This window comes from Lucilia sericata, unplaced genomic scaffold (assembly GCF_015586225.1).
Source record: "Lucilia sericata isolate MDLA Ls3-8-SP2 unplaced genomic scaffold, ASM1558622v1 Contig001352F_arrow, whole genome shotgun sequence".
Classification (NCBI taxonomy): domain Eukaryota; kingdom Metazoa; phylum Arthropoda; class Insecta; order Diptera; family Calliphoridae; genus Lucilia; species Lucilia sericata.
This window is the reverse complement of record NW_023995296.1, coordinates 37,107-109,195: the sequence shown is the minus strand read 5'-3', so window position 1 is coordinate 109,195 and position 72,089 is coordinate 37,107. Positions and strand designations below refer to the sequence as shown.

At 30.7% G+C, this 72,089-nt stretch overlaps 1 protein-coding gene across 1 annotated transcript; it reads right to left on the bottom strand.

Annotated features, from left to right (window-relative positions):
- Positions 1–40,794: 40,794 nt before the first annotated feature.
- On the bottom strand, positions 40,795–57,297 carry LOC119611056 (protein hunchback). Its single transcript, XM_037966511.1, has 2 exons — positions 56,747–57,297; positions 40,795–44,017 (listed from the first exon to the last, which is right to left on the bottom strand). The coding sequence occupies exon 2, from the start codon at positions 43,912–43,914 to the stop codon at positions 41,539–41,541; it is 2,376 nt and encodes a 791-aa protein (XP_037822439.1). The 5' UTR covers positions 43,915–44,017; positions 56,747–57,297; the 3' UTR covers positions 40,795–41,538.
- Positions 57,298–72,089: the final 14,792 nt, after the last annotated feature.

Here is a 72,089-nt window from a genome sequence, read left to right as displayed (position 1 = left end):
AGTCTATAGTCTAGTCTATAGTCCAGTCTATAGTCTAGTCTATAGTCTAGTCTATAGTCCAGTCTATAGTCTAGTCTATAGTCTAGTCTATAGTCTAGTCTATGGTCTAGTCTTATAGTCTAGTCTTTAGTCTAGTCTATAGTCTAGTCTATAGACTATGTCTATAGTCTAGTCTATAGTCTAGTCTATAGTCTAGTCATAGTCTAGTCTATAGTCTAGTCTATAGTCTAGTCTATAGTCTAGTCTATAGTCTAGTCTATAGTGTAGTCTATAGTCTAGTCTATAGTGTAGTCTATAGTGTAGTCTATAGTCTAGTCTTAGTCTAGTCTATAGTCTAGTCTATGTCTAGTCTATAGTCTAGTCTATAGTCTAGTCTATAGTCTAGTCTTTAGTCTAGTCTATAGTCTAGTCTATAGACTAGTCTATAGTCTAGTCTATAGTCTAGTCTATAGTCTAGTCTATAGTCTAGTCTATAGTCTAGTCTATAGTCTAGTCTATAGACTAGTCTATAGTCTAGTCTATAGTCTAGTCTATAGTCTAGTCTATAGACTAGTCTATAGTCTAGTCTATAGTCTAGTCTATAGACTAGTCTATAGTCTGGGAAGTCTTTTTCTAGACTAAAATCTTAACAATAGTGTAATATATAATATTTACTGCAGTCTAGTTTAAAGTCTAGTCTTAACATTCTAGTTAAAATTTTAGTTTAACATTTCAACACCCTACTAAGTACCTATATAATTCTCAATTGATTCAACAGTTCTTATTAAAAAAATCTACATCCCAAAAAAGTCAACAAGTCGTACTTCAATAAAAAACAAATCCCCTTGAAAACTCAAAGGTTAATTGCTAAATTAAAGGTTAAAATTACATGCATACAAAATTCCCCTGGCTGTCAATTATTGATTTTTTTCAAATAATCGCCTTTTTTATTAAGCGCATAAAAAATCACCCCATTTCCATAAAAAATATACATTTACAAAGACCCTAATTTTTTTCGTACTTATTACACAATTAAAATGAACAGAATAATAAATAAAAAATTAATTTAAGTGGCGCTTAAAAAACAAACACAGAAACAATTTAAGGGTGTTTACCCACAGTGCACTTACATAACATCATATGTAATAGACAAAAAAAAAAAAAAACACACCGGAAAAAAAGGAAACCCCTAAAAAACACTCCTTGCTCAATTACACATAAAAAAGGGAGGGAGCTAATGAAGAGAAAAAACACGGTTTAAAAAAACGGAAGTTGTTTATGTCTAAATTAAATACTTACGTGTAATAGTTATGAAATGATCAGCGATCAAAATCATTGTACTTTTTTATTGGTGGTTAATTTCCGACACTTAATAAAAAGTGATAAGTATCCCAAATTAGGATGAGGAGGGTAATTTTTCAAAAAACAAATAAAGAAATGATTTTCATTGTTTATGTTTTTTTAATAAAGATTTTTTAGATTGTTTTTCTATTGTGTCGGATGCTACACACCTTTTTGTTGATGCAACACGTTGCAAGGGTTGCTCTTGTTTATATAAGAATGTAATCCCTTTAAATATTTGTTAACCATATAGGGATTCCTTTTTTATGGTTTGACTAATGGAGTTTTAAATACTTAAAGGATTATAAGGGTTTAATTTTGATTTTTAAGAAGTCGTAGAAAAAGGGTTTATAAAAAAATGATGTATCATTTGTTTGTTTTAATTGGGTCGATACAACTTGTTGATTAGTTTGTTTTAGTTTTACTATATTTTTGGGTGATTATATAGATTTATTCATATTTTTGTGACATCCTTTGTATTTATACAGGAATATCTTGATAAAGTACCATACGACCCATAGATTCGATTCGATTCTCCCAAGAGACACTAGTAAATGAAAAATGGAATATAGACTGTAAACTAGACAAAAGTCTTGATTATAGACTAGACTATAGACTAGACTATAGACTAGACTATAGACTAGACTATAGACTAGACTATAGACTAGACTATACTATAGACTAGACTATAGACTAGACTATAGACTAGACTATAGACTAGACTATAGACTAGACTATAGACTAGACTATAGACTAGACTATAGATTAGACTATAGACTAGACTATAGACTAGACTATAGACTAGACTATAGACTAGACTATAGACTAGACTATAGACTAGACTATAGACTAGACTATAGACTAGACTATAGACTAGACTATAGACTAGACTATAGACTAGACTATAGACTAGACTATAGACTAGACTATAGACTAGACTGTAGACTAGACTATAGACTAGACTATAGACTAGACTTTAGACTAGACTATAGACTAGACTATAGACTAGAGACTATAGACTAGACTATAGACTAGACTATAGACTAGACTATAGACTAGACTTTAGACTAGACTATAGACTAGACTATAGACTAGACTATAGACTAGACTATAGACTAGACTATAGACTAGACTATAGACTAGACTATAGACTAGACTATAGACTAGACTATAGACTAGACTATAGACTAGACTATAGACTAGACTATAGACTAGACTATAGACTGGACTATAGACTAGACTATAGACTAGACTATAGACTAGACTATAGACTAGACTATAGACTAGACTATAGACTAGACTATAGACTAGACTATAGACTAGACTATAGACTAGACTATAGACTAGACTATAGACTAGACTATAGACTAGACTATAGACTAGACTATAGACTAGACTATAGACTAGACTATAGACTAGACTATAGACTAGACTATAGACTAGACTATAGACTAGACTATAGACTAGACTATAGACTAGACTATAGACTAGACTATAGACTAGACTATAGACTAGACTATAGACTAGACTATAGACTAGACTATAGACTAGACTATAGACTAGACTATAGACTAGACTATAGACTAGACTATAGACTAGACTATAGACTAGACTATAGACTAGACTATAGACTAGACTATAAACTAGACTATAGACTAGACTATAGACTAGACTAGACTAACTAGACTAGACTATAGACTAGACTATAGACTAGACTATAGACTAGGCTATAGAACATAGACTATAGACGTGACTATAGACTAGACGATAGACTTGACTATAGACTAGACTATAGACTAGACTATGACTAGTTTATAGACTAGACTATAGACTAGACTATAGACTAGACTATAGACTAGACTATAGACTAGACTATAGACTAGACTATAGACTAGACTATAGACTAGACTATAGACTAGACTATAGACTAGACTATAGACTAGACATAGACTAGACTATAGACTAGACTATAGACTAGGCTATAGACTAGACTATAGACTAGACTATAGACTAGATTATAGACTAGATATAGACTAGATTATAGACTAGATTATAGACTAGACTATAGACTAGACTATAGTCAGGACTATGGATTAGACTATAGACTAGATTATAGACTAGACTATAGACTAGACTATAGTCAGGACTATGGATTAGACTATAGCCTACACTATAGACTAGACTATAGATAAGAAAATAGACTAGACTAAGTTACAGACTATATTTCACACTACAGTCAGGACTATAGATCAGACTATAGTCAGGACTATGGATTAGACTATTGTCCAAACTAAAGGCTAGTCAGTTCGCACTAAAACCTAGAGTTCAGTCCAGACTGTAGACTAGACGAGAATCCAAACTATAGATTACAGACTTTTGTACAAACTAGGAATTACAGTCTAGATTACAGAGTAGAATGTAAAAGATCATAGTATAGATAATCACCCAGATATTAGTGTACCTAAAATTCGTCTTCAGCCTGAAAATTAACATTTTGATTTAATTTTCATCCTTTTTTAATGCCCCACGATAAAGATAGGGGTAATATTATCTAATTTATTTATTTTTATTAATGTTTTTATGTAAGTAGCTGTGTAAAGATCATTAATTACAGATTTAAAATAAAAACACAACACTTTTGAAGTACCAGCAACAAATGTGCTCGTTGCAACCCCTTTGTAACACTTTCTTTTCCACAAATTTCTTCTTTTTATCTTTTTTTTCTTATTCTCTAATCTGTAGTTTTCAAGTTCAATGTCATCATCATGTTAGTGTTGTAGTGTCCGTAGCTGGCAGTAATAGTTTATAGTTTATTTTGTTTTCTTTTCTAACTTTATATTGAGAACATGTAAGAAGTAGTAAATCTTGTGGTAGCACGCACCTCATTCTTAATATTATGTACCCTAAACATGTGTGTATTCTAAAGATATCCACACACATACTCTTTCAAATATTTACAATTTTCATTCATAGAAATCTTTTTCAAGTTGTAATCCTTTTCTTGGTTTCTACATACTCTGGGGGTTTAATTGTCTTTTGTTTTCGTTTTTTTTTTTGTTACTTAAATTGAAGATCTGATTTCAACACATTTGTTTTTATTTATTTACTTTAAATATATAATATTGAGTTTGAATGTTTACAGTGACTAACAAAATTAAATGGACGATAGTGGGACTATAGTTCAGATTACAGTCCAATCTATAGTGTGAATCATAGTCCAGACTATAGTCAAGATAGTAGTCCAGAATAGTGATATGGCATTAGACCAGAACAGAGTCCAGTCTATAGTTCAGAATATAGTTCAGACTATAGTCCAGACTATAGTACAGACTAGAGTCCTAAATATAGTCCCGACTATATTCCATACTAGAGATGACATTAGCGTCCAAACTATAAACGAGACTATAATCCAGACTATAGTCAACACTCTAGTCCTAGTCTATAGTCTAGACTAGAGTTCAGATTTCCGTTTACTCTATAGTCCAGGTTGTAATTTTTCACAAAACCAACACCTTCTTTTTCATACCAAATATTTTTCATTTTGTACCATTACTTTCCTATATCACTATCAATGTAGTAACATTTACCCATGTACTACATAGTTTCCTTAAACATCTCCCCCACCCCAAAACAAAAACTATATTCATTGAAAAAAGTATATGTATGTATATTTTTATTACAGTTCCTTACAACTTAATTGGTTTCTTAAGTGTTAAGTAATTTTTATTTAAGATTACATTTCTAGTTGTTGCTCTTGCTTTCCTTTTATTCTTATTTTTTGGGAAAGTGTTAAACAACTGTCAGTCCGACAGACAGACATACATACATACATAAATAAAACTCTTACTTTTCAAATACATATTTCAACACTCTGAAGGAAAAATTATGGCGCAAGCGTATTTTTTATAATACTTTTTCTTCATTTTTATAATATTTCTTTTAATTTTTTTTCATTGTCTCTAAAAATAAATAAAAATAAAAATAATATGGAAAAATTTAAAACACATCAAAAAAAAGTTTTGAAAAATAAAAAGGGGGCGTATTTAGTACCCCAAAGAGAAAATGGAAAGGTAATAAATGAACTTTGAAAAAAATATGGAGGTTTGATTAATGAAGGAATATTCTAAACAATTAAATTAACAAAATGGCTTTTAGTTCATTCATTTGGAGGATATTAAATTGCTATTATAAATAAATTAATATAAATATATTTACATTTTTGAATATAATATGAACTATAGTCTAGACTGCAGTGCCTAGACTATAGTATGTAGCCTAGAAAATAGTCTTAATCATACACTAGACTACACCATAAACTAGACATTATACTAGACAATAGATTAGACTAAAGACTACACTATAGACTACACTATAGACTAGACTATAGACTAAACTATAGACTAAAACATAGACTAGGCTATAGACTGAACTATAGACTAGACTATAGACTAGACTATAGACTAGACTATAGACTAGACTATAGACTAGACTATAGACTAGACTATAGACTAGACTATAAACTAGAATATATACTAGCCTATAGACTAGATATAGACCAGACTATAGACTAGACTATAGACTAGACTATAGACTAGACTATAGACTAGACTATAGATTAGACTATAGACTAGACTATAGACTAGACTATAGACTAGACTATTGACTAGCCTATAGACTACACTATAGACTAGACTATAGACTGGACTATAGACTAGACTATAGACTAGACTATTGACTGGACTATAGACTAGACTATAGACTAGACTATAGACTAGACTATAGACTAGACTATAGACTAGACTATAAACAAGACTATAGACTAGACTATAGACTAGACTATAGACTAGACTATAGACTAGACTATAGACTAGACTATAGACTAGACTATAGACTAGACTATAGACTAGACTATAGACTAGACTATAGACTAGACTATAGACTAGACTATAGACTAGACTATAGACTAGACTATAGACTAGACTATAGACTAGACTATAGACTAGACTATAGACTAGACTATAGACTAGACTATAGACTAGACTATAGACTAGACTATAGACTAGACTATAGACTAGACTATAGACTAGACTAGACTATAGACTAGACTATAGACTAGACTATAGACTAGACTATAGACTAGACTATAGACTAGACTATAGACTAGACTATAGACTAGACTATAGACTAGACTATAGACTAGACTATAGACTAGACTATAGACTAGACTATAGACTAGACTATAGACTAGACTATAGACTAGACTATAGACTAGACTATAGACTAGACTATAGACTAGACTATAGACTAGACTATAGACTAGACTATAGACTAGACTATAGACTAGACTAGACTAGACTATAGACTAGACTATAGACTAGACTATAGACTAGACTATAGACTAGACTATAGACTAGACTATAGACTAGACTATAGACTAGACTATAGACTAGACTATAGACTAGACTATAGACTAGACTATAGACTAGACTATAGACTAGACTATAGACTAGACTATAGACTAGACTATAGACTAGACTATAGACTAGACTATAGACTAGACTATAGACTAGACTATAGACTAGACTATAGACTAGACTATAGACTAGACTATAGACTAGACTATAGACTAGACTATAGACTAGACTATAGACTAGACTATAGACTAGACTATAGACTAGACTATAGACTAGACTATAGACTAGACTATAGACTAGACTATAGACTAGACTATAGACTAGACTATAGACTAGACTATAGACTAGACTATAGACTAGACTATAGACTAGACTATAGACTAGACTATAGACTAGACTATAGACTAGACTATAGACTAGACTATAGACTAGACTATAGACTAGACTATAGACTAGACTATAGACTAGGACTATAGACTAGACTATAGACTAGACTATAGACTAGACTATAGACTAGACTATAGACTAGACTATAGACTAGACTATAGACTAGACTATAGACTAGACTATAGACTAGACTATAGACTAGACTATAGACTAGACTATAGACTAGACTATAGACTAGACTATAGACTAGACTATAGACTAGACTATAGACTAGACTATAGACTAGACTATAGACTAGACTATAGACTAGACTATAGACTAGACTATAGACTAGACTATAGACTAGACTATAGACTAGACTATAGACTAGACTATAGACTAGACTATAGACTAGACTATAGACTAGACTATAGACTAGACTATAGACTAGACTATAGACTAGACTATAGACTAGACTATAGACTAGACTATAGACTAGACTATAGACTAGACTATAGACTAGACTATAGACTAGACTATAGACTAGACTATAGACTAGACTGTAGACTAGACTATAGACTAGACTATAGACTAGACTATAGACTAGACTATAGACTAGACTATAGACTAGACTGTAGACTAGACTATAGACTAGACTATAGACTAGACTATAGACTAGACTATAGACTAGACTATAGACTAGACTATAGACTAGACTATAGACTAGACTATAGACTAGACTATAGACTAGACTATAGACTAGACTATAGACTAGACTATAGACTAGACTATAGACTAGACTATAGACTAGACTATAGACTACACTATTGACTAAACTATTGACTAAACTATAGACTAAACTATAGACTAAACTATAGACTAGACTATACCATAGACTAGACTATAGACTAGACTATAGACTATACCATAGACTAGAATATAGACTAGACTATAGACTAGAATATAGACTAGACTATAGACTGAAATATAAACTGGTTATAGTCATAATTTTGTTTGATTTCTGATTCCAGGACAATTACAATTCTTGAAGCAAAACAGCTGCCATTAATTTCTCTTAATAAACATATAAAAGTAGGAAATGAAAGGGTGAAACGCATTAATTTAACAAAGAAAATCAATAATCAAAAAAACATTTGATACTTTAGTTTTCTAAGGCAAAAATCAACAAAAATTTCCCAAAAAAAACCAACAACGACCACAAACAGCAATTGCAAGAAATTGAGAAAAAGAAAATATGACTTGACAAAATTTAACAACAGCTGGTGAGCCAAAAAACCAAATAAAAGGAGTTAAATAAAAGACAAAGGATTAGCACTTGAACAAAAAAAAAAAACAAACATTTATATTTATAATATAAAAAGGATGCCCTTTCAGGACTATTTTGAATATAGAAAAAGGAAACTAAAAGAAAATTTAAATAGATGATAGATGACATTTCATATGAAACGGGAGTTGTTAGTTGATTTTCGAAAAAAGTCACCTGTATTTTAATAAATTTTTGTTCTTTGACATATATGAATTTGCAAAATAAAAGAGTTTTTGTTTGGAGTTTACAGCTGAAAAATTTTGTATAGTTTGGTGGTTTTTAAAGGATTTTTATAAGGGTTTTTTTTGCTAGTTATGTTAAAGTATTGCTAAATTTCATATAATCAAATGTAATTTAGTGTTATTTTTGTTCAATTATTTTCACTTAAACAGCTGTGGGATTTCTAGGAATTTTATCTAGATTGTTTATAAAATATCACGTGTTTTTATTATGGTGGTTTGGGTTTGGGTAATAACACGCGATATTTTTTTTTGTAGATTTTCTTTAAGGGCGTTCAAAAAGTTTTTGGCTTTTAGGGGGGGTTTACACCTTGATTTTTTCCTTTTTAAGTGATTTTTTGGCCTACAAATTTTATATCACTTTTCTTTCTCATTAGATAGCAGAAATTAAACACTTATTTCCGTTTAATATTTGTGTTTTCCTTTTGACATAAATGTCAAATTTTCTAAATATGACATTGTCATATCGAAACTTCCATATCCTATAAAATATCATGTGGGTTTCTTAACAAACTGGGACATCACCTGTTTCTAGAATTTCTTTATAAAAACTCAAATTACCACAGACAATTTGACAATAGCGAGTGTTACAGAAATCCTTAAATCCTTTACAAAGACAAACAATGTATCCTAAGGATCCTTTTTTTTTAACATTCCAATAAGTTGTTACTCCTCTAAACAAATTCCAGAACCTTTTTTTTCACACAAAAAATCTTTTTTCAAATTGTTTACGGTTATACTACAGATAGTCAATCATCCTTACAAAAACAATAAAAAAACACATGTTGTTGCTAAAAAAAGTATCTGTTTCAGTTTTTTTTTTAAACAAAGCCATTACACCAGACTCATACCTGTTTAAAAAAATATCCTTAAAAAACAATATATATTTTCAAACACAAAAAATATATGTCATTTCGATCATCCCTTAGTTTTTGTTAAAGTATGTTTTTTTGCTGAATATTTTTTTATATTTTTCAACAATTCTTTTTGTTACTTTTTTTCCAACCCTCATACTCTAACCACCACCACCCTACATTATATATATTTTCCATTTACATAAAGAATTTTTATTTAAAACAAAAAAAACCAAAAGTATATAAATGTTTTTATTAGCAATTTTATCCTCTGCCTCTGTTGGAGTATAAATTTTTTATGAATTTTTCATAAGGGTTGCAAAATATATACAAATTTTCTATAGCTTTTTATATATTTTATATAAAAATTTTATATACAAACATACAATGTATGTAAATATGTATATATTTTTTTATTTTATTTTATTATTATGTTGAATTTTTATTGGTAAATATTTTATTTATTGTATGAGTATAAAAAAAAGTGTAAATAAACTCACATTTGTATATAGACCTAGTATTTTTTTATAGGTAATTGTGATAAAAAAAAAGTTATATAAAATTTTCTGATTGGTTGTTTTTGTGTATGGAATTTAAATATGTAAATAAATTTCTAAAAAAAAGAGATTGGGATTTATATATAAAATTGCTTAAAAGTAAACAATAATATTTTTGAATCTTGAATATATCAGAACTAGTGCCTTGACAAGTTCTTTGACATTGCAAACTGCGCAGCAAAAACTAGGTAATGGCTTTCATTTGTAATTACTTAACTAACAACATACTTTTCAGTGACTACTACATATCGTCTGGATTATATAGAATTAGTCTAATAAGGTCTTACCAATAATGTGTTATATAAATACTTTCTAATGCATTAGTCATCTTGCCAGTGAAGATATAGAAGCTGTATACGTTTTTTCATGCAAATTTACAATGACTACTTTTTCTAATTACTTGTAATCGTTTGTGTTAAGTACTTGCCTCCAATGACTTCACCGTGTTTTAAAATAATGTCGTAAAAACCCACCAAAATCTTTACTTACCCGGTAAGTAGGCAAGTAATATTGGAGCAAACTGTAAGTACTTCCTTTTTAGGTGAATAACTACTTATTTTTGTTTGACGATGACCAAAAAATAACTGGTTACAAATATGCTTACCCGACTTTTCCGGATTTAAAACCGACCTTACAGTTATTTTCTGCGTTTATTAGTATATTCTATTACCCAATGCCCCATAAACAAATTGTTTTATCGTGCTATTTGCAATAGTTTTTACATGAAGGTACAAATCAATATTTCTTCAAAAATCTTCTAATATCGACTAGGCTTAAAACCATTAACCCATTTACAGCCAATCAAAAAGTACAAGTTAAATTTTTGAAACTTCAAGGTATATTTATTTTCAACAATGCAAAAAAGCAGAAACGTAAAAAAAATGCTAAAAAATATTAATAATTAGGACATTAGAGGGAATTTCCGTTTTTATGTAGCTCGCGTTTTTTAACGGTTTAGAGCCGTCACAGAAACTAGAAACAGAGTGAAATGGCAGACACGGGCATTACTATGTTATCAGATTATTTTTAGACCGTTTGTTTCAAATTAATAACTGGCATACTTTGTCTAAAAAATTATAGCAAATTTATTTTATAACATGTTTTTAGTATATTTTTGGCCACTGAAGTTTAATAGATTATTACAACAATAACAATGAATTTAGTTAAATTGTTTGATTTAATATTTATTCTGAGCACTTTCCTCTACTCAATAATGCAAAAAGAAATAAACCAGAGTTAACCTTTTTTTAATACAGCCTTAAAAATTAAGTGTTCCCAAATTGGCACAGCGATCGTAAATGGGTTAACCAATTCCTTATTAGACATACGCTCTATACATCTGGCAACAAATTCTACCCAAAAAAAATTAAATAATTTTATTAATAAAGACCACTCATTACCAAGTAATGTGTGAAATAACTACATTACCTACAATACTCATTACCAAAATTTGAAAATATTTTACTGGGAAGCTATTGTGTAAGGAAATTTTAGCATTTTAACCCCTTACATGGTAATGAATGTTTTTACTGGTTAGTTCATATACTTTATAAGTAGGAGACCCATAATTTCAACCTCAGGTTGTGGACTGATACACTTAGTTTGTTTTATAATAGTTCAACAAAATATTTGGAACTATACCACAGTATGCAATAGTAATAGGACCCTATAAATATGATTTTATGATTCTAGTCTCAATATATCAGAAAATTCAAAAAATAGCTGTTAAAAAAGTGCCAGATATTCCCTTTTTATATATTTTCATTAAATCAGGATGATGCATGTTTCATTTTCAACCGGAAATTACTTTCATACAGATTTTAATATAATCAGAAAACTGCGTGTTTATAAGTTTATCTCTTTAGGTTCAATATTATAGAAAATACAGTTTTTATGTTTCTAGATTCAATAACTATAATAGAAAACTCAAAAAGTAACAGTAGAAGAACGAACAAGTAAGAGTGTTATATTCGACCATGCCGTATCTTATATACCCGCCATCAAATCATTGCCGAAAACAATTGCTTCATTATAAATAAACTTTGAATTTATGTATAGATGCTTTTGTTATTATCGAAAGAAGTAAATTAATTTTTTAAATAGGTTTGGGGCAGACCTGGGCGATTTCCATTAATTTTGCATTAACATTAAATTAAAAAAAAAATTAATTTAATGTAAAAAATATTGCATTAACATTAAATTTGTAAAATTTAATGCATTAAATTTCCATTAACATTAAATATTTTTGAATTTAATGCATTAATTTTACATTAACATTAAATATTTTTGAAATTAATGCATTAATTTTGCATTAACATTAAATATATCTGAATTTAGTGCATTAATTTTACATTAACATTAAATAAGCAATAAAATTAATGCATTAATATTCCATTAACATTAATATATATAAAAATTGATAAACATAAATAAAAATACAGCACAAAAGACCTCGATCTAACTAAATACAACTAAAATTAAATAGGTTAAAGTCCTTTCTAATAACTCCTATATTCCATTCAAACTTGTGTGTTTTAAATATGATATTTATATAAGATTCCACAAGAGTGATACCAAGAAGTGATACTATTCTTCTAATAAGTATTATCGTGTATAGGACTTATTCGAAAGGACTTTAACAAAATAAACTAAAAAAGGAATATCTGGGAAGTGATACTAATCTTCTAATATGTATTATCGAATATAGGACTATTAGAAAGGACTTTAACACATTCAATTTTACTTGAATTTAGTTAGACCGAGGTCTTTAGTGCTGTATTCTTATTTTTATAAATTATTTTATACATTAATGTTAATGGAAAATTAATGCATTAATTTTATTATTTATTATTTAATGTTAATGAAAAATTAATGCATTAAATTCAAAAATATTTAATGTTAATGCAAAATTAATGCATTAATTTCACAAATATTTAATGTTAATGTAAAATTAATGCATTAAATTTAAAAATATTTAATGTTAATGCAAATTTAATGCATTAAATGTACCCATGTTAATGTTAATGCAATAAACTTGCATTAACATTTAATTTTTTTTAATTTTTTTTAATGTAGAAAAAATTGTTAATGCATTAACACATTTAATGCATTTATCCCAGGTCTGGTTTGGGGTCGATTATTGACCGATCCTCATAAAATTTGGTAGAAAGATTTTGGTTCTAACAAAACTTGTTTATGTTGAATTTCATCGTTGTACTCGTATTTTTAAGCTAGTAATGAGCAGTAAAGTTACTTTCTGAAGGGAAATTCATACCAGGTATAGGGCCAAATATAGACCGATCCTCACAAAGGTTGGTAGAGAGATTTTGGCCCATACAAAACTTGTTTATATCGAATTTCATCGCTGTATTCTCATTTCTGAGCCAGTAATAAGCGTTGAAGTAATTTTTGAAGGACCGATCCTCACAGAAGTTATTAGCAGTGATGCCAGGAGATTTTTTTCAGAAATCCCTACGCTTATGAGAAAAAATCCCTTTTTTCCCTACACCCACTTTTTATTTTCCCTACATTTTTCCCTACACTACTTTTTTCCATTTTTTTCAAAGTTTATCTTAAAAAATACAAAAATAACATCAAAAACTAAAATATTAGCTCCGTTTTATAATATACATATATGTATGTATTTTTTTTAATTTTTAGGAATGAAATTTCTAGAATTTAAGTTTTAATTTTTTTTCTTTCAATTTTACATCATACAAATCTTCCAACCCTGACTCTTCAGTTAAGATTAAAAAAAAACAATTGAAAGATTTATGGCAGTATATCGAATCGTGATAAAAATTTATTTTATGTGCCTCCAACAAAAAAATTTTCATAAAATAATTATTTTAAATAAGGTTTACTTTTGCGTTTACTTTTTGCGGTTTACTTTTATAAATTTTCAGAACATTAAATTCATTTTTTCAATCCTGAGTTACTGCATTAAGCCCCGACTACTCTATCTATAAGGAGTCAGAATATATCGCCCTACAGGATTGGCATAATCCAAAAAGTCGTTTCAAGAAAAATGGATATGAATATTTAATGACATTTAACTATTTTTTTAATAACTTTTAAACAAATCAAGGGGTTTTAAAAATCCAGATTCAGATAGTTGAGGTTAATATGTTTCTCATCTAAATTGAAATTAAATTTTTAGTTGTCTAATATTCACAAAAACGTGGGTTTTAGTTTTTACGTTTACAAAAAATCGATTTCACATCGAAAATAATAGACATATTTGAAATTTCATAAATCTATATGAAAGATTTTAGTATGTCGCATGTTTTGAAGACCTTAGTTCAAGAAAGCCGAATTTTGGATTATGCCAGTCTTGTAGCGATATGTAGGTACATATATTGTAGAAATTACAAGCGGAATTTTTACTAACGATACACTTAAAACTGATTTCATTTTTAATTTAAAAGTTTAATACATGAAAGAGAATATTTTTAGTTGTTAAAAACTATGAAATTGAAAAATCCCTACAATTTGACAATAGTAAGAAATCTTTCCCTTTTTCCCTACACGTGAAATTTTTGAAAAAAATCCCTACAAAAAGGGAAAAATCCCTACACTTGGCATCACTGGTTATTAGAGAGATTTTGGCTCATACAAAACTTGTTATGCCGAATTGCATCGCTGTACTCTGTACTGTTCAAATAAGACTTATCTATGTAGAATTTCATCGTTATACTAAGTAGTATTTTTAAACCAGTTATAACTGTTAAAACTGTTTTCCTTGTATGAGGGCTATCCGAAAATGTGGACCTATTTTAAATACCAAATAAACCTTATCAATAGAGAATATTTATGTCTAGCTCTTCCCTTGTGGTCCCTATCGTGATTTTTCCTTTTTCTTTTGATGATGGGTATAAAAAGTACCTAAAGATCCCTTTTTATAATTTCTGAGTTAATCTGGGCTCTACACGCTTGTTTCCAGGTTCAATATAATAGAAAACACAAAAAGTACCTGGTGAAGAACGAAATAGTATCAAAAATGTTCCTTTTACTTTGGGCTCTAATTTCATGTTTTTAGGTTCAATATTATTGGAAACTAAAAAAGTACCAGTTGAAGAACGAAAGAGTAGCAAGTGGCCCCCTTTATATAGGTTTCCAGTTACTCTGGTCTACATACTCAATTTCATGTTTCTAGGATCAATATCATAAAAAACTTAAAAAGTACCAGCTAAAAAACGAAAAAGTACTAAAAAATAGTCCTTTGTTTGTTTTGAAAAAGACAAGAAGTCCCAGTTAAGGAACAAAAAAGTACAAAAATGCCCCCTTTTATAAGTTTTTATTTACTCCAAGGGTTCAATGTTATAAAAAACTCAAAAAGTACCAGTTGAAGAACGAAAAAGTACAAAAAATTCCCCTTTTTGTAGATTCTCATTATCTCTGGGCACTAAATGCTTAATTTCATGTTTCAATATTATAAAACACTCAAAAAGTACCATCTAAAAAACGAAAAAGTACCAAAAAAAGACAGTAAATGTTAGAATTTTTTATATATGTATAAGATATATGTACATAACTATCAGGAAAACGATAATTCGCGGTATACCACAGGGTGGGGTTTTATAGGCATTACATATAAAATGTCACAATACTTCTAAGGAGCAAGATTCCAAACTATTTACACAAACATATGATTTTCCGTTGAGCTCAAACTAGAGGGCTGTATATCATCTTAAGGATGATAAGAAAGACGAAAATTCTTGCCAATTCTGAATCGCAGTTTTTGAACAGCACAATATCTGTGAATACCTATATACATATATTCCCTGATCGGAAACAAAAATGGAAATCCCTTAGCATAGAGCGATTCTTATCTCTTAAGGTGAATTAGGTTAGGTGTTAGGTTAATGTGGTAGCCTCCTTTAGCCTAGCTCATTTGGGTCCAAACAAGGTGCCCTTGTGATACCGTTGTATCCTTATGTACCAATTGATCCTAATCCATCGAGCCAAAGTTATAGTCTAGCCAATCAGACAGACCGATATTGTCTGCAACTTGTCTCATAATAGCTTCGCATATGTCATATAACTATTATACATTTTACGAGATAATTACCCAGTTGATCTTTTCAAATTTTTGAAATTGCGAAGTCCTTTACTTTTTGTGTTTCTTGACCCGCCCGATGTTTTAGTATGAATTTTCATTAAAATCGGATAAACGGTTTTCTTACTGTTTCTCTTTAGAGCAGATGATAAGCATTGCTCGTCATAGACCTACGGATTTGATGGGATTTAACGTGAGATGTTATGATTGCTATTATGCTAGGGCACTTTGAAATAGTAGTTCATCTATAAATGTCGTTACAACGAAAGACAATCATGAACCAGTTTTGCACGATTAGCGGATCAAGAAAGTCTGCACTTGGCAATAACTTAAACCTCAATGTAGAAATAATTCAAATTACTGGTAAATCTATAAAAATCTATTAATCAATGTCAATTCATTGACAATGCCTAAAGTCATAGTCTACTTCCATGTAACGAGGATACTGTCTGATAATATGTAATCCTTAGCTTTTCACAGTTTTTTTAGAAATGATCTTTAAACCCTGAGTTCCTCACAAGGCTAGTTGTTAATGGGCTAGATCTATCAACTTGTGGGATCTTGGGTTCTATTTCCTCTCTAGTATATTTTTCTAACTCAAGCGTATGTTGACGATTCCTACCTCTTAAAAACCTCTATAACCCACACATCTTTAACTAAACCAACACAATGACCATTACAAGAAATTCTAAGGGTCATTTTAACCATTAAAGTGTCATCATTTGAAAAAAAAAACAAATAAAAATGAGACAAATAAATAAAAAAAACTTGTACATTATAAAAATCCTGCTGAAAAATCACAAAATAATAAAAAGGAAAACTACGACAACAAGAAAAAAACATCTGCTCCTGATGGTGTGGCACTTTAGTTTCGGTCAAATTCAGTCTTATTGTTTTTGTGATTTTGAAGCTGTTGCTGTGTATCTTTGTTGTTGTTGCAATCTCTACGAATGCACGCGTCCAAAATACGTAGTTGGAAACCAAATATTGTTTTTTTTTTCTATTTGAATTTTCACATTTTCAATTCGTTTTGTTTTTATTTAGTGTTTTTTTTCTGTTCATTTTTGTTTGTGTGAACAGCACACGTTTTGATTTGGTTTATTTAAATTGTTCACATAAACTGCTGTTATTTGATAATGTCCTTTTACTCCTGCTCACTTCCAATTTTTAAAGCAGTAAGTAAATGTTGTTTGTTATTGTTTTATTTCACGTTTTTCATTTGTAAATTTTTGGGGTTGTATGGTGGATATTATGTATCACAGAGTTACTAAATAAATCTATGGCATATTAACACTCATTCATTCATATATTTTTTTTTTTTTTTTGGGAAATGTGTGATTGTATGTAAAAAATATAACAAAATAACATACATTTGTCCATATTTATTTATATAGAGGACTATTAAACGTTAATGGTCATTTATATAGAAAAATCAAACACACAAACACACAAAATTCGAACGTTACTTACTAACTGATTTATCATCTCACAACCTAAACGGTTTAAGCTAAAGAGCTATAAAGTATACTGGAGTTTAGTCTCCCACCAAATAGATCCACTAATTTTTGGTAACTTGATTGTTTTGTTCCTGAACTAGAAGGTCATTTTTTAAATTCAGCCCCTTTAGGGAATAAAAGCGTAAAACTGTATTTTGGTACTTTTTTTGCACTCCATACAGACAGACAAACAGTTGGACATACGGACGGAATATACATATATACTTCATTAACGGATTGACTAACTTCTCATGAAGGTGAAGGGTATAATAAAAATACAAATTTTGTACTTTATGGATATTCGAACGTTTAAAAATTTTACCTAATTTTTAGTACTTTTTGCATAAAATATTGTTTTCTGTTTTAATTATGGTCTCCCACTACTTTTTGGACTAAAATGTTAATTACTTCAATAGGGAGAAAAAAGTACCAAAAAGGGGAAAACGGAAAATATGATTTTATTCAAACTCATTGAGTCAATTTAAAAAAAAAAATAATAGATTTAGTAACAATAAATATTATAATGGGATGTTACTTGCAACTCCGGCACAAAGGACTATTTTTTGGTACTTTTACGTTTTTTTAACTGGTACTTTTTGTATTTTTTTTATAATACTGATCATAGAAACATGAAATTAAGCGTGCGGACCTTATGAGAATCTATGAAAAGGGAATTTTTAGTACTTTTTCGTTCCTCAAAAGGTACTTTCTGAACTTTATACAATATTGAACCTTGAAACACGAAATTAAGCATGTAGAGTCCAGAGTAAATGAGAACCTATAAGATGGGTACATGTTGAAACTTTTTCGTTCTTCAACTGGTACTTTTTGAGTTTTTATAATATAAATCCTATAAACATATAATTAATCATGTAGAGCCCGGAGGAACTGAGAACCTATAAAAAAAGGGGTATTTGGTACTTTTTCATTTCACTAGTACTTTTGAAATTAAGCATGTTAAGTTTTTGGAAATTTTTCATTTTAAGCAAAGTAGAGGAAGGAGTAAATGAAAACCTACAAAACGGGACTTTTTAGTATTTTTTCGTTTTGATTTTTCTTTACAATTGAACCTAGAAACATGAAATTAAGCATGTAGAGCTGGGGAGAAATGAGAACCTATAAAAGGGGTGTATTTGGAACTTTTTCATTTTAAGCATCTAGAGTCGGGAGTAAATGAACACAACAGAATTAGAACAGAACTAAAAAAGAACTAGAACAGAACTAGAACAGAACTAGAACAGAACTAGAACAGAACTAGAACAGAACTAGAACAGAACTAGAACAGAACTAGAACAGAACTAGAACAGAAGTAGAACAGAACCAGAACAGAACTAGAACAGAACTAGAACAGAACTAGAACAGAACTAGAACAGAACTAGACCAGAACTAGGAAAGAACTAGAACAGAACTAGAACAGAACTAGAACAGAACTAGAACAGAACTAGAACAGAACTAGAACAGAACTAGAACAGAACTAGAACAGAACAGAAACTAGAACAGAACTAGAACAGAACTAGAACAGAACTAGAACAGAACTAGAACAGAACTAGAACAGAACTAGAACAGAACTAGAACAGAACTAGAACAGAACTAGAACAGAACTAGAACAGAACTAGAACAGAACTAGAACAGAACTAGAACAGAACTAGAACAGAACTAGAACAGAACTAGAACAGAACTAGAACAGAACTAGAACAGAACTAGAACAGAACTAGAACAGAACTAGAACAGAACTAGAACAGAACTAGAACAGAACTAGAACAGAACTAGAACAGAACTAGAACAGAACTAGAACAGAACTAGAACAGAACTAGAACAGAACTAGAACAGAACTAGAACAGAACTAGAACAGAACAGAACTAGAACAGAACTAGAACAGAACTAGAACAGAACTAGAACAGAACTAGAACAGAACTAGAACAGAACTAGAACAGAACTAGAACAGAACTAGAACAGAACTAGAACAGAACTAGAACAGAACTTAGAACAGAACTAGAACAGAACTAGAACAGAACTAGAACAGAACTAGAACAGAACTAGAACAGAACTAGAACAGAACTAGAACAGAACTAGAACAGAACTAGAACAGAACTAGAACAGAACTAGAACAGAACTAGAACAGAACTAGAACAGAACTAGAACAGAACTAGAACAGAACTAGAACAGAACTAGAACAGAACTAGAACAGAACTAGAACAGAACTAGAACAGAACTAGAACATGAATTTGAACTGAACTAGAACTGAACTAGAACTGAACTAGAACTGAACTAGAACTGAACTAGAACTGAACTAGAACTGAACTAGAACTGAACTAGAACTGAACTAGAACTGAACTAGAACTGAACTAGAACCTGAACTAGAACTGAACTAGAACTGAACTAGAACTGAACTAGAACAGAACTAGAACAGAACTAGAACAGAACTAGAACAGAACTAGAACAGAACTAGAACAGAACTAGAACAGAACTAGAACAGAACTAGAACAGAACTAGAACAGTAACTAGAACAGAACTAGAACAGAACTAGAACAGAACTAGAACAGAACTAGAACAGAACTAGAACAGAACTAGAACAGAACTAGAACAGAACTAGAACAGAACTAGAACAGAACTAGAACAGAACTAGAACAGAACTAGAACAGAACTAGAACAGAACTAGAACAGAACTAGAACAGAACTAGAACAGAACTAGAACAGAACTAGAACAGAACTAGAACAGAACTAGAACAGAACTAGAACAGAACTAGAACAGAACTAGAACAGAACTAGAACAGAACTAGAACAGAACTAGAACAGAACTAGAACAGAACTAGAACAGAACTAGAACAGAACTAGAACAGAACTAGAACAGAACTAGAAACTAGAACAGAACAGAACTAGAACAGAACTAGAACAGAACTAGAACAGAACTAGAACAGAACTAGAACAGAACTAGAACAGAACTAGAACAGAACTAGAACAGAACTAGAACAGAACTAGAACAGAACTAGAACAGAACTAGAACTAGAACAGAACTAGAACAGAACTAGAACAGAACTAGAACAGACTAGAACAGAACTAGAACAGAATTTGAACTGAACTAGAACTGAACTAGAACTGAACTAGAACAGAACTAGAAATAAAGAACTAGAACAGAACTAGAACAGAACTAGAACAGAACTAGAACTGAACTAGAACTGAACTAGAACTGAACTAGAACTGAACTAGAACTGATCTAGAACTGAAACTGAACTAGAACTGTGATTCGAGATCTCGTGTCCTGAAATTTAAAAAACGCACTTTTGAGCTATTTTGAGACGTTATAAGAGCGCAAAGACAACTTTATTTATAAAATGTTGTATGTCATCTGAAAGTACATTCTGCCAGCTTTAAAATAGAGGCTTAACGTCTGACATATCTTCCATGTTCTTCGAGATAACTACAACCAAAGCTTGAAAACACATGGCTTTCATCCGGTTTCGACTTTTTTAAAATTTTGTAGGCCTGTGTAATATATAAAAAGCAACTGTCTGGTATTTTTTCGTTTTTCAACTCCAATTTTTTTAATTTTCTATGATATTGAGACTAGAATCATAAAATCAAACTAAAGGGGAACTTTCATAGATTTTCAATATTGAACTTAATGATATATATATGTATCTGATATTGCAGATACATATACATACATATATGGCCAATTTCGTGTTAAATGACCCAACTAAAAATCTTAACTGAAATTTAATAGTTATAACTAGACAGACATTTGTTCGGCTCTTCCAAGTTCCCGACTTTAGTACAAGTTTCGAGTATGAGGGATTTCAAAATTAAACTTTTTATATTACTCTTGAAATATCGATTATTGTTAAAATTCTTTATAAAAATTATAAGCGCTTGTTATCAAAATCCTGGTCTCCACAGCAGTACCGACCTGTCAAATTTAAATTTAAACATTATAAAAAGCAAAAATAATTTGAAATTTATGGCGTCAACCACTTAACAATTTGTAACGCCTTTTTACAACCAACTGGTCATCTGTTTAAGAGAATTAATTGAATTCGCCAGGCATTTAACAAAAAATTCTAAAAAGAAATATTTACAATAATAAATTTATATTGAAAACGTTGTCTTATAAAACAAACCATTAAAGGAACAGATAGATTTTCAATGGCTACTTATGCAGCACATGACGTTACGGTCAACAGTTAATAAAAACTATAGAAAAATTTTAATTAAGGATGAAAAAACACACTACAAAGATTAAACGAAACAAAAAAACAAGGCTCACGTTAGCCACAAGTTAAGATCAAGATGCAGGAGTATTGTAGGCCACAAAAAATGACCTGTATCTACACAACTACTTTAAAAAAGTAAGAAAACCGAAACACTAACAACATCAAGGAAAAAAGGATAATTATTAATTGGCTCTTAAATGCGGGTTGTTATTTAGACAAAGTAACCAGTCAGTTAGTCCGTCAGTCGGTTTATCAAACATTTCAACTACAGATGCTACAATAATTGAGTGCGTGTGTGTGTGTGATCATGATGAAAGATTGGGAATTTAAAAACAACAAAACGAAAATAACTAATATTGAAAATTCAATTAAAATGCATAAAAATGTTAAACAGTAAATACATTTACCCAGTAAATATTGAAATTGGAAAAAATAGCATGTTTTGTAAGGTCACTACTAGAAAACAGTCATGTCTTTCTATCAAGCCGTCTGTGTTTGCCTGCTTGTTTTCTAACTATGTAGCATTATTTTGTGGTATATGAAATTTTTAATCAAGGGATCAAAATCTCACCCACATTTTTATAGTTTCTGTATTTCTATATATATTTTTTTAAATACGTACTTGGCATTTTAGGATTAAAACCTTATGGTGGATTTTTTGTAAAATTCCACAAAAAATCATCCCTTTTTTCCCATCAACAACAACAACAACAAAAAATTGCTATAAATTTAGTTTATTTTTGCCCGAAACAAAAAATCTACCAAAAAATAAAATATTTCCTTTACTTAGTGTTATTTTGGGAAAAAATAGAGAAACGTATAACATTTACAATTTCCATTATTATAACCCATTGCGTTATTTACTCCCACCCCTCTCTCCCTGTTGAGTTTTCATATACAATTTTTGATGGCTTGTTATTAAGCAGAAGTTTAAAGCATGAATTCTTATTTAGAACTCAACTAAAACAGAACTAGAATTTAACTCGAACATAACTAGAACAAAATCAGAATTGAATTAAAACTGAACTTAAAGTAAACTAGCACAGAACTAGAACTGAACTAGAACTGAACTGAACTAGAACAGAACTAGATCAGAACTAGAATAGAACTAGAACAGAACTAGAACAGAACTAGAACAGAACTAGAACAGAACTAGTACAGAACTAGAACACAACTAGAACAGAACTTGAACAGAACTAGAACAGAACTAGAACAGAACTAGAACAGAACTAGAACAGAACTAGAACAGAACTAGAACAGAACTAGAACAGAACTAGAACAGAACTAGAACAGAACTAGAACAGAACTAGAACAGAACTAGAACAGAACTAGAACAGAACTAGAACAGAACTAGAACAGAACTAGAACAGAACTAGAACAGAACTAGAACAGAACTAGAACAGAACTAGAACAGAACTAGAACAGAACTAGAACAGAACTACAACATAACTAGAACAGAACTAGAACAGAACTAGAACAGAACTAGAACAGAACTAGAAAAGAACTAGAACTGAACTAGAACTGAACAAGAACAGAACTAGAACAGAACTAGAACAGAACTAGAACAGAACTAGAACAGAACTAGAACTGAACTAGAACTGAACAAGAACAGAACTAGAACAGAACTAGAACAGAACTAGAACTGAACAAGAACAGAACTAGAACAGAACTAGAACAGAACTAGAACTGAACTAGAACTGAACTAGAACTGAACTAGAACTAGAACTGAACTAGAACTGAACTAGAACTGAACTAGAACTGAACTAGAACTGAACTAGAACTGAACTAGAACTGAACTAGAACTGAACTAGAACTGAACTAGAACTGAACTAGAACTGAACTAGAACTGAACTAGAACTGAACTAGAACTGAACTAGAACTGAACTAGAACTGAACTAGAACTGAACTAGAACTGAACTAGAACTGAACTAGAACTGAACTAGAACTAGAACTGAACTAGAACTGAACTAGAACTGAACTAGAACTGAACTAGAACTGAACTAGAACTGAACAAGAACAGAACTAGAACAGAACTAGAACAGAACTAGAACTGAACTAGAACTGAACTAGAACTGAACTAGAACTAGAACTGAACTAGAACTGAACTAGAACTGAACTAGAACTGAACTAGAACTGAACTAGAACTGAACTAGAACTGAACTAGAACTGAACTAGAACTGAACTAGAACTGAACTAGAACTGAACTAGAACTGAACTAGAACTGAACTAGAACTGAACTAGAACTGAACTAGAACTGAACTAGAACTGAACTAGAACTGAACTAGAACTGAACTAGAACTGAACTAGAACTGAACTAGAACTGAACTAGAACTGAACTAGAACTGAACTAGAACTGAACTAGAACTGAACTAGAACTGAACTAGAACTGAACTAGAACTGAACTAGAACTGAACTAGAACTGAACTAGAACTGAACTAGAACTGAACTAGAACTGAACTAGAACTGAACTAGAACTGAACAGAACTGAACTAGAACTGAACTAGAACTGAACTAGAACTGAACTAGAACTGAACTAGAACTGAACTAGAACTGAACTAGAACTAGAACTAGACTGAACTAGAACTAGAACTAGAACTGAACTAGAACTGAACTAGAACTGAACTAGAACTGAACAGAACTGAACTAGAACAGAACTAGAACTGAACTAGAACTGAACTAGAACTGAACTGAACTAGAACTGAACTAGAACTGAACTAGAACTGAACTAGAACTGAACTAGAACTGAACTAGAACTGAACTAGAACTGAACTAGAACTGAACTAGAACTGAACTAGAACTGAACTAGAACTGAACTAGAACTGAACTAGAACTGAACTAGAACTGAACTAGAACTGAACTAGAACTGAACTAGAACTGAACTAGAACTGAACTAGAACTGAACTAGAACTGAACTAGAACTGAACTAGAACAGAACTAGAACAGAACTAGAACAGAACTAGAACAGAACTAGAACAGAACTAGAACAGAACTAGAACAGAACTAGAACAGAACTAGAACAGAACTAGAACAGAACTAGAACAGAACTAGAACAGAACTAGAACAGAACTAGAACAGAACTAGAACAGAACTAGAACAGAACTAGAACAGAACTAGAACAGAACTAGAACAGAACTAGAACAGAACTAGAACAGAACTAGAACAGAACTAGAACAGAACTAGAACAGAACTAGAACTAGAACAGAACTAGAACAGAACTAGAACAGAACTAGAACAGAACTAGAACAGAACTAGAACAGAACTAGAACAGAACTAGAACAGAACTAGAACAGAACTAGAACTAAACTAGAAATGAAGTAGAACTGAACTAGAACTAAACAAGAACTGAACTAGAAATGAAGTAGAACCGAACTAGAACTAAACTAGAACTGAACTAGAACTGAATTAGAACTGAACTAGAACTGAACTAGTGATTCAAACAAACCTAAACATTTTATTGTAACCAAAATACCAAGAATTTACACTTTGCAAACTCTGCAATAGATGCTGCTTCCTAATGCTACAAACAACGGTGAGTTTTTCTGATGACGACGACGATGATGATGTGATGATTGCAAAGCCTTGTTCAACCATCCAACCAACCCACCCTCACTTACAGTTTTTATTGTTATTGTAGTTTAGTTTTTCCTTTTTTTCTCTCAACAAAATACCTCAGTTTTTTTTCTCGAACTATTTGTTTCACCCAACTCCCCGAATATTTTTAGCTAAAATTGTTTTTCTATTTATATACAAACGGTATACACTTTATTATTATTATTTGTTGTAAATGTATGTGTGTGTGTGTGTATGTGAATAATATTAAAATATAAAAATGGGTCTACTTAACGCTGTGTTATAATGTTTATTGTGGTTGTTGTTGTTGCTGCTGATGTTTTTATTCTTTTATCAATATGGCGTTTAGATTTTTATTATATATAGTGTTTGTAGTAGTTGTTGTTGTAGCTCGATTTTTATTATTTTTAACAATGGGTGGTTTTTAATTTACACTCACTCACACTTATTCCCAAAACTAATGGGCTCTTCCTCTCCCTCTAAACAAATAAAAAGTCGTATTTTTTGGTTATTTTTTTAGGGATGGGGTTATTTTTTGATTGTTGTTGTATATATGTACATATGTACTTGTATTAGTATGTGTGTATATGTATTAACATATGTATTTGTTGTTTTATATGCATATTTTAGCCTAAAGTGTTTGTTTTAATGCATTTTGTACGTACATGTGTATGTGTGTATGTGACTTTGTGTGTATATACATATATTTTAAATTATATTTATACTTGCATTATAATATTTTTCCTGAAAATTACTATGGGAAAAATAAATATATTTTGACATACTTTATTTACTCACTGCTTGATTTTTTTTTCTCATAAAACTTTGCTTTGCTATTTTGCAATTATTAAATGCATAATAATATGCGTTTTTGTATAAATACTTATGTATGTATTCCTGTATATATGTACAAACTTATATTTGTTTAAATGTGGGTTATTATTTTAGTCTAAAAATTATATAATTTGCCTCCAACAATTTTCACAAAATTTCTAAAATTCTGCTTAATTTTTAGTTCAAATAACAGGCTGAAAAAAAATTAATTTAAATATATTAGAAAATATATAAATGTATTGCATTTATGCTTATTTAACATTATCCTTTTTAATGTAAATTTTATAATCAAAATATCCTTAGGCTATAGAAACTTAACAAATTTCTTCTTATTATTTAAAAATTCGTTTATGAAATTTTTGTTAATTTTAATTATTCCTGCTAAAAATATAATTAAATTCTGTTATCAATGTTACACGCTTAAACTATAAATTAATCATAAGTACTGGGATCGTTTTAGCCTTCGTGTGTCCAAATAAAGCTCGTAATTTCTCCGGAGAGTTCTATTACACAGTTTAACAAATGTTTAAACCTGATCTGCGCTGAATCTGATGTCAGTATTGGCCTAGCACATCAAATTCTCATAAAAAATTTGAAAAATCTCGTTTTTCACCATATTCGAGACGTTATAACAATGCGAATTCAGCCTTTGTGAAATCGTCTTAAAGTCTTACAAAATAAAAGGTTTAACGTCTGTGATCTCCGTCGGAAAGTCCTACCTATTGATATCTTCATATCTTCTTAAACTAGAACTGAACTAGTACTGAACTAGAATTGAACTAAAACTTAACTAGAACTGAACTAGAACTGAACTAGAACTGAACTAGAACTGAACTAGAACTGAACTAGAACTGAACTAGAACTAAACTAGAACTAAACTAGAACTGAACTAGAACTGAACTAGAACTGAACTAGAACTGAACTAGAACTGAATTAGAACTGAACTAGAACTGAACTAGAACTGAACTAGAACTGAACTAGAACTGAACTAGAACTGAACTAGAACTGATCAGAACTGAACTAGAACTGAACTAGAACTGAACTAGAACTGAACTAGAACTGAACTAGAACTGAACTAGAACTGAACTAGAACTGGAATAGAACTGGAATAAAACTGAACTAGAACTGAACTAAAACTGAACTAGAACTGAACTAGTTCAGTCGAGACGTTATAACAGTGCGAATTCAGCCTTTGCGAAATCGTCTTAAAGTCCTACATATAGTCTTCAAAATAAAGGTTTAACGTCTGTGATCTCCGTCGGAAAGTCCCACCTATTGATATCTTCATATCTTCTGAATGTCTTCTAAAAAGTAGTTTATATAGACCAACAACTATTTTGTCGTTATCTGCGCTGAATTTGACGTTAGAATAGGTCTATTTCATAATAGCTTAGCCTAAAGTTTGAAGGATACAGTTTTCCTCCATATTCGTAACTTTATTAAAGTGCGAATTCAGTCATTATGAAGATAAATTAAAGGTTTAACCTCGGCTATATCTCGTTCATTTCATCTAACAAATATTTAGCATCAATCTACGCTCTAAGCCAAAAGTCCTACCAATTTGGCTTCAAAATAATGGTTTAACTTCTGCCATATCTGGTTAATTTCTTCTAAAAGTTCTATTAGTACACTTTGTCGGACGTCAGCATTGGATCATCACAAAATGTTTTCAACATATCTTAGGCAAAAAATTGAAAAAAACATCGTTTTTTCTTCGTAATTGAGACGTTATAGCAGCGCGAATTCCTGCCACATCTGGTAAATTTCTCTTAAAAGTTCCATTACGCTGATCTGCGCTAAATGTGAACATCATATTCTCAGAATAATTTTTTTTCTCAAGTTTAAAAATATCTCATTAGTCGTTTTACTTCAGACGTTATAACAGCATGAATCAAATTTTGTTAAGTCAACTGAAAGCTCTATATATTGGCTTCAAAATAAAGATTTAACTTAAGATATTCAGATAACTGAAAGTTCTATGAATTGGGTTCATGTATATATTTGAGATATCCTAACTTAAAGTTGAGTAAATTGATTAACTTTTGCTATATTTATGGTACTTTGATTCCGTTCCAAAAGAACTACTTATCTTTTGAGGCCAAGAACGATTCAAACCAATTTCGGATACCCTGTTCTGAAATAAAACATATCAGAGAGAGAGAGAGAGACAGAGGGAGAGCATCCTGTATCGATCGAAAAGTTCCCAACACAATCTTTCGAGCTTGAAGCGAGTTTTTTGGCCAAAGTTCGCTTCAAGCTAATCAGTAGTTGCGATAGATGTTCCCTGTGAACGTTCGATCAGATTTCAGCAGCTCACAATAGATAGTATACTTTAAGTCTCATTACCTTAGCGCCAAGGATGATGACAATTTGATTGATTGGTAGTACGATATCTTCGAGTTATCGTAATGTCATCGCAAGTAATAACTGATCTTTCTTTATAGCGCTCAAGCACAATTTCGGCTAAACAAAAACGTCTTTCAAGGTCTCTCGGCTTAGATTCGCATTGTACCCGATTTCCCTGATTTCGGATAAATTCGGCTGCTCGCAAACATTTCAAAACGTTTGTTGCTTGATCAGCTCCCAATGATTTTGCAAGATCTTTGACAGAAATATTCGTGGAGTAATGCCTCCAATTTTTTGTTCTTCAAACTTTTTTGCCAGGCCCGGGCGATTTTTGTTTTCCCTTGGTCTTTAAATATTGGACATCCATTAATGAGATGGCGAAATATTACGAACTAAAACTGTACTGGATTTCAAGCTATTAACAGATATTTTTAATATCACTGCTGAATCACTGGCAAAAGAAGGCATTTGGCTAACAGGCATTTAGGGTAATCTTTCGATTCGCAGAAAAAAGTTGGTCCAATGAGGAAGAGAACCAACATACAAAATATCCGTCTTAAATAGGAATCAATATCTCGGTCGAAATGTACAAATATGCTGATTCTTTTTGTTCGCGCGATTAGCTGCTCTGAATAGGAATGAACATCTTGATCGAAGTATACTAATACGGCGACCCTTCATCATTTCAATATCTCGGTCAAAATGTGCAAATACGCTGACTGTATTTGTTTGCGGGACTAGCTGCTCTGGATAGAAGTGAACATCTTGATAGAAGTTCACTAATACGGTGACTCTTTTTCATTTCAATATCTCGGTCGAAATGTACTAATACGCTGACCCTTTTTGGTTGCGCGACTAGCTGCTCTGGATATGAGTGAACATCTTAATCGAACTTCAGTAATACGTTGGCCCTTCTTTATTTCAATTTCTCGGTCGTAATGTACTAATACGCTGATTCTTTTTGTTCGCACGACTAGCTGCTCTGGATAGGAATCAACATCTCAATCGAAGTGTACTAATACGGTGACACTCTTTCATTTCAATATCTCGGTCGAAATGTACATACTAATACGCTGACTCTCTTTGTTCGTGCGACTAGCTGCTCTGGATAGGAATCAACATTTCGATCGAAGTTCACTAATACTTCTTCATTTCAATATCTCGATCGAAATGTGCTGCTCTGGATAGGAGTGAACATTTCGATCGAAGTTCACTAATGCGGTGATTCTTTTTCATTTCAATATGTCGATCGAAATGTACTAATTCGCTGATTCTTTTTGTTCGAACAATTAGCTTCTCTGGATAGGAGTGAACTTCTCGATCGAAGTTCACTAATACGGTGATCCTTCTTCATTTCAATATCTGGATCGAAATATACTAGTACGCTGATTCTTCTTTGCGCGATTAACAGCTCTGCATAGAAATTAACATATCTTCTACATTTCAATATCTCGATCGAAATGTACTAATACGAAGATTCTTTTTGTTCGCGCGATTAGCTGCTCTGGAGAGGAGTGAACATCACGATCGAAGACAAAGAGAATAATTTTGATTGACCCAAGCGTGTCTCTATCAGGAGTTAAACCTGCTTATCTAACCTAATCTAATTTAGGAAGTTTACTTCTTTCTCATTTAAGATTAATTGATTTCTTTGTATCGGGCACTGCCCGTTACATGTTGCTAAGGCTTAACGTTTTTGAAGAAATGCGATCTGATCATGCCAGGAATGGGTAAACCGAATCAAACTGTGTTTTTTTCTGGTTGAAATGCAGTATGTAGGATCTGTTGTGAAATGTCCTCATCGATCTTAAGTTCCCCAGAATATTGATCATTCTTATAACAGATAACAACATTGGTTTAGTCGATAACAGATTTCAAGCGCCAATCCCTTCATGATGATTTGCCGGAGTATAGCAGTATGACAGTTCTTAAGAGAGTTAACTTTATATGCGAGGAGTTCGAATGATCACAGTGTGATCTTAACTTCCCCATTAATATTTTTTTGACAATGTTTTCTTTAATCGCTTTTACTTATCAAGCGCATAAGAAATCGAGCTTGTTAATCATTTATAATGAAAAGTGTAAAACTATTTTTCTTTATTTTCCTTTATTTTCTTTTAAATTACTAATGATCTCTTAAAAATTTCGATCACTATTAAATAAACTTTATATATGTAATATTTTGATAGAAAAATCCTTAAAAAACTGACAGGCATGTGATGGCATAACGGATGCTAAATGTCAACAGATTTCGTAAAAAAAATATCCCCCAAAAAATGATTTATGAACTCACCTACAATCTTTGTTTAAAAAAACACAATTGCATAAAAATAAAAACTATATAATACAATTAAAATGCTCAATCATTAGCTAATCATTTCGAACAAAAAGGAAAAAAAAAAGTCCTAAAAAATGTCTAAAGTGCGGGCAACCAGCAAAACAAATTTTCATTTATAAAGATCAACATGACAAGGCTGACACGATCACTATTTTCAAGGTCTTTTTGAATTGAAATTTTAAAGAACTAAAACATTTGTTATGGAATATTAACAAATAAATATTTTTTTAAAGTAACTCCCTCGAATTTATTCATTTACTTAATAAAGAAATCTATACGACTACAGTTATAAAATTATGAAATTCTCATAAGGATTGCTATTATGAGAAATTATCCTTATGATCGATCACTGTGTGAGTTTATGTGTAAAGTTGCATATGTTTTTCTATTAACGATCATGATGATGTATGACGTGTGGTTGCCACCAGACAATGCCAACAATTCATATGCACAAATGATGACTGGAGTAGAGAACGTTGACGCCTTGTTCATGCTAGAATGCGCCAAAATATTGAAAAAATTCTTATTTATGAATAGATGGGAGTATATATTGCTTTAAGAGGAAGTCTTAAGAAATTCATAAAAATTTTCTGCTTTTCTTAACATGACTATTCAAATTGTAATATATGAAGATCAGTATTTATTTTTTTGATTTTCTTTTGTATGGTGGTTTTACTAGAATTTATTATCCTGTGTCTGGCACACTTTTGTTGGAACGAAAAAAAGTGAAAGAAAATTTTCCTAAAATGTGGGAGTTTTCGTAGGATCATGGTGTCTTAGATAGAGTTTTGATTTATGAATATAAATTTGGTGACAATTGTTTATTGTTTTGTTAGTTATATGTTTTTTTTTTTGTTTCTTTAAAAGAGGGGGAAGATTATTTTTATATTTTAGTAAGAAAAATAGTTTTTGAATTTAAAGTCAGGGGGATTTCTGGGGAAAGTCTACTCAACAAGTTTGTACTACACGAGCAAATCGTTTTGAAACAAGTCGAATAATTGGTCATTCTAGTGATCACTTTTCATGACGATCTTGCAAATTGTGATCACTATTTACGAGATCCTTTAGTTGGCCTAAATTTAGAACAAAATAAAGCTTTTGCTAATCTGCGATACCTTAACCGGCGATCTTTTTTGTTAAGATCACTTTTTACGATTTTCAAAATATTTAAATTGATAATTAATAGAATGTGCTAGTTGTGTATTAAAGTATTTTTACGATCATGCTCTTAACTATGATCATTTTTATCAAAATTGCAAAATGATCAGAGTTTGCTATCACTTATTAGAAAATCTATAAATTGACCTATAAGTTGAGAACAAGGTAAAGATTTTACTGATCTGCCAGACTTTAACACAAGATCTGTTTAATTGAGATCACTTTTGGTGATATTCGAAATTTTAAAATTGAGTATGATAATTTTTATCAAAATCATAGTTTGCGACCACTTATTAGAAAATCATTTGCTTGACCTATAAATAGAGAATAAAGTAAAGGTTTTACTGATCTGCCAGACTTTAACACAAGATCTCTTAAATTGATCTTCGAAATTTAAAAATTGATTATTAAGCGAATGCTTAAAAAGTATTAGCACGATCTTGCTATATGATAATTTTCATCAAAAACTTAAAATGATCTTCTTTTGCGATCACTCTTTTCAAAGTCATTAGTTTGGCCTATAAATCGAGAATAAAGTGATGGTTTTACTGATCTGCCAGACAAGATCTCTTTTGGTAATCTTCGAAATTTTAAAATTGGGTATGATCGTTTTCATCAAAATCGTAAAATAATCACAGTTTGCGATCACTTATTAGAAAATCATTAATCATTTGCTTGACCTATAAATTAAGAATAAAGTAAAGGTTTTTACTGATCTGCCAGATTTTAACACAAGATCTCTTAAATTGATCTTCGAAATTTAATAATTTATTATTAAATGAATGCTTTAGCTGTTTATTAAAGTATTTGTGAATAAAGTGAAGTTTTTACTGATCTGCCAGACTTTAACACAAGATCTCTTAAATTGATCTTCGAAATTTAAAAATTGATTATTAAGCGAATGCTAATATATAGCACGATCTTGCTATATGATAATTTTCATCAAAAACTTAAAATGATCTTCTTTTGCGATCAATCTTTTGAAAATCATTTGTTTGACCTGTAAATTGGGAAAAAAGTATAGGTTTTACTGATCTGCCGAAATTTAAAATAATAATTACACGTTTCAGATCACTTTTGATGATCTTCGAAATTTTTAAATTGATTATTAAGCGAATGTTCTAGTAGTTTATTGAAGTATTTGCACGATCTTGCTATTAAATGTGATAATTTTAATTAAAAACTTCAAATGATCTTCATAAACGAACATCACCTTTGGTGATATTTGAAATTTTAAAATTCATTATTAACCAAATGCTCTAGCAGTTTATTGAATTACTTGCACGATCGTCCTATTAAGTATGATAATTTTCATTAAAAACCTAAAATGATCTTCATTTGCGATCACTCTTTAATCATTTGCCTTTTACATTGAAAATAATGTAAATGTTTTACTGATCTGCTAGACTACGATATACGATCTTTTTCATTGAGATCACCTTTTATGATCTTCGAAATTTTACAATTGATTATTAATCGAATGTTCTAGCTGTTTACTAAAGTGTTTGCACGATCACTTTTTATGATCTTTGATGATTATGAAAATTTAAATTTTAAATTTTGATTATTAACCAATGAACTTCAAGTTTACTAAAGTAATTGCACGATCTTCCTATTGAGTATGATCATTTTCAAAAGATGAAATTACGTAAAGGTTTTACTGATCTGCCATTCTTTAAAACATGAGCACTTTTATTGAGATCAGTTTTTATGATTTTCGAAATCGATCTTCCTATTGAATGTGATAATTTATATCAAAATCTTGAAATGATCTCCATTTGCGATCTCAAGATTTTTTGTTATGATCTTCGAAATTTTAAATTTAAATATTTGCACGATCCTACTTCCCACTGAGTATGATAATTTTCATCAAAAACTTAAAACGATCTTCTTTTGCGATCACTCAAATTGAGAATAAAGTAAATGTTTTACTGATCTGCCAGACTTTAACACCGGAACTTTTTAGTTGAGATCACTTTTTATGATCTTTGAAATTGTAAAATTGATTACCGAACTGAATACTTTAGCTGTTTACTAATGTATTTGCAAGATCATCCAATTGAGAATGAAGAAAATCATCATCAAATGTTTAAACTGAAAATTTAAGAATTTTTTGTAAAAATGCAATTTTCAATTCTTATTAAAAAAAATCATCTGTTGCTTTTCCTCCAACATTTGTGAAACCCCTAATTATCTTATTAAAAAATTTTGTTTTTTTTTTCTAAAATTTTTTTTATCTTATGGTTAAAAATCTCTGCTCTTTTAACCACAATCTTAAAATTTAATTTAAAATTTAAAAGTATTTGTTGTTTTTGTTTTTGGCATGTGACCCAACTAAAGATCAAGACACCATGATCTAACAAAAAGGTCAAAGAAAGTGAGACACAGTGTGTGTGTGTCTGTGTGTAATTTCCGCATTTTGATGATCTAACCTTTAAGATCAACAAACAATACAGTTAGAAGGTTCTGAAACCTTTAAGACTTTTTCTCTCTCTCTCTCTGTCTTCCCCTTGAAGACATTTGGCAGACGTTTGGCCATCAACAAGATGTTTATCATTTGAATTTTCTTTATTCCTCATTGACCCCTAATGTTAGGAAAAACAAACAATAGTGGAAGAAAAAAACTAAACATAGTCTTGAGGAATTTTCTGTATTGTTAGTAGTTGTTGTTTTTGCCACATTATCTCAGCTTGTGGATTGTCGATCTATAGAGAGAGAGTTAACAATAGTTAAAAGATCTTTTGTTTTGTTTTTTAGAAATTTTAAATAAAAACTGGCCAATTTTTTTCTAAAACAATAAAAAATCTTAGACACACTTTCAAATCCAATAGGTGTAGTTTTCTTTTTCTTAAAATTACAAATTTTATAAATGTTTTTGCTGTAAACTCATTGGGAAAGGTGTAATTTTCTTTGTTTTAGGTTTTTGGCTAAAAGAGCATTTATTTTTTTTCTAGATTTTTTTTTATTAGTTTTAGCACTTTTTGCCAAGAATTCTTTTAAAACTTGTTAAGAATTCATATTTTATTTTTGCACCTTTTTCTTTTGTTTATTATTAATGAGTTTCTATTCTAATTTATTAATTTTCTTATGAATATTTTTGTTTTATTATCCTTTGAGTTTGGGCCACCCTCATAGTGTTGTGTTTTTTCATTTATTTTTTGTTACAATAGGAAACGGAAATGAGTTAATCGTTTTATTTGATTTGTAAAATTGCAAAACAAATAATGAATTGTTTTAGTTTTACAATTTAATTTCAAACATTTTAATTTGCAACTGGAAGTTGAAATTTTTTTAGGAAATTAGTTGGCAAAAAAGTATAATCCTATTACAGGTCGATTTCGCAGTTGTCATTTAAATTAGTTTAAATGTTCATTTTTAAAAAGATTCCTTAGCTATTGACAGCATCCTGTCACTGCTTAAAAAGACGTTTGTTTGTTGTTCTATTTGAAAATGAGGAAAATTGTCTAGTGATCTTTTCAATTTCAATTATATTAAAGTCTTAATTTGCATTCACTCTTGGCAAAATCATTTAGTTTTCTTCTAAATTGGGTATAAAGTAAGGTTTTTACTTACCTGCCAGACTTCACCATCACTAACACATGATCTTTTTTATGAAGATCACTTCTAATGATCTTCGAAACTCTAAAATTGATTATTAACAGAGTGTTCTACATTTTTACTAAAATATTTGCACGATCTTTCATTTGAGTATGACGAAATTCATCAAAAACTGAAGGTGATCTTTATTTGCAATCAACATTTACATAATCATGAGCTTGGCGTACAAATAAAGCATAAAATAATGACTTAACCCATCGGCAGGTCTTTAATATTATTGAGATCGCTATTTATGATCTTCAAAATGTTAAAAATTAATAATTAACCGAATGCTCTAGCTGTTTACGAAATAATTTTCACGATCTTCCAGCTGTTTATGATCATTTTCATTAAAATTAACATGAACTTAATTTGCGATCACTCTTTACAGAATCACTTTCTTGGCCCTATAAATTGAGTAATAGTTTCAGCGATCTGCAGGACTTAAATATTTTCAACACATGATCTTCTTCATTGAGATCGATCTTTTAATTGACAAAAAAAATTTCATAAAAAACTGAAGATGAACTTAATTTGAGATCAACATTTACCGAATCATGATCTTGGCCTATAAATTGGGTGTTAAAGTAATGATTTTACCGATCTTCAGCACTTAAACTTAAATAACGCATGATATTTTTATTGAGATCGCTATTTGTGATCTTCAAAATTTTAAAATTGGAAATTAATCGAATTATTTATTTACCTGTTTACGAAATAATTTTCACGATATTCCAATTGTTCATGATCATTTATATTAAAAATTAACATGAACTTAATTTGCGATCACTCTTTAGAGATCACTCTATACAAAACGCCTTATTGGCCTATAAATTGAGGATAAAGTAAAGGTTTTACTGATCTGTCAGTCTTTAGTTTCATTAACACATAAGCTTTTTGTTTAGATCACTTCATATGATCTTCAAAATTTAAAAATTGCTAATTAATCGAATGCTCTAGCTGTTTGCTGAAATATTTGCACGATCATAGAACTGAGTATGGAGATTTTTATCAAAAACTGCAGATGATCTTTGCCATAAACATTTACAAACTCATTTATGTATAGAGTAATAGTTTAACCGGTTTGCTGGACTTTATAATCATTTACACACGATATTTTTTATTGAGATCGCTATTTATGATCTTTAAAATTTTAAAATTAATGATTAATCGAACTCTCTAGCTGTTTACGAAATAATTTTCACGATCTTTCATCAAAAATTTACATGATCCTGAGATTTGTGATCACTCTTTATAAAATAACTACCTTGGTCTTTAAATTTAGAATGAAGTAAAGGTTTCACTGATCTGCCACACTTTAATTTCATTAAAACATGAACTAATATGTTAAGAACACTTTTTATGGTTTTCAAAATTTTAAAATTTATCATTAACCGAATGCTCTAGCTGTATACGAAAGTATGATCACGATCTTTTTCACCAAAAACCTAATGTGATCTCAATTTGCAATCACTCTTTACCAAATCTGATCTGTGCCACTATATTTTTATTTTAATACAATCTTTTTTGATGAGACCACTTTTTATGATCTTCGAAATTTTAAAATTCACAATTAACCCAATACTCTACGAATGTATTTACACGATCGTCATAATCATCACCATTTTTTTAAATATTTTTTGTAGAGATCACTTCTTACAAACCCATACTTAACATTTTTGATTTGATAAACCTAAAAAAGGCTAATGATCTGCTGATCTTTTGGATCAGAATTTCTATTAAAAACTTACCTTTTTTAAAATTGTTGCACTTTTTTTTAAAACTTTTTATTATTACCTTTTCGAACTCCTTTTTTTTTAATTTTCAATAAAACTACTCACTTTTCCATTTAAAATATTTGAAATATTTTTTTAAATCTTAATTTTTTTTATATTTTATTTAAATATTTTTTCAATTTTAATATTAAAATTTTTCTGTTCTGTTTGTGTTCTATATAAAACATCTAAAATTTGAACTTAATTTAATAGTTTCTTCTGCTTAAATTTCTCTTTAAATAATTTCTTTCATAAAAAAATCTACTTAAAATTTTTAATTATACTTAGAACTAATAGTTTATTTACTTTAAATAAAACTATATGTTAAATTTTTCTCGAAAATATTTCATCGAAATAGTTCAATTTTGATTTTATTCTCTTTTCATTATTTAAAAAAAAAATCAAAAATTATTATTTTGATTTTGTTTTTTGTGTATAAATTTAATTATTAAAATTTAATTTTGTACTTCATTTTTTTTAGTTCGAAAAATTAATATTGTCGTGTTTTTGTTTAAATATTAAAGTGTTAAACATAATATTGGAATAAAATATTATATTTTTTTCTATATAAGGGAAATTATTGATTTTTATTGTTTTTGGAGAAATCGTTGTTTATTTAAATATATTTAAAATATATATTTTAATTTAAATTAATTAAAATTTTTCTAAAATCAAGATAATTAATAGCCTTTAGCCATTTATTTTTTTTTAATTTCGATAACTTAATAATTCCTTTCACTAATGGATCTTGTATCAACTAGGAAACTCGGATCTAAAATTTTAAAAATGTATGTTTGGTTTATTCCAGTCGATAAATATACAACTTGTTCGTCAAACGAAGTATGCTCGTTTGACTTTATAATTCTAGTCTCCCGTATAAAGAGATCAACATTAACGATGTCTTAGTAATCAAGGTGTTCAAGTTGCTAATCAAGTTGATCGCCGAAATATTTGTGGACTTTATGAAGCGATGAAATAAATTTTTTTCAAAACCGTCTTTCCTAATAACCCTGATTGAATAACACTATGTAATGTTGTCAACATTACAGTGTTGTCGTACGTATGTATATACTTTGACAACGGATGTTATTGAAAAATTATAAACTCTTTTGTGTCAATTTGGTACCAGGCGTGTATATTTCCTTTTCCCCCTGTTTATGTACTTGCTACAAAGGGAAGAGAACTTCGGGAAATTAATGGATGCTATATTGAATACATGGGCGGAGTATACCACACTGTAACACGGAATAATAGAGTGATTGGTAGGACTATAAAGATTCTATTGGGTAAGAGGTATGATGGTACTTATTCCGACTGAACATATGGGCACAATAGTACCAAATAGAATGTGCGGATTTTGACAAACGGTGAGCAATAACAAATTTAGAGCATTTGAGGATGCACGCTAAAACTCTTCCAGAAACGCTTAAATACTTATAAATATATTGGCAGCAATGTTATACCAGATACTACATCTCTGAACAACACTAAGTAGAAAACTATAACGATCTACATCCTGGAAACTAAGTTTCTGAACATCGGATGATAAATTTCTTTCATATGCTCTAACATAAGGTCCAAATGTTCTATGTAAAGGAGCTCACAACAGCTCCGATAATGACTTAGGTGTTATTTTTTCTGATTCCGATGTACTATACCCGATTTAATAGTTTAAACCTAACCTAACATTTTGGTTTATATAATATATAACCTTTATAGTAGCTGTTGCGGTACCGCTAGAAGATCCTTGTTTTAAACTTCAAGAGTCCCGTAAAAATTGAAGTTTTGATTAAGTTTCGCTGAGCAGATATATAAAGTAGTATAGGTACTTGGATCAACATTTATTGAAATGAAATTTTACTTAACTTCTAAATTAAGGAATTACCAAGAGGTAGTCATTACCGCAGTGAAGTGCTATGTTTTTGACAACTAATACTATTCGGAATAAACCTTTGAATAACTTTAGAAAAGCTTACACAATAAACTCTCCAACTTCGCAGAATTTATTTCCATTTTGAGATCAACCATTCAATAACTTCTTTATCGGTCCAAAATGGTACGTAAATAAGGAATAAGGGAAATTTATTTGTAATAATTTCAAGATGTAATTCTTCTTAACCGTTGTGAAGACGCAATTTGCTTACAATCACTTCATTTCGGAACAAATTTTTTGGAATAATTATATATCAGATTGCACTACTTCTAAACATGCTTTCAGATCAACAGCTTCGTTAAAGGCCAAAACATGATCTTAAGGAATTAGTTGAAAACCTTCAAGCTTTGCCTCGTGGTATCATATTAGAATATATATTAAGAAGTTTCGATATTGTTTTGAAATCAATCACAGGTTTTTTGTTATTCATTAGTCCAGAACTTTCAAATTCGATGTTTAGCTCAAAGAACTTTTTCAAGTTTTTAGTACTAAATGATTTTGAATAAAATGTTAGAACTTGATAATGGTACTGCTGGGTTTAACATGGAACTTTTTAAATATCTGAATATTTTTTGAAAACATGAAGATTCGTTAAAGTGTTACGAGATCCAAGGTGGTCAATTTAGTTTGTTTTATTTAACTCAATATTCGCAAGTTACACTTTTAGAAAGAATTGAACTGGGTCTCAGAATATCTTCATCACATTAGGTTTTTGAGATATCGTATCTGAAATTTTGAAACCCCCTCGTTTTGGTCATATTTGTTAAGTTATAACAGCGCGAATACCGTTATATTTATAGGATTTGTTATGCCATTTGAAAGACAAATCTGTTGACTTTAAAATCGAATCTGGCCTCAGAATTTCTACATCACATTAGGTTTTTGAGATATCTTATCTGAAATTTTGAAAACCCCTCGTTTTGGCCATATTTGTTAAGTTATACTGTTATATTTATAGGATTTGTTATGCCATTTGCAAGACCAATCTGTTGACTTTAAAATCTGGCCTCAGAATTTTTTCATCACATTAGGTTTTCGAGATATCGTATACTAAATTTGGAAAACTCCTGTTTTTTGCCATAATTGATGCGTTATTATAGCTTAACGAGACCTTTATTTATAAAATTTGTTAAGTCATCTGAAAGTCCAAACTATTGACCTCTTAACTTTTTCCTTTTTCGAGATATCATCACCTTCAGTTCGAACTAAAGATATTTTTTTAACTGAAATATTTATTTTTATAAATATAAAATAAATAATAATTTAACTAAAAATTTGTTTTTTTAAATAAAAAAGTTTTAAATTTTTTTATAATGAAAAATAATTTTGTTTTATTTTCTTGTTTTTTTTTTTGATTTTTTTCAAAATATAAATTTGTTTTTTTTTTTTTTTTTGGTTCTCCTTACAAACTATACAAAAGTAATTGAACTACCAATTTTGAACATAATAAAAACTTTTGTTTAAAAAATTCTATTTAGATAAAATTATAAAGTTATTATTATTAAAATAAAATAAAAAAAGTTGTAATATTTTGGCATTATAATTTTGTGTTTATATATTTATTTTGTGTTAAAAGTTAGCTTAACATTTAAAACTAAAAATATAAAATTTTTTGTATTTAAAACTAGAAAATTTTTAAACCTTTGACGGTTTTTGTTAAATTTAAATGGGGTTTGTTGGTTTGTTTGTTTTGCTTACATTAAAATTACAATACATATACATATACATTTAGTTGAGACAAATATATAAGAATACTATATACTATATATAGTTGACATAAACAAATTTGTTTTGTTCGTTTGTTTGTCCGACTGTGAGAAATATACTAAATTAGAATTAATCATAATATTAGGGTAGTAATCATAAAAAGGAACCATTTGCTTAAGTGTAAAAAAAATTATAAAAATAAAATTAAAATATGACTTAAAAAACTAAAATTTTCATATTTACAATTCTTGACAACAGTTCGCATTAGGGGGCATTAAATCTTTTTTTTTAAGATTTAAAACCAAACCTAAGCTACTTAAATAGGGGGGGGGGGGGGGGGAGGGTTTTTTTTTGGGGTTTCTATATACAATTCAAAGCAACGAAAATAAAGAAATAACAAAAAATTTACAAAATTGTTAATGTTTTTGAGTGCAATTCTTACGAATGAGCATTGCGAGCCATGTGCACAAAGAGCCCCACGGGACCATCACACTTTTCTCCGCACATATTACACTTGAACACATCATCACAACTGTGATAGCCCATGTGAATGGTATAGAGTACAGCGTCCTTAAAGAAGATATCACAATATTTGCACTCGTACATGGTGGGCGTGGCCGAGGGACTTGAGTTGGCTGTAGTTGATGCACTGCTGGAGGCAGTAGAGGAGGAATTGGAGCTGTTGCCGGAAGAGGAGGCGGTCGAGGTGGAACTGGTGTTAGAAGGATTGTTGTGGGTATTATGGCCAGTTTCCATACTCTCATCAGCCGAAGAGTGATCATCGATTTTGGTGGGTGGTGCTGAGGCGGCTATGGGCGATGAGGCATTGGGCATTTCAGGAGCACTAACCGCTTGAGGTGAAGTTGGAGCTGAATGCAATTGTTGTGATTTCAATTGTTCATGATCAAGTTTGAGCACACGTCCCTTGCGTCTGGCCGCCGCTGAAGAAGAGAATAGGGGAGTTTCTACATTATCTTCGGCTAATTTCAGATTCATGGCAAATTCGGGAGTTTGTTGTGGCTGCTGATCCTCCTTGGTAGGGGTACCCTGCGACAAATCCATGGCTGAGTCTACTGATTTACCATCGAATTCTTGATCCTCTTCCTCCTCCTCGTCGTCATCACCTTCCAAATCTTCGATTTCCTGCACGGGCTGTTGTTGTTCGTTGTTTTGTTCCTGTTGTTGCTTTTGTAATTGTTCACGCATGCGTGGCGAGAGTTGAGCCAAGACGGCAGCCTGCTGTTGGGCAGCCAACATTTGCAAGTTCAAGTTCCAGTAGGGGAAGAAGGCCATGTTGCGGTTTTGCTGCAGCAAAGAAGCCAAAGGAGGCAAAAGATTGGGTAAATTGCCATTCTGACTGGAGGCTTGAGACTGTTGTGAGGGAGAAATTTGAGAGTTGGCAACTGGTTGTGCTTGTTGCTGTTGCTGCAAAGACATATTAAGAGTCAAGGCTGGTAACTCGGAGGCCACAGAACTGCTGCTTTTGGCGGGAGAGGCAGGCATGTTATTTTGCGTGTTAAGAGGAAAACCTTGCAAAGCAGCAGACAATTGAGAAGTCGAGGGCATTTTCAATTCAGTATTGGATTTTTTCAGATTAGAGCCGGAAGAACCCTTATTCTTGGGGCCACGTCTGGTGCCATAGACATCAATAACAACCGAGGGATTGGGTATGCCCTCTTCATCCAAAACCATGCCGGGTTTATGATCATATTTGCGTAAATGCAATTTGAATGAATGACAATATTTGGTGGCATAATCACAGTCAGCACATCTATATTGATAGACCGAGGAATGAGATTTGCGATGCGAATTCAACATGGACTTATTGACACACGAGTAGGAGCACTTATCGCACTGGAAAGGTTTCAAGTTCTTGTGTTTGCGTATATGATATTCCAAATGATGTTTCAGTTCGGTGACAAAGGGACATTTGGGACACTGTAAAACCTTTTCGGGTTTCATGTGAGTCTTGGCATGTTCCCAAAAGGCCAATTTGGTGATGGCAACCATACCGCAGGATTTGCACTTGTAATTCTTCATTTTACCATGTGAATTGTAGATGGGTAGGCGTATGGTTTCATCATCATCCGAATCGACTATATATTTGAGATCCTCACTGGAATTGGACATTAATTCTTGATCCTGTTGATGATGTTCATTAAGATTGAGGGAATTGGAGGCCTTAGGCGATTTGGGAGGTGTTATATCCATGGGTGGTGTATGACGAGGAGTCAAGGCGGATTTTTCAGAATTATCTAGCAGTGAAGCAGTCAAGGGCTGGGGACTGGGTGTTTGCTGTTGCTGGCGCTGCTGTTGAGTCGACTGTGTATAGAAGTGAGACATGGCGGGTAAAACAGCTTGTGGTAGGCCGGGAGGTGTTAAAGGATTAAAACCCAAAGGCAAATGTGAAGTGACCTGATTTTGTGCGGCCGCCTGTTGGGCCTGTTGGAAATGTTGCTGATACTGTTGTTGCTGCATCAATTGCTGATGCATGCCAGCTGTATCGAAAAATTGCTGTTCACTGTTGTTATTGCTACTGCTGCTGCTGGCCAAATGATGCTGACTATTTTGCGTGGGTGAGGAAGTCATATTGGTATCCATGGCAGAGAATTGCTGCTGTTGTTTCAAATAATTTTCCAAATGTGTACTAGAGGAGGCGGATGAGGGAGCTGGTGAATGTTGTTGTGTCTGGGTTTGTGGTGTTGGACTTAAAGTGCCCGGTTCTGTTTTGATATTGGCGGCAAACATATTGTTATACCAGTTATTGTGTTCCACATAATTAGCGGTGGTTTGCATGGTGTCCCAATTCTGCATGTTGGCAGTTATTAGAATGTGTGTGTGTGTGTTTTCAGGGGGTTAGGTTTAAAGGGGGGTTTTGGTATAAGGTGGGGTATAAAAAATTACCAAAAGAGGAGATCTAAAATGAAAAAGAAAATAAAATAATTTAATAAATAAAAAATTTGTATAAAGTTTACAAAAAAAATATATTGAAAAAATAAGGAAAAAAAGAGCGTGAATTTAACCAAAAAAAAAAAAAAATATTTTTCAAGAAAAGCTAAAAAAGGCGCAAGCGCTAAAATTTACGCGTTTTTTTTAGTTTAGGAGATTTTGTTTTTATATATTTTTTTTTAAGAATTAAAAAGAGTTTTTTTAAGAATACACAAAATATGGTTTTAATTAAAAGAAGATTTTTTTTGAAGTTTTAAAATTTAGCACCATAAAGTTATGTTAATATTAAGGGTGTAAAGAACAAAAAAAATGTGTATGAATTTTTTTACACCCCTCCTTCTCTATAAGGGTGATTTTTTTTTTTGAGTCAAACACTTTTTTATTTGCCTTTTTTTCTGATAAAAAAATGGTTTAATTTTTTTCCTTATTTTTTTCCAACCAATCACAGTTAGTTATATATTTTTTTGTAGGTTTGTATTTTATAGAGTAATCCTTTGGGGGGGAACTTTTAAAAGTACCTTTGGCAATTTTTTTTTAAATTATATCCACAGTGATGTCTTGTTGTTTTTGTTTAGTTTTTTTATAATTTAAATAAATTCGTTGAAATTTAAATGTTTATGTTTTTAACTTCTAGGAAGTTTATTTGTTTAAAAAAGATTTTATAAATCTTTTTCGCACTATAAATTTTTTTAGTTTTTTAAAATCTTTCGTATTCCGTTTTAAGAAAATACTAAAGAGAGAGATGTTTATCGTATTGAAGCTAGAATGCAACTGATGCTGTAAACAAAAATCAGCCAAGTATTTAAACGGCAAACAAGAATTACAAACAGGACTCGGCTCTCTCTAAAAACAAAAACAATTTCCCATTATGCACTAAAGCAGGCACACAAAAACACACACAACTAACTATCTAATACTCTCTACTTTCTCTCTCTCTCACACAGAAACACACGCTCACATACACACACACACACACACACTCTTGTAATTTTAAATTTCCTCTAAACACACAGATTAGTTGAAAAAAAGTCAATATTTGTTCAAAATAAGTAAAAACAAAACACCAACTCTAAGTGTGTGTGTGCTACACACACGCACACTACTACACAGGTAGTTTTAGTTGTTGTTGTTATTATTTTCTAATAATATCCTTTTTTTCTTTGAGCATTAGCTGAGTATTTGTATCAAATTTAAATATTGTGTTTATTTTTTGTTCACGATTTTTATGTTTCCTCTCGCGATTTGTCTTTCTTTCGCACACAGGTAAGGTCAGGTATTTAAATATCGCCTCTCGCTCTCAAAGCCCAAAACAACAAAAAATGGATTTTTAATTTTTAGAATGGATTAAAAAAATTCGTTGAAGATTAAGCAGATTTATAAATGAACCTTACTTAACTTAGACATTTTTTCCTTAAGTCGCGCACTATTTCTTTAAGAAATTTATGAACGGACTTAACTGTTACTTAAGTAAAGTGTAATTTTCAGCATTTGTTTAAATTTTTTTTAGAAAATCAAGCCTTAAAATTTCCAAATTTCTAACGGCTTAAAAAGTGTTTTGTTATTTGCCTTTAAAATACCAAGAAATTATTTATGCCTTAAAGAAAATTCTGGAATTATATTCTAATTTTAACTCTTTATTCGCCACCCCCTCCTCCCCTAAAAACTTAAATTCACCAAAAGTGGTTGTTTCTATATAATTCTTTAAAATTTATTTCTAATAGCTCACGTTTTTCTCCCATTTAATTATATATTTCTCTAACAAATACTAATATTTTATTTAAGTATAGCTAAGTTCTCACTAACAATTTAAAATCTGCAAAATTAGTTAAATTCCTAGTGGTATGAGGCGGTTTACCCAATACAGCCTTTAATGAGCACTGCCTAAGTTCGCCCTATTGTCTACGCAGTCGTTGAACTTCAAATCAACTTAAAAGTTATATTTTAAATATTCCATAGTTATTGGCGTATGTGTATTGAAATTAGCATATCATTATATTATGTTATAGATATTTAATATAAATCTCATTATGATGTTTAGACAACATTTTTAGTAATTGTTTTTTTATATTTTCAATTTAAAAGTAATTTATTTAAATTTTTAAATCTACTATTTTATCCAGTTTTAGTTTGGTTCTAGTTCAGTTCCAGCTTAGTTCTAGTTTAGTTCTAGTTAAATTCTAGTTCAGTTCAAGATTAGTTCTACCTCAGTTTTAGTTGAGTTCTAGTTCAGTTCTAGTTGAATTCTAGTTGAGTTCTAGTTCAGTTCTAGTTCAGTTCTAGTTCAGTTCTAGTTCAGTTCTAGTTCTGTTCTACTTCAGTTCTAGTTCAGTTCTAGTTCAGTTCTAGTTCAGTTCTAGTTCAGATCTAGTTCAGTTCTAGTTCAGTTCTAGTTTAGTTCTAGTTCAGTTCTAGTTCAGTTCTAGTTCAGTTCAAGTTCAGTTCTAGTTCAGTTCTAGTTCAGTTCTAGTTCTAGTTCATTAATGTCAGTTCTAGTTCAGTTCTAGTTCAGTTCTAGTCAGTTCTAGTAGTTCTAGTTCAGTTCTAGTTCAGTTCTAGTTCAGTTCTAGTCAGTTCTAGTTCAGTTCTAGTTCAGTTCTAGTTCAGTTCTAGTTCAGTTCTAGTTCAGTTCTAGTTCAGTTCTAGTTCAGTTCTAGTTTCAGTTCTAGTTCAGTTCTAGTTCAGTTCTAGTTCAGTTCTAGTTAGTTCAGTTCAGTTCTAGTTCAGTTCTAGTTTCAGTTCTAGTTTCAGTTCTAGTTCCAGATTCTAGTTCAAGTCTAGTTCAGTTCTAGTTCATTCAGTCAGTTCTAGTTCAGTTCTAGTTCAGTTTCTAGTTCAGTTCTAGTTTCAGTTCTAGTTTCAGTTCTAGTTTCAGTTCTAGTTCCAGTTCTAGTAGTTCTGTCAGTTCTAGTTTCAGTTCTAGTTCAGTTTCTAGTTCAGTTCTAGATTCAGTTTCTAGTTCAGTCTAGTTCTAGTTCTAGTTCTATTTCTAGTTTCTAGTTCAGTTCTAGTTCAGTTCTAGTTCAGTTCTAGTTCAGTTCTAGTTCAGTTCTAGTTCAGTTCTAGTTCAGTTCTAGTTCAGTTCTAGTTCAGTTCTAGTTCAGTTCTAGTTCAGTTCTAGTTCAGTTCTAGTTCAGTTCTAGTTCAGTTCTAGTTCAGTTCTAGTTCAGTTCTAGTTCAGTTCTAGTTCAGTTCTAGTTCAGTTCTAGTTCAGTTCTAGTTCAGTTCTAGTTCAGTTCTAGTTCAGTTCTAGTTCAGTTCTAGTTCAGTTCTAGTTCAGTTCTAGTTCAGTTCTAGTTCAGTTCTAGTTCAGTTCTAGTTCAGTTCTAGTTCAGTTCTAGTTCAGTTCTAGTTCAGTTCTAGTTCAGTTCTAGTTCAGTTCTAGTTCAGTTCTAGTTCAGTTCTAGTTCAGTTCTAGTTCAGTTCTAGTTCAGTTCTAGTTCAGTTCTAGTTCAGTTCTAGTTCAGTTCTAGTTCAGTTCTAGTTCAGTTCTAGTTCAGTTCTAGTTCAGTTCTAGTTCAGTTCTAGTTCAGTTCTAGTTCAGTTCTAGTTCAGTTCTAGTTCAGTTCTAGTTCAGTTCTAGTTCAGTTCTAGTTCAGTTCTAGTTCAGTTCTAGTTCAGTTCTAGTTCAGTTCTAGTTCAGTTCTAGTTCAGTTCTAGTTCAGTTCTAGTTCAGTTCTAGTTCAGTTCTAGTTCAGTTCTAGTTCAGTTCTAGTTCAGTTCTAGTTCAGTTCTAGTTCAGTTCTAGTTCAGTTAGTTCAGTTCTAGTTCAGTTCTAGTTCAGTTCTAGTTCAGTTCTAGTTCAGTTCTAGTTCAGTTCTAGTTCAGTTCTAGTTCAGTTCTAGTTGAGTTCTAATTGAGTTCCAGTTTAGTTCTAGTTCAGTTCTAGTTCAGTTCTAGTTCAGTTCTAGTTCAGTTCTAGTTCAGTTCTAGTTCAGTTCTAGTTCAGTTCTAGTTCAGTTCTAGTTCAGTTCTAGTTCAGTTCTAGTTCAGTTCTAATTCAGTTCTAGTTCAGTTCTAGTTCAGTTCTAGCTCAGTTCTAGTTCAGTTCTAGTTCAGTTCTAGTTCAGTTCTAGTTCAGTTCTAGTTCAGTTCTAGTTCAGTTCTAGTTCAGTTCTAGTTCAGTTCTAGTTCAGTTCTAGTTCAGTTCTAGTTCAGTTCTAGTTCAGTTCTAGTTCAGTTCTAGTTCAGTTCTAGTTCAGTTCTAGTTCAGTTCTAGTTCAGTTCTAGTTCAGTTCTAGTTCAGTTCTAGTTCAGTTCTAGTTCAGTTCTAGTTCAGTTCTAGTTGAGTTCCAGTTTAGTTCTACTTCAGTTCTAATTCAGTTCTAGTTCTAGTTCAGTTCTAGTTCAGTTCTAATTCAGTTCTAGTTCAGTTCTAGTTCAGTTCTAGTTCAGTTCTAGTTCAGTTCTAGTTCAGTTCTAGTTCAGTTCTAGTTCAGTTCTAGTTCAGTTCTAGTTCAGTTCTAGTTCAGTTCAAGTTCAGTTCAAGTTCAGTTCTAGTTCAGTTCTAGTTCAGTTCTAGTTCAGTTCTAGTTCAGTTCTAGTTCAGTTCTAGTTCAGGTCTAGTTCAGTTCTAGTTCAGTTCTAGTTCAGTTTAGTTCAGTTCTAGTTCAGTTCTAGTTCAGTTCTAGTTCAGTTCTAGTTCAGTTCTAGTTCAGTTCTAGTTCAGTTCTAGTTCAGTTCTAGTTCAGTTCTAGTTCAGTTCCAGTTCAGTTCCAGTTCAGTTCTAGTTCAGTTCTAGTTCAGTTCTAGTTCAGTTCTAGTTCAGTTCTAGTTCAGTTCTAGTTCAGTTCTAGTTCAGTTCTAGTTCAGTTCTAGTTCAGTTCTAGTCCAGTTCTATTTTAGTTCTAGTTCAGTTCCAGTACAGTTTAGTTCAGTTCTATTAAAATTCAACAGAGTTCCTGATATTTTCAGTGTAGGAGATTGCTAGAGCTTTCTTTAACAAAATTGTCAAGATCTGTCGGAGAAGCGTCATGGAGGTTGTCCCACGCAATGGTTCGTACCAAGATGCCTAAATACGATTTTTTATAGAGTAAAACATATAAACAGAGACCCGAACAGTAAATAATTTAAGGTCTAAAGTTATTAACGGTTATGTTTAATATTTACTAAATGAGACAATTTAAATAAATTAATTGCTACAAATTAGTCTGTTTTTGTCTCCTGTTTGAAACAAAAAAAAAAAAAAACAGCCGCATTTTATTTTACTTAAATTTTCTATTTCAAATTCTTGCACTTTTTCTTCTATTAAAAATCCCACCAACGCATTATTATTATTATTACAATTTTCACCAAAATAAAAGTGCGGAAAACACTTTAAAAACAATTAAAAATGTTCTATAATTAATTTAATATAATTATTTAATATAATAATTTGCTAAAACATAAAAAAGAAACAATTTTTCACCAGCAGGAATTAAAAGCATCAACAAGACATTTAGCAAAAATACTACAAGACAAAAAATAATAATAATGACATATAATTTTTAATAGTATTTTTTGTTGTTGTCTACATAAAGAAAGATTTAGTAATGAAAATTTTGCAAAAAAAAAAACTTTCATAAAATAAATGTGCGTATTTTACTTGCACTTAAAATTTTGCGTTTCAAAAATACATTTATTTTTCTAATATTTTTTTTTTTTCATTTATGTGCATTTTTTGTTTTGGGGTTTCTTTTTTTTACGAAAATCTGTTAAAGATCTTTTTTCATTTGAATTTATTTATTTTTCTTAAATTTTTTATTATTTATTTGAATATTTGTATATAAAGATTTTTAGAGGCCAAGTGTAAAATGAATAGTTTTAAAATACAAACAAATATTGCTTTAAATCATTAAAAAAACTGAAATATTAAACAGCAATATATCGTCGACTGGTCTAAAATAAGGCCTATGTGTTTTAATAATTTCAAATTTATAGCTTCGACTATTGTCTAGTCTATAGTCATAGTCTAGTCAATAGTCTAGTCTATAGTGTAGTCTATAATGTAGTCTTTAGTGTAGTCTATAGTGTAGTCTATAGTTTAGTCTATAGTTTAGTCTATAGTGTAGTCTATGGTCTAGTCTATAGTCTAGTCTATAGTCTAGTCTATAGTCTAGTCTATAGTCTAGTCTATAGTCTAGTCTATAGTCTATCTATAGTCTAGTCTATAGTCTAGTCTATAGTCTAGTCTATAGTCTAGTCTATAGTCTAGTCTATAGTCTAGTCTATAGTCTAGTCTATAGTCTAGTCTATAGTCTAGTCTATAGTCTAGTCTATAGTCTAGTCTATAGTCTAGTCTATAGTCTAGTCTATAGTCTAGTCTATAGTCTAGTCTATAGTCTAGTCTATAGTCTAGTCTATAGTCTAGTCTATAGTCTAGTCTATAGTCTAGTCTATAGTCTAGTCTATAGTCTAGTCTATAGTCTAGTCTATAGTCTAGTCTATAGTCTAGTCTATAGTCTAGTCTATAGTCTAGTCTATAGTCTAGTCTATAGTCTAGTCTATAGTCTAGTCTATAGTCTAGTCTATAGTCTAGTCTATAGTCTAGTCTATAGTCTAGTCTATAGTCTAGTCTTAGTCTAGTCTATAGTCTAGTCTATAGTCTAGTCTATAGTCTAGTCTATAGTCTATAGTCTAGTCTATAGTCTAGTCTATAGTCTAGTCTATAGTCTAGTCTATAGTCTAGTCTATAGTCTAGTCTATAGTCTAGTCTATAGTCTAGTCTATAGTCTAGTCTATAGTCTAGTCTATAGTCTAGTCTATAGTCTAGTCTATAGTCTAGTCTATAGTCTAGTCTATAGTCTAGTCTATAGTCTAGTCTATAGTCTAGTCTATAGTCTAGTCTATAGTCTAGTCTATAGTCTAGTCTATAGTCTAGTCTATAGTCTAGTCTATAGTCTAGTCTATAGTCTAGTCTATAGTCTAGTCTATAGTCTAGTCTATAGTCTAGTCTATAGTCTAGTCTATAGTCTAGTCTATAGTCTAGTCTATAGTCTAGTCTATAGTCTAGTCTATAGTCTAGTCTATAGTCTAGTCTATAGTCTAGTCTATAGTCTAGTCTATAGTCTAGTCTATAGTCTAGTCTATAGTCCTAGTCTATAGTCTAGTCTATAGTCTAGTCTATAGTCTAGGTCTTAGTCCTAGTCTATAGTCTAGTCTATAGTCTAGTCTATAGTCTAGTCTTAAGTCCTAGTCTATAGTCTAGTCTATAGTCTAGTCTATAGTCTAGTCTATAGTCTAGTCTATAGTCTAGTCCTATAGTCTAGTCTATAGTCTAGTCTATAGTCTAGTCTATAGTCTAGTCTATAGCTAGTCTATAGTCTATAGTCTAGTCTATAGTCTAGTCTATAGTCTGTCTATAGTCTAGTCTATAGTCTAGTCATAGTCCTAGTCTATACTCTAGTCTATAGTCTAGTCTATAGTCTAGTCTATAGTCTAGTCTATAGTCTAGTCTAGTCTAGTCTATAGTCTAGTCTATAGTCTAGTCTAGAGTCTAGGTCTATAGTCTAGTCTATAGTCTAGTCTATAGTCTAGTCTATAGTCTAGTCTATAGTCTAGTCTATAGTCTAGTCTAAAGTCTAGTCTAAAGTCTAGTCTATAGTCTAGTCTATAGTCTAGTCTGTAGTCTTGTCTAAAGTCTAGTCTATAGTCTAGTCTATAGTTTTTGTTTAGCTATAGTCATCTTCAAATTATAACAATTTCGAAACTAATTTCCTCATGTACTTATTTCAAAATTAATTGTATCCACTATTGAGATTTATATGCACTTTTTTGTTGTTCTTGTCGTAATTTTTTTTACAAATCACAACATGTGCAGTTGATTTTTTTCATTTCTCTGTTTTTTGTTTGTTACAGGAAAATTAGAAAATTTTTTGTTCATGCATTTCCAAAATCGCAAAAAAAAAAAAATAAGAAAAGATAGAGATATTTTTGTATTTGTGTATACAGTTTAGTGTAAATAAACGTTTTTACGGACTTATTTTTTTTCGAAAAGATTTCTAATACGAAAATTTAGCAGCAGCAACAACAAGAACGAAAAAGTAAATATTGAACATTGAACAAGATAAACAATGAAAGTGGTAAGTAAAGACTTTAGAGGGCACTACTATTTGAAGAAAAATACAAAATAGTTTAAGTTTATCGGAAATGGGGATCGAACTTGAGCCTGAGTAATATACATGAAAAACTTATAGGTTTCATTGTGTTTAAAATTTAAAGTTGATACCAGCATTAAGCAAAAGAGAAAATTAATTTTTCATTATATTGTAGTGACCAACTCTTCACCTCTGCCACCCAATACCCTTAACCTTGTAAGTAGGGTATTTATTATTAAAAAATATTTATAGTTGTGAACAAAAAAGTGCAGTGCAAAATGAAAAAAAAAAAAAACTTAAACAAAAATCAACCCAAAAAAATCATTAAATAAAAACGTTTTAGTTCTGGTATTTTTCCTATGAAAAACTATAATATAGATATTTGTTTATTTGAAAAAATTATATATTTTAACAAAAATGTTTCTTTTTTGTGTTCTTTTTCTTCTACTATGCAGTATTTGAAAATAAAGCCAAAAGACGTAAATGCTAAAATTTATGCATTTTTTACAAAAAAAAAAAAAACAAGAAAATTAAAAAAAAACATTTTTGAAAAAAATCTAGTAAGTTTTTTTGATGATTGAAATGACAATAGCAAGGCAAAGTAAGGGGGGGCTGGGGTTAGTTTATAAAATAAAATAAAATACAAAAACTGTAAAATGATTAATTTTGAATATAACTACTGCTTTGCCACCTGTTTTACTTTCATGGTTAGATTACCTTTAGACCCCCCCTTTTGTTACCACTCTATTTTAGTATCATTACGACAAAACGTTTCATGTGAGACACCAACAAAATTAAACAATTAGATTTTTAGACATCTTCATAATAAATATATCACAAAAAGATGACAAAAATCTACCAAAAATTGATGACTATTATTTGACGAAAACATGAATATGAAACGCGCTAATGAATATTTTACAAAAAATTATGACAAATATGTAAAAATAAATAGGTGTGCTATGGGAAATTTGACAATATTTTCGATAGGATAACTACTTTGTGGGTAAATGATAGTTTAAACTATAGTCCAATCTATAGTTTAGATTGTACTATAGTCTATAGTTTAGACTGTGGACTGGTCTATAATTTTGACTATTAACTAGTCTACAGTTTAGACTACAGTCTACACTATAGTTTAGGCAATAGCTGGGTCTATAGTTTGGACTTTAGTATACTCAAAAGATTGGGTTACAGTCTACTCTAGTCTATGATGAAGACTATAGACTAGTCTATAGTTCTGACAATAGTATAGTCAATAATTTGGATCATAATATAGTCTAGACTATATGAAGACTATAGACTAGTCTATAGTTCTGACAATAGTATAGTCAATAATTTGGATCACAATATAGTCTAGACTATATAGTTACGGTTAGACTATAGTCTTGTATATAGTTTAGCCTAAAGTCTAGTCTATAATTTAGACTAAAGTCTAGTCTATAGTTTAGGCTATAGTCTAGTCTATAGTTTAGACTATAGTCTAGTCTATAGTTTAGACTACAGTTTAGTCTATAGTTTAGACTACAGTCTAGTCTACAGTTTAGACTATAGTCTAGTCTATATTTTAGACTATAGTCTAGTCCATAGTTGGGATCATAATCCAGTATATAATCTAGTTATGGTTAGACTATAGTATTGTCTATAGTTTAGACTATAATCTAGTTTGTAGTTTAGACTATTGTAGACAAACCTATAGTCTAACCATAAGTAGGTTACATAGACTGGACTAGGTTATGATTCATATTATTGACTTTACTTAGACTATAGTCTAGTCTATAGTTTGATCTATAGTCTAGTCCATAGTTCAGACTATAGTCTAATCAGTAGTTTAGACTATAGTCTAGTCAATAGTTTAGACTATAGTCTAGTCTATAGTGTAGACTATAGTATAGTCTATAGTTTAGACTATAGTCTAGTCTATAGTTTAGACTATAGTCTAGTTTATAGCTTAGACTATAGTCTAGTCTATAGTTTGGATCATTTTAGATCAGTTTAGACTATAGTCTAGTCTATAGTTTATAGTCTATACCATAGTCAATAATTTGGATCATAATCTAGTCTAGCCTATACTATAGTCAAGTCTATAGTTTAGACTATCGTCTTGTCTATAGTTTAAACTATAGACTATAGCCTAGTCTATAGTTTATACTATATTCTATTCTATAGTTTAGACTATAGTCTATAGTCTAGTTTATAGTTTAGACTATAGTCTATAGTTTAGACTATAGTCTATAGTTCAGACTATAATCCAGTCTATAGTTTAGACTATAGTCTAGTCTGTAGTTTAGACTATAGTCTAGTCTATAGTTTAGACTATAGTCTGGTCTATAGTTTAGACTATAGTCTGGTCTATAGTTCAGACTATAGTCTAGTCTATAGTCGAGTCTATAGTTTAGAATATAGTCTAATCTGTAGTTTAGTAGTTTAGTATAGTAAATAGTTTAGACCATACACTGGTAATAATTTAGACTATGGGTTGGACTATAGTTTAGATAATAAATAAACTTTAGTCCAAAGTTTAGTTATAAATCAGACTTTAGTTTAGTATATAATTTAAACTTTAGTCTGATCAAAAGTTTGGACTATAGTCTAGTCTATGGTCAAGTTTTTGGTTTAGTCTATATTTCTGGCTATAGTATAGTCACTATTTTTGGATCATAATCAATCATAGTATATAGTTCAGATTATAGTCTAGTCTACAGTTTAGACTATAGTCTAGTCTGCAGTTTTGATTATAGTCTATAGTTTAGACTATGGTCTGGTCAAAAGTTTGGATTATAGTCTATATTAAACTTAAGTTCATGACTAGACTATAGTATAAACTCTACAGTTTATATAGTCTATAGTCTAGTCTATAGTTTTGAATATACATTGTTCGGTCTATTTTAGACTGTAATCTAGTCTATAGTTTAGGCTATAGTATATTATACACTTTGGACTAAAGTCTAGTCTAGAGTTTACATTATATTTTAGTCTTTCTTGTCTATAGTTTAGATTAGAATCTAGTCTAAAGTTTTCACTTAAATCAAGTCCATGATTTAGACTTAATCTAGCCTATAGTTTAGACTTTAGACTATGGTTTAGAATATAGTTTTGTATGTAGGTTAGACTGTAGTTTAGATTACAAATTAGACCACAGTCCAGACTATAGTTTATATTATAGTATAGCCTATGATTAAGACTAAAGTCTGGTATATATATATTACACTAAAGTTTGGACTATAGTTTAGATTTTACTTTAGTTGATAGTTTAGACTACAGTTCCGTCTATAGTATAGACTGAAGTCTAGTCATTAGTTTAGACTAGTGTTTAGTCTATAGTACAGACAAGATTCAATTCTTTAGTTTTGATTAGAAGCTAGTCTACAGTTAAGTCTACAGTTATACTTAGTCTAGTGTATAATTTATACTTAGTAGATTCTACTGTTTGAACTTAGTCTAGTTCAGGTTTAAATGCTATTAATTTATAAGTTTTTACCCACAAAAAGTTATTACTTATCATTGTAATGTTTAATGTTATCAAAAAGTCCCAAACTTATTACAATAGTACTAAAACTTCCAACCCTGCTGTAAAAAGTTATTTTAATATTGAGTAAAAGTAGAACAAAAAAAAAACTGAGTAATAAAATTTGTCAAACTCAACTTGCGCTCAATTAAATTCGCAGCCACTTAAAATTTGGAGGAGATTTTAAATATAACTTCTTTCCTTTCTATTTCTCAAGATTTGCATAATAGTATGTATACTTAAGTGAACTTTAAAGAGCGAGACTTAGATAAATTCGAGGGTGGTTTTTGGAAAAAATATGACATTTTTTTAGAATGAAATTTAATTAAGTCTAGATTGGAAAAAAGGAATGCAGTAAATTTTAGACGACTAAGGGAATATGCCATACTTTAAAAGTCTGTTTTGATGTAAGTTTTGAAAGTTGGAAACAAGAAGTTTGTAAGACTTATATTTCAAAATAAGTTTTTGAGTTAGTAATGTAGGGTGTTTTGACTTATTTTTATTATTTATACTAAAAAATAATAAAAATTTTATAAAAAATAGAATATATTACAACTTTGACTTTGATTAAATTACAAAACAACATAAAAATTTTTAAAAAATTTAAATGAAAAAAAAACAAGACAATTTTGATTTAAACAAAATTTAATAGATTTTTAAAGAAAAAACATTTTGGCAGATGACGTGTAAAAAGCCACATAAAAAACTGCCAAGTTGAAAGAAAAAAAAAACCGATTTAAAAATGTGTGTATATATTTTCGCTAAAAATCTCGACTGCACTTTTAGTACGAGTAGTAATAAGCAAAATGGGCAATATTTAGATTTTTTTTTTATTTTTTGCTATTCATAAACAAAAAGAAAAAAAAAAAAATATTAAGAAAAATGCGCTTTTAAAAATAATGCAGTTTTTATTTTCAATTTTTATTTTTTTTTGTCGGTGAATGATGAGCATGTTGATGTTGATGATGAAGATGCTGTTTTGTTTAAAAATTTTTTGAAGGTTACTTAAAATAAAAAGTCAAAATTTGTGGGTGGTATGTGTGTGTGTGTGTTTTTTTAATAAATATAAATAATAAAAATATATTATAGGTTTTTATATAAAATAGTAAATAAATACCTGAAAATCTCCCTTTTCTAAGCTCCCACTCCAGTTGTTAAGGAGGTTTTGCCTTTTTTTCTTTTCTTTTTTTGTTTCTTTTTTATATTTCTTTCTTTCTTTTTTAAGGTTTAAATGTGTATTTTTTGGTGTTTTTTTTTTGTATTTCTTCTTTTATTTTCTATATTTCTTACGCATGACCAAAAATTTTTTTTATTTTGTTTTTTTATACTTTTTGATTTGTTTAGACTAGCCACCAAATGCTTTCCTTTGATTTTTTTTGCAACAAAAGTAATCAAAAATTTACTGTTATTTTTCCAAGTTTATTTAAGTTTAATTTTCTTTTTTTTATTAAGAGAAATATATTTTGTAACACTTTTTTTTTAAATAAATTAATAAATATTTTGTTAATTTTTATAAATAATTTAATTTCTTTTCCTTTTATTGTTAATTTATTTTATTAATTATTAAACAATTTCTTTTTTATATTAAATTCAAAATATTTCTAGTCTTTCCACCTTAATCCTTAACGTTTAGAGGCTCTGAGCACGACTAATGTTTCATTTTGCTCAGCATCACTTAATGTACTACAATGTAATAAAAAAAAAATAATATAATATCTAATAATGCTCCCTGAGTATCCAAAAATCAAAATACCTCATCATCATCATACACATACTCTTCTCTAACATAAAAATCCACCAAAATCTAAAAATTCCCAAAATTATCAAAAACAAACTTTCTAAGCACAAACAACATACATGCACTTGGTGCAGTTTTACAACAACAGCTATCATTGTTTTGCTCTCATTATTTTACAAATAATTATAATTCTCTAAAGCACTCTTACACGCGTTCGTTTTGTTCTCTTCTAAAAACACCTCTTTCTTCCTATTTCCATTTTACTACTTTTGTCTGCTTGCACTTTCTGCTCTGCTCCCCCTACTCAGTCATTAAGTAGCAGAGAAGAAGAAGAAAAATATCCCTTTTCAAAGTTATTTTTCTCCCCCACGAAATATTTTGCTGTAAAGTTAAACTGTCTAGCAGGGTAGGACAAACATTTGGCGCTCTGGTGCCTTTGTTAATAATATTTGGGAGGGAAGGGTTACCAAAATGAACTATGTATGTATATCAATCACCTAAGAGATTTATGACTTCGAAATATTATTTATATTTCCCATAATATAGATCTGAACTAGATCAGAACTAGAACTAAACTGGAAATGAACTAGAACTGAACTCGAACTGAAATAGAACTGAACTAGAACTGAACTAGAACTGAACTAGAACTGAACTAGAACTGAACTAGAACTGAACTAGAACTGAACTAGAACTGAACTAGAACTGAACTAGAACTGAACTAGAACTGAACTAGAACTGAACTAGAACTAACTAGAACTGAACTAGAACTCAACTAGAACTGAACTAGAACTGAACTAGAACTGAACTAGAACTGAACTAGAACTGAACTAGAACTGAACTAGAACTGAACTAGAACTGAACTAGAACTGAACTAGAACTGAACTAGAACTGAACTAGAACTGAACTAGAACTGAACTTAGAACTGAACTAGAACTGAACTAGAACTGAACTAGAACTGAACTAGAACTGAACTAGAACTGAACTAGAACTGAACTAGAACTGAACTAAAACTGAACTAGAACTAAACTAGAACTGAACTAGAACCGAAATAAAACTGATCTGGAACTAAAGTAAAACTGAACTAGAACTAGTACTGAAGTAGAACTGAACTAGAACTGAACTAGAACTGAACTAGAACTGAACTAGAACTGAACTAGAACTGAACTAGAACTGAACTAGAACTGAACTAGAACTGAACTAGAACTGAACTAGAACTGAACTAGAACTGAACTAGAACTGAACTAGAACTGAACTAGAACTGAACTAGAACTGAACTAGAACTAAACTAGAACTGACCTAGAACTGAACTAGAACTGAACTAGAACTGAACTAGAACTGAACTAGAACAGAACTAGAACAGAACTAGAACAGAACTAGAACTGAACTAGAACTGAACTAGAACTGAACTAGAACTGAACTAGAACTGAACTAGAACTGAACTAAAACTGAACTAGAACTAAACTAGAACTGAATTAGAACCGAAATAAAACTGATCTGGAACCAAAGTAAAACTGAACTAGAACTAGTACTGAAGTAGAACTGAACTGGAACTGAACTAGAACTGAACTAGAACTGAACTAGAACTGAACTAGAACTGAACTAGAACTGAACTAGAACTGAACTAGAACTGAACTAGAACTGAACTAGAACTGAACTAGAACTGAACTAGAACTGAACTAGAACTGAACTAGAACTGAACTAGAACTGAACTAGAACTGAACTAGAACTGAACTAGAACTGAACTAGAACTGAACTAGAACTGAACTAGAACTGAATTAGAACTGAACTAGAACTGAACTAGAACTGAACTAGAATTGAACTAGAACTGAATTAGAAGTAAACTAAAACTGAATTAGATCTGAAATTTAGGGAACAACTCCAGATATCCTCAAATCAATTGGTAGAAATTTTCACAGAGTATTCAATTCGTTAAACAATACATACATACATATTTAATACAACTAGAGTTCGCCCAGCGGTCGAAATTCGACCAGAACCTATGCTGGAAAAAATGCATAAATATGCTAAAATAAAACACTTTTTTGTAGTTCAAATCTGCGGTAAAAAATTGACTTTATTGATATTATCAAAGTGTATAATTTGCTTTGATTAATGTTTTCTTTTAGAAAATGTGATGGGTTTTTGGTAAAAGTCCCATCAGAAGTTCAAAACCTCAATTGTCAAAATTAGTTATACAACTTGTTTTACAAAAGTATTTCAACTATTTTAAAAATAATAAATAACGAACATTTCTTCTATCGACTTATTAGCCCCTACATATTTACGCTACGTTCACAATGATGGAGTACTCTACTGTACACACCAAGATATGTTAGCTGTCCAAAATACAGAGTGGAAATGTTCTAAATAATTTGTCAAAACAATAAAAATATATAAAATAAATAACGTCTTATCTTATTATAAATAAATTTTATTTGGATGTCATTAGTAGTCCTTCCATCAAGTATATGCTGTATAAATTCTCCCTTATAACACTCGACAAAGACTTCAGCAGACCTACGGTTAAACATTCTTCATCCCAAAAGACATGATTTATATTTAGCAGTTTTATCTATTTTTATATAGCATATAACCACCACCTATTTAACTTACAGTTTTCACTTTACACTACTATTTCCTAATTGGTTAGAATAACCCAAAAAAGAAGAATATCATCAAATCTTCGCTGTGCTAAACCTGCATATAAGCGATATACCTATCCATTTATTGTGGTGTATCATGTACCGGCATGACGAACTAAACTTTACTTACATATATTTTATACAGGCTTTTTTTATTACTTACTGACACTGAATCAATTCGTTAATCCATCCTTTAAATCTTCCAAATCAATCAAAACTAATAATTATGTATCAATACATAACTTTTGACATTCTTATAGTTTTCCGATCTTTGTCTTTAAAATATTCTACGGTCGTTAAAAAGTTAGGGAATTGAAAATTCGTTAATGTAACCGATATTTGTCATTACTTTACGATATCAATACTTAAAATTAAAAGAATTACTGAATTCCGGTACTGATGCCCTACCAATATTTTTCCAGGTCAAACACCAATATCAGTACATTTTTTGGCATATCTTGAGGTGTCCCCACATGTTTTTATATTCCCAGTTCGTTGTTTCCTCAGGAAAGTCCTTCAATTTAATTATTTTGAAAAGTTTAAATAACGAAAAACCTTCAATCGAAAACTCTAAATATAAAACTGAAGTCCTACTTCTTATAAAAATATACGATTTGGTAGATGTTATAACAAAATAGATCATTATCTCATTCACAATTTAGCACTTTACACAAAAATATAAAACAATAAAATCCTATTTTCGCATTGCCTGAGCCTGTTTACATACTTATTTGTTTACAAAAATCTTATTAAAAACAACAAAAACAAATATCATGCAAAATACAAAAAGAAAACAGCAACAGAGAAGTTAAACGTTTCTGCACTCTCCTCTCTTTTTTTCAAAAGGCCGTTTTGTTTACTTTTTTGTTTTGTTTCATGCTTTGTTTGTTTTTAATTTCAAGAATACGTACGTGTGACTATTGTTTCTATGTATTAGTAACAACTTTAAACGCTTATAGCTCCTAAAATTCTGAACCGATCTCATTAATATATATATTGTGCACATCTGTGAACAAATACCTTTAAAATGATATATTTTTTGCCAAGATCAGATGTATACCTTAAGAGTAAAAGGGGTCACAAAAAATCGTCTTGCCTATTAATTATATAGATTCTGATTAATCGGGAACTTAAAAAGAATAAGAGTGGATTATATTTTAGATACTAAAGATATTTTGATATTCAAAAAGTTCAAAAAATTCAAATTTTTTAAAATATATCATTTTAAGTACTTTCCTATCTTGAAATGATCCAAAATAGAACAAAAATGTTTCCCAATTTCCAGCCAGATCTCCGCAATAGTCTTGCCCGTGTAAAACAAAATGTTTTAAGTATGTATCATCACTAATAATAAATAATTAAATTGTAAAACAAAATTTTTGTTTTAGATTTGAATTTGATTTTTCTTCCTTTTCATTGTCCCCACCAAAAATCATGCTGCAAATGCATATGTTTGTCTACTCTCTCCCTCTCTAATACTATTACTTTTTTGTGCAGAAGTGCATGATACATTTTTTTTTGTTGCTGCTCTCTAAATTTCTAATTTTCTCTATTTCTAGGTTTTTTGTTGTTTTAGACATTTTCGCAAAAAAATGTGTTAATGTACCGCATATGTATGAGCGAGTTGCATGGGTGTTTGTATGAATGCGTGCGAGGCCTTAGAGTGTGTTAGTGAGTGAGTGTTGTTTTGTCTATTGTTTTTTCGTCTACATTATTCCTGTTTATCCTTTTGAGCATCATAATATCCTGCTGTTATTCTTAGTGTTGTAGTTGTTGTTTGTTATTTTATTTTTGTGTTGTTGTAGTTTTAGTTTTGTTGTGTATAGAAAATAAAATTATTTGGAGGATATTTTTTGTTGCTGTTGTTTTTGCTGTTGCGTATATTTTTCGTAGCTTATTATGTATCCGTTTAACGCGTGTCTATATTCGTCTATTTTATTATTTGCATCAGAACAAAATTAAATATGTTTTTTTCTAGTTCTGGACATTTTTATTATGTTTTGTTGTTGTTGTTGTTGTTGTCTTTTTGAAGTCCAATAATGGGGAAATTAAAAATATAAATTTAATGGAAATTTTTAAAGAGTTTAGAATTAGAAGAATTGTTGTAAAATTAGATTTTTGTTTAAAGGTATAATTTTTATTAAAAGTTAGGGAAATTTTTAGAAACATTAAAAAGTTGGTCAGTAAATTTAAAATTTTAGTGCAAAATAATACTAAACTAAAGCCGAACTAAAATTGAAACTGAATTAGAATTGAACTAAAACTGAACTAGAACTGAACAAGAACTAAAACTGAACTAGAACTGAACAAGAACTAACTAGAACTGAACTAGACCTGAACTAGACCTGAACTAGAACTGAACTAGAACTGAACTAGAACTGAACTAGAACTAAACTAGAACTGAACTAGAACTGAACTAGAACTGAACTAGAACTGAAGTAGAACTGAACTAGAACTGAACTAGAACTGAACTAGAACTGAACTAGAACTGAACTAGAACTGAAGTAGAACTGAACTAGGAACAACTAGAACTGAACTAGAACTGAACTAGAACTGAACTAGAACTGAACTAGAACTAAACCTAGAACTGAACTAGAACTGAACTAGAACTGAACTAGAACTGAACTAGAACTGAACTAGAACTGAACTAGAACTGAACTAGAACTGAACTAGAACTGAACTAGAACTAGACTGAACTAGAACTGAACTAGAACTGAACTAGAACTGAACTAGAACTGAACTAGAACTGAACTAGAACTGAACTGAACTAGAACTGAACTAGAACTGAACTAGAATTGAACTGGACTAGAAATGAACTAGATCTGAACTAGAACTGAACTAGACTAGAACTGAACTAGAACTGAATTAGAACTGAACTAGAACTGAACTAGAACTGAACTAGAACTGAACTAGAACTGAACTAGAACTGAACTAGAACTGAACTAGAACTGAACTAGAACTGAACTAGAACTGAACTAGAACTGAACTAGAACTGAACAAGAACTGAACTAGAACTGAACTAGAACTGAACTAGAACTGAACTAGAACTGAACTAGAACTGAACTAGAACTGAACTAGAACTGAACTAGAACTGAACTAGAACTGAACTAGAACTGAACTAGAACTGAACTAGAACTGAACTAGAACTGAACTAGAACTGAACTAGAACTGAACTAGAACTGAACTAGAACTGAACTAGAACTGAACTAGAACTGAACTAGAACTGAAAACTGAACTGAACTAGAACTGAACTAGAACTGAACTAGAACTGAACTAGAACTGAACTAGAACTGAACTAGAACTGAACTAGAACTGAACTAGAACTGAACTAGAACTGAACTAGAACTGAACTAGAACTGAACTAGAACTGAACTAGAACTGAACTAGAATTGAACTAGAACTGAACCAGAACTGAACTTGAACTGAACTTGAACTGAACTTGAACTGAACTTGAACTGAACTAGAACTGAACTAGAACTGGACAAGAACTGAACTAGAACTGAACTAGAACTGGACAAGAACTGAACTAGAACTGAACTAGAACTGAACTAGAACTGAACTAGAACTGTACTAGAACTGAACTAGAACTGAACTAGAACTGAACTAGAACTGAACTAGAACTGAACTAGAACTGAACTAGAACTGTACTAGAATTGAACTAGAACTGAACTAGAACTGAACTAGAACTGAACTAGAACTGTACTAGAACTGAACTAGAACTGAACTAGAACTGAACTAGAACTGAACTAGAACTGAACTAGACCTGAACTAGAACTGAACTAGAACTGTACTAGAACTGAACTAGAACTGAACTAGAACTGAACTAGAACTGAACTAGAACTGAACTAGAACTGAACTAGAACTGAACTAGAACTGAACTAGAACTGAACTAGAACTGAACTAGAACTGAACTAGAACTGAACTAGAACTGAACTAGAACTGAACTAGAACTGAACTAGAACTGAACTAGAACTGAACTAGAACTGAACTAGAACTGAACTAGAACTGAACTAGAACTGAACTAGAACTGAACTAGAACTGAACTAGAACTGAACTAGAACTGAACTAGAACTGAACTAGAACTGAAATAGAACTGAACTAGAACTGAACTAGAACTAGAACTGAACTAGAACTGAACTAGAGCTGAACTAGAACTGAACTAGAACTAGCACTGAACTAGAACTGAACTAGAACTGAACTAGAACTGAACTAGAACTGAACTAGAACTGAACTAGAACTGAACTAGAACTAGAACTAGAACTGAACTGAACTAGAACTGAACTAGAACTAGAACTGAACTAGAACTGAACTAGAACTAGAACTAGAACTGAACTAGAACTGAACTAGAACTGAACTAGAACTGAACTAGAACTGAACTAGAACTGAACTAGAACTGAACTAGAACTGAACTAGAACTGAACTAGAACTGAACTAGAACTGAACTAGAACTAGAACTGAACTAGAACTGAACTAGAACTAGAACTGAACTAGAACTGAACTAGAACTAGAACTAGAACTGAACTAGAACTGAACTAGAACTGAACTAGAACTGAACTAGAACTGAACTAGAACTGAACTAGAACTGAACTAGAACTGAACTAGAACTGAACTAGAACTAGAACTGAACTAGAACTGAACTAGAACTGAACTAGAACTGAACTAGAACTAGAACTGAACTAGAACTGAACTAGAACTAGAACTAGAACTAGAACTGAACTAGAACTAGAACTAGAACTGAACTAGAACTGAACTAGAACTAGAACTGAACTAGAACTGAACTAGAACTAGAACTGAACTAGAACTGAACTAGAACTAGAACTGAACTAGAACTGAACTAGAACTGAACTAGAACTGAACTAGAACTGAACTAGAACTGAACTAGAACTGAACTAGAACTGAACTAGAACTGAACTAGAACTGAACTAGAACTGAACTAGAACTGAACTAGAACTAGAACTGAACTAGAACTGAACTAGAACTAGAACTGAACTAGAACTGAACTAGAACTAGAACTGAACTAGAACTGAACTAGAACTGAACTAGAACTGAACTAGAACTGAACTAGAACTGAACTAGAACTGAACTAGAACTGAACTAGAACTGAACTAGAACTGAACTAGAACGAACTGAACTAGAACTGAACTAGAACTGAACTAGAACTGAACTAGAACTGAACTAGAACTGAACTAGAACTGAACTAGAACTGAACTAGAACTGAACTAGAACTGAACTAGAACTGAACTAGAACTGAACTAGAACTGAACTAGAACTGAACTAGAACTGAACTAGAACTGAACTAGAACTGAACTAGAACTGAACTAGAACTGAACTAGAACTGAACTAGAACTGAACTAGAACTGAACTAGAACTGAACTAAAACTGAACTAGAACTGAACTAGAACAGATCTAGAACAGAACTAGAACAGAACTAGAACTGAAATAGAACTAGAATTGAATTAGATCTAATCTAGAAATGAACTAGAACTGAACTGTAACTGAATAAGAATTGAATTAGAACTGAACTAGAACTGAATTAGAGCTGATCTGGAAATGAACTAGAACTGGACTAAATCTGAATACTTTATATTAAAGTGCTTTTGACATTAGTAGAAACTTTTTGAGCTTTATTTTTAGTACTAAAATTACTTCGTACTAAACAAATGATTCGCATTCCATTTTAAAATCCCGTTCTATTCTTTTCCCATTAAAAAAATCTTAATATATTTAAATCACTTTTATTATTGTCTTTCCAAAAAACAAAACTCATTAAAAAAATGTCTTAATCTCGAAAAAAAGATGTTTCTGTATTTAAAAAAAAAATCCAGAAAATTTTTCGATCAAAACAGCAACCGAAACCACATTGTCCACTCCAACAAAAACCAGCAAATCGGCTTAAAACTCAAGATGCACTCATGTCACATAAGTGGCCTAGAAAATAAAGACATTTTGAAAAGAAAAGTGCGCCAAATATAAATATTTTTAGCAAATCAACGTTAGCAACAATATGATAAACAAATTAGAATATATTAAAAATAATAAAACTCATTTTGTTTAACAAAAAGAAGTAAATAATAAAGATCCTAGAGTCTGAGATCTCTTCAAAGCAGACCGACTAAGGCGATTGGTTATGAAAAGAAGCGCACAAGCGTAAAACATGATTTGAATTTTTTTAAAGAAAATTTGCATGTTTTGTTTTGAAAAGCAATAGACAGCATTAGTTGCACCCTTATCTAAACAAGATGTTCTTGAGGTTAAAGATCATTTCAGATCAAAATCTTAGACATTTTTAAGAGATTGTTGAATGATCTTCAAAGATGTGTTTTGATTGAGGGTTAAAAGTTTTGATGTTATCTTAATTAACTGATAGAGCTATGAAAAACCAAAGGTCAAGGAGGAATAGTTAGTTTAGATAAAATGATTTCCCTAAGGGGAGGTTTCCGTCAAATAAACATTCATTAGAATTATAAAAGATAACAATTAAGTCAATGATGATAATAAACATACTTGATCTACATAACCAATATAATTGTTTTAAGGTCAATATTTAAGACATTTCTACAAAATTTCAACTTACTGCAGCTTAATATACTTACAAATCCTTTTAGCTTAAGATCCGCCTCCTCCAAATTAACATTCGCAACAATTTAATCCATTCGCCTGGTATATTCTCGATAATTTGTTAATTTTCCAAAACAATTTGCAAATTTAACGATTTACATAATTTTGTGTAAATCTCTGATGAACTTCTGACTCTCAACGGCAGCATGATCTAAAGAAAACTGAAAAGAAAAAATACTAATCACATGATCAAGCACAACAATCCACGTTGATCTTTGTCTTAATACTGATCCGCTACGCTAAGATGAGCACATGTTGCGTATGGCTAAGGATCAACAACAGTTAAATCCTGCTGAGCTTAAAACAAAGACTAAACGAGTGATTTGTTAAAATTTGCATGAAATTTTCTCGCGTAATATTGGATTAAAGAGGAGTGTTTTTCGCATTTCGCTTTCGACTTAAGATCAACACGCACACAGAGAGATCAAACAAAGAGATTACAATGGTCAAGTCACTTAAATCTGGAGCATGCTTTGTGTGTGCGCGTTTCTAAGGTTTGTTCGTTCTTGTCTTGAAAATGTTCCTTAGTTAAACTAGGATTAATGAATAAGCCGCGAAATTTAGTCATATTTAGCTACCTGCTTCTGGCTCTGAACTATGTAAAGTGAACATAACTGTTAATCCTTTCAGCGGTTAAATCCTGTTGCTACGATTTAAATCCGGTACCGTGTGTATTTCTAATCCGGTTTAGTTTAAATCTCAATGATCAGAGTCGAATACTAATTACCTGTGTGTGTTTGTATGTATAGTGTGTTTAATGTTGTGTATACAAATATTAGGATATTAAGGATACAATGATATTAACTAAATATTTATTTAAATATTTTGTAGGTGTGTTAATGTGGATATTTAAAATAAGTAAGTGGTGGTTAGAGCTATTTAATGGTTGAACTAATTGATGTCCATTTTTGTGATAAATCGCCAAAAGTTTGGTTGGATTTAATATTGAAAATGTGTAACTCCAAAACTCTTTATTACATTTGTGTTAGTCTGTTCTACTTCAGTTCTATTTTACTTCTAGTTTTCAGATATAGTTCAGTTCTAGTTCAGTTCAGTTCTAGTTCAGTTCAGTTCTAGTTCAGTTCTAGTTCAGTTCTAGTTCAGTTCTAGTTCAGTTCTAGTTCAGTTCTAGTTCAGTTCTAGTTCAGTTCTAGTTCAGTTCTAGTTCAGTTCTAGTTCAGTTCTAGTTCAGTTCTAGTTCAGTTCTAGTTCAGTTCTAGTTCAGTTCTAGTTCAGTTCTAGTTCAGTTCTAGTTCAGTTCTAGTTCAGTTCTAGTTCAGTTCTAGTTCAGTTCTAGTTCAGTTCTAGTTCAGTTCTAGTTCAGTTCTAGTTCAGTTCAGTTCTAGTTTAGTTCTAGTTCAGTTCTAGTTCAGTTCTAGTACAGTTCTAGTTCAGTTCTAGTTCAGTTCTAGTTCAGTTCTAGTTCAGTTCTAGTTCAGTTCTAGTTCAGTTCTAGTTCTGTTCTAGTTCAGTTCTAGTTCAGTTCTAGTTCAGTTCTAGTTCAGTTCTAGTTCAGTTCTAGTTCAGTTCTAGTTCAGTTCTAGTTCAGTTCTAGTTCAGTTCTAGTTCAGTTCTAGTTCAGTTCTAGTTCAGTTCTAGTTCAGTTCTATTCCAGTTCTATTCCAGTTCTAGTTCAATTCTAGTTCAGTTCTAGTTAAGTTCTAGTTCAGTTCTAGTTCAGTTTTAGTTCAGTTTTAGTTCAGTTCTAGTTCAGTTCTAGTTCAGTTCTAGTTCAGTTCTAGTTCAGTTCTAGTTCAGTTCAAGTTCAGTTCAAGTTCAGTTTAGTTCTAGTTCAGTTCTAGTTCAGTTCTAGTTCAGTTCTAGTTCAGTTCTAGTTCAGTTCTAGTTCAGTTCTAGTTCAGTTCTAGTTCAGTTCTAGTTCAGTTCTAGTCCAGTTCTAGTTCAGTTCTAGTTCAGTTCTAGTTCAGTTCTAGTTCAGTTTCTAGTTCAGTTCTAGTTCAGTTCTAGTTCAGTTCTAGTTCAGTTCTAGTTCAGTTCTAGTTCAGTTCTAGTTCAGTTCTAGCTCAGTTCTAGTTCAGTTCTAGTTCAGTTCTAGTTCAGTTCTAGTTCAGTTCTAGTTCAGTTCTAGTTCAGTTCTAGTTCTAGTTCAGTTCTAGCTCAGTTCTAGTTCAGTTCTAGTTGCGATTAACTCGTTGTTAAACATATCTGTACTTTAAATCTGGATATAATTATCTTCTTTGTAAATTCAAAAGTAAAATCCTTAAAAGTAGAAATATGTTTATATGTATTTTTATGTACATAGAAACACAATGTTAAATTATAATAAGTTCTTGACATTTTAGAATTTACGTGCAAATAATCATTTAAAAGAAAACACAACTGTACTTTTATTCGTTTTCTTGACACGATTTCAAATCATTATACATTAAACAACTGCTTTAAAAAGGCAAATAAAGGATAATGAGTAGAGTTTGGCAAAATGTACCACAAACTGGGTGGTTAAAAATGTCTTGATTAACCTCTTAAAAGTCAATTAACTTATATAACAACTAATATTTCTATAAAGACAAGTATATACATACATACATAATTTCTAAATTATATACTTTTAATATTTATATAAAGTAGTATATAAATTATATGTAAATTTCTATTATATAACAAAAACAACAATGGTTTTTAAGTTTATATTGGAATACAAGAACTAAATATGTATTAAAATTGTATGTATGTATTTATTTAAAATAATAATAAATGCTAAAAATTTGTAATTTTTCCAAAAAACACACAAAATTCAATTGAGGTTGTGTCATTTGAAATATTTGCTAGGAAAAATATAATTTTAATATATTCCAAAATTTTACCTTTAGAATAGGTTTTTTCTTTCTCTAAATTAGATAAACATACATATGTACGTAGTATGTGTATATGTAAAAAGGTTTGTGTATTTGTAATTATGTATAAAATAACATAAATTTATAATTAGTTCATTTATGTATAAACATACAAATGTTTATTTAATTATAATAAAGGATCTAAAACTACACATACATACGTACTTACGCAACATGCATACTAACAAATGAGCCTGTATTTGTGTCTGTGAATGTTTGTGTGAGTGTGTTTGTGTTTGTGTATATTTTCCAGCAGTTTTGCTAGACAGAATTTTTTCATGATTTGAATTTTTATATCATTGTATTACTTCCTACGTTTGTAAACTTTGCAAAACGTAGAAAAAGCCTGTTGTGATTTTAGTGTCCCTAATTAATGCAGATTGGAAAACAATCTTCACTTTAAGAGTTCTTTCGAAATGTTTTTATGTTTAACCCATTTCATTTGAACTAAAATTACACATTTGTAACCGAAGCAAAGAGTTTCCGAATTCTTCTTGAGTTTGTTGCTTAAAACAAAGTCTAACAAATCCTTTTTAACTTTATACAGTTCAGTTCTCGTTCAGTTCTAGCTTAGTTCTATTTTAGTTATAGTTCAGTTCTAGTTCAGCTCTAGTTTATTTCATGTTCGGTTCTAGTTCAGTTCTAGTTCAATTCTAGTTCAGTTCTCTTTCAGTTCTAGCTTAGTTCTAGTTCAGTTCTAGTTCAGTTCTAGTTCAGTTCTAGTTCAGTTCTAGTTCAGTTCTAGTTCAGTTCTAGTTCAGTTCTAGTTCAGTTCTAGTTCAGTTCTTGTTCAGTTCTAGTTCAGTTCTAGTTCAGTTCTAGTTCAGTTCTAGTTCAGTTCTAGTTCAGTTCTAGTTCAGTTCTAGTTCAGTTCTAGTTCAGTTCTAGTTCAGTTCTAGTTCAGTTCTAGTTCAGTTCTAGTTCAGTTCTAGTTCAGTTCTAGTTCAGTTCTAGTTCAGTTCTAGTTCAGTTCTAGTTCAGTTCTAGTTCAGTTCTAGTTCAGTTCTAGTTCAGTTCTAGTTCAGTTCTAGTTCAGTTCTAGTTCAGTTCTAGTTCAGTTCTAGTTCAGTTCTAGTTCAGTTCTAGTTCAGTTCTAGTTCAGTTCTAGTTCAGTTCTAGTTCAGTTCTAGTTCAGTTCTAGTTCAGTTCTAGTTCAGTTCTAGTTCAGTTCTAGTTCTTCTAGTTCAGTTCTAGTTCAGTTCTAGTTCAGTTCTAGTTCAGTTCTAGTTCAGTTCTAGTTCAGTCCTAGTTCAGTTCTAGTTCAGTTCTAGTTCAGTTCTAGTTCAGTTCTAGTTCAGTTCTAGTTCAGTTCTAGTTCAGTTCTAGTTCAGTTCTAGTTCAGTTCTAGTTCAGTTCTAGTTCAGTTCTAGTTCAGTTCTATTTCAGTTCTAGTTCAGTTCTATTTCAGTTCTAGGTCAGTTCTAGTTCAGTTCTAGTTCTAGTTCAGTTCTAGTTTAGTTCTAGTTCAGTTCTAGTTCAGTTCTAGTTCAGTTCTAGTTCAGTTCTAGTTCAGTTCTAGTTCAGTTCTAGTTCAGTTCTAGTTCAGTTCTAGTTCAGTTCTAGTTTAGTTCTAGTTTAGTTCAGTTCTAGTTCAGTTCAGTTAGTTCAGTTCTAGTTCAGTTCTAGTTCAGTTCTAGTTCAGTTTCTAGTTTAGTTTCTAGTTTAGTTCAGTTCTAGTTCAGTTTAGTTAGTTCTAGTTCAGTTCTAGTTTAGTTCTAGTTCAGTTCTAGTTTCAGTTCTAGTTCAGTTCTAGTTCAGTTCTAGTTCAGTTCTAGTTCAGTTCTAGTTCAGTTCTAGTTCAGTTCTAGTTCAGTTCTAGTTCAGTTCTAGTTCAGTTCTAGTTCAGTTCTAGTTCAGTTCTAGTTCAGTTCTGTTAATTATTGAATTAGTCGGGACAGTTATACCGAACTACTGGATATGTAATTATGTCTGAATAAACGTTTTTCTAAATAAAATCATATTGTTTTATATGTATTAACTTATAATGTGTACAATAGTTAATATAATACATATTTATATACATATATTTGTACATACATACATGTGTATTAAATGTCTATATACATACATAATTGATTTGTATATAGTATGTGTGTTAATAATTATGTGTATATATGAGTGTATGACTCTTTGTGAGTATGTATGTATATTTAATGGAACCCTAAGGGATTCAACAGGACTAACAAACTAATAAATTTGAAGTTTTTCAAAATGATGATGATTATAATGAATAATTATGTAAATATAGTATGTACTTTTTAAATATAAAATAATAATAGAACAAACCAAAAACTATAAACTATATACATGTGACTATAACAACAATTGCAACGTAAAAATATATATCAAATTAAAAAAAATATATATTTATATCTATATATTAGGAGTATAACATAAAGATGTGTTTTTTTTTTTTTTGAGAACAAGAACTAATTCCGGAACTATTCATAAAAGGATTAATTTTAACAACATTCTCCACAACTGTTCCTAATATAATCTTTCTTAGAACTTGTTCTTACAACTTAGAACTGGCTCAAAACCCGTTTTATAAACGATGACACTAAGAAAATTTCAAAAAATTATCACATATTAAAAAAATCATTACAA

Coding starts and splice junctions, on each gene's coding strand:
- LOC119611056 (XM_037966511.1), bottom strand. CDS start 43,914: ATGCAGAATTGGGACACCATGCAAACCACCGCTAATTATGTGGAACAC.